This window comes from Panicum virgatum, chromosome 1N (genome assembly GCF_016808335.1).
Source record: "Panicum virgatum strain AP13 chromosome 1N, P.virgatum_v5, whole genome shotgun sequence".
Lineage (NCBI taxonomy): Eukaryota > Viridiplantae > Streptophyta > Magnoliopsida > Poales > Poaceae > Panicum > Panicum virgatum.
This window is the reverse complement of record NC_053145.1, coordinates 10,090,154-10,161,282: the sequence shown is the minus strand read 5'-3', so window position 1 is coordinate 10,161,282 and position 71,129 is coordinate 10,090,154. Positions and strand designations below refer to the sequence as shown.

At 45.5% G+C, this 71,129-nt stretch overlaps 4 protein-coding genes and 2 pseudogenes across 7 annotated transcripts in view; 1 reads left to right on the top strand and 5 right to left on the bottom strand.

The window, feature by feature from the left end:
- Positions 1-26,494: 26,494 nt before the first annotated feature.
- On the bottom strand, positions 26,495-29,131 carry LOC120653283 (ethylene receptor 4-like; the record flags this gene model as incomplete). The annotated part of the gene is made up of 2 exons (XM_039931051.1): positions 26,495-27,278; positions 27,347-29,131. Coding segments are annotated over 2 exons (2,346 nt in total), but the record flags the coding sequence as incomplete, so codon positions are not given.
- A 4,005-nt stretch (positions 29,132-33,136) lies between these two features.
- Positions 33,137-34,038, bottom strand: LOC120655089 (annotated as a pseudogene).
- A 313-nt stretch (positions 34,039-34,351) lies between these two features.
- Positions 34,352-36,361, bottom strand: LOC120653282 (annotated as a pseudogene).
- A 16,612-nt stretch (positions 36,362-52,973) lies between these two features.
- LOC120655087 (receptor kinase-like protein Xa21) lies at positions 52,974-57,245 on the bottom strand. The gene is made up of 2 exons (XM_039932815.1): positions 54,132-57,245; positions 52,974-53,806 (listed from the first exon to the last, which is right to left on the bottom strand). Exons 1-2 carry the CDS (start codon positions 57,223-57,225, stop codon positions 53,400-53,402), a joined length of 3,501 nt encoding a protein of 1,166 aa, XP_039788749.1. The 5' UTR covers positions 57,226-57,245; the 3' UTR covers positions 52,974-53,399.
- Positions 57,246-58,643: 1,398 nt separating this feature from the next.
- On the bottom strand, positions 58,644-63,252 carry LOC120655088 (probable histone deacetylase 19). Of its 3 annotated transcripts, none has more exons than XM_039932816.1 (7): positions 62,595-63,252; positions 61,691-62,131; positions 60,896-61,126; positions 59,797-59,888; positions 59,601-59,664; positions 59,447-59,527; positions 58,644-59,074 (listed from the first exon to the last, which is right to left on the bottom strand). In XM_039932816.1, the coding sequence occupies exons 1-7, from the start codon at positions 63,135-63,137 to the stop codon at positions 58,970-58,972; spliced, it is 1,557 nt and encodes a 518-aa protein (XP_039788750.1). In that variant the 5' UTR covers positions 63,138-63,252; the 3' UTR covers positions 58,644-58,969. The 3 variants fall into 3 exon arrangements, with proteins under 3 accessions (XP_039788750.1, XP_039788751.1, XP_039788752.1); XM_039932817.1 differs by having other exon boundaries at positions 59,447-59,524; XM_039932818.1 differs by having other exon boundaries at positions 59,447-59,549; positions 59,656-59,664.
- Positions 63,253-65,791: 2,539 nt separating this feature from the next.
- LOC120655084 (YLP motif-containing protein 1-like) overlaps positions 65,792-71,129 on the top strand; it is a 6,867-nt gene continuing 1,529 nt past the window's right edge. Inside the window, exons 1-12 of one of the 2 annotated variants that reach the window (XM_039932812.1) lie at positions 65,792-66,638; positions 66,753-66,832; positions 66,933-67,113; positions 67,636-67,748; positions 67,845-67,949; positions 68,428-68,497; positions 68,971-69,026; positions 69,811-69,861; positions 70,496-70,600; positions 70,694-70,738; positions 70,805-70,913; positions 71,076-71,129. The exon at positions 71,076-71,129 is cut by the window's right edge and continues 134 nt beyond it. In XM_039932812.1, coding sequence (XP_039788746.1) covers positions 65,912-66,638; positions 66,753-66,832; positions 66,933-67,113; positions 67,636-67,748; positions 67,845-67,949; positions 68,428-68,497; positions 68,971-69,026; positions 69,811-69,861; positions 70,496-70,600; positions 70,694-70,738; positions 70,805-70,913; positions 71,076-71,129 — 1,696 coding nt within the window. In that variant the 5' untranslated portion in view covers positions 65,792-65,911. Of the gene's footprint in view, positions 66,833-66,932; positions 67,114-67,635; positions 67,749-67,844; positions 67,950-68,427; positions 68,498-68,970; positions 69,027-69,810; positions 69,862-70,495; positions 70,601-70,693; positions 70,739-70,804; positions 70,914-71,075 lie in introns of both variants that reach the window. The other variant, XM_039932810.1, reaches the window with a different exon arrangement.

The window sequence follows — 71,129 nt, the reverse complement described above, 5'->3', positions numbered from 1 at the left end:
TGTTCTACAGCTCCCAGGGTGACTCGTGCCCCAAGCAGCTCGTTCCAGTGGCGAGGGCGATAGCTGACGCTCGACTTGACGTTGTCCCCCAGTTCAGCTGGGACAGGGGCCTTTGCACGGGCGTGACAAAGGTCTCAGCAGAGGATCCCATCTTTGTTGGGTGTGTATGAATATGGGGTAGCAAAAACAAAAATTTTCTACCGCATAAACCAAGATTACTGCAGTTATAGATCAAGGGATTACCACTAGACGCGCGGTTGCAGAACTTCTGCAGCGCGTCGGTGTAGTGCAGATGGAAGCCGGCAGTGCAGTTGCGTGAACCACCTCACGAACGGCTCGTCCTTGTGCAGAAAGCGCAGCACCTCCACGAAGTCCACACGTACGGGAAGAAGCTTTGCACTCCGGATTGATAGATCCGCGAGAACTAACTAGGGCTAGATGCACGAGGAAGAGGAACAGGGAGGGGGGCTACTGTAGCGCGCCGTTACTGTTCATGGTATTGTTCATCCGCGTGAATAGTAGCTAGGGTTAGGGTTTTTAGGCGCCCCCTCCTCTGTTTATATAGCCCCTTAGGTGGGCTACCTTGGGGCCCACCTTGGGTGCCCCCTTTTGGGCCTAAATGGCCCATTAGTGCATCTAAGCCCAGTCTAATTCGGATCTCATCTTTATCAGGCTTCTTTCCCTTAAGTGTGTGACCCTATGGGCTCACATGTGAATAGACATGGCCCGAGTACTCTTACTCGGTCCAATAGTAGACAGTGGCCTCTAGCAAGACATGTCAACTCCTATACGCACACAAAGATCATATCCGACGAGCCGCCACAATATCATATACATGCTGTTCCTTTTGCCTCACGATATTTGGTCTAGCTTAAAGTCGACCACTCTTTCTCATTCCTGTGATTTGGAATCCTTGGTTAACTCTTAACCCCAGCATGGCCATGCATTTCCTGATCCGAATCACTCAAGGGGCCCATGTAAGGATCACCGGGGTGTCCGACCCTAGAGGGGGAGGGGGTGAATAGGGTCGCTAATCGCTTTTTAACCTAGGGCTCAAACTACTTGCATAAGATAAACCTAACATGTCCTACACATGCTAGTTATGACTAAGGTTTATCTATGCTACTCTCTACTTACCCCAAAATACTTGCAACCTATAGCCAATCCTAAACAAACTAACTAGGAAAGTAAAGGCACGCAAGATAAAGTAAATGCAGAAACGTAATGTGGTAAGTAAAGAGGTAAGTGCAAGAGGGATGCAAACTCTCGAGTAGACATGGTCATGTAACAAGGTTCGGCACAAATGCCTACATCCACGGGACACTGAGGCTCTTCCGATCACCGTCTTGCACTACGCCACCAAGGCGATGCCGGCAAGCAAAGGCAAGTGCCCACAAGACACCGAGTCCCGTGCACCACCACCGTCTCTCTCGGTCACCCGGCCGATATCCACTACAGAGCTTCTCCACCAAGGAGGGGGTCTCCTCTTCCCCCGCACAAAGTGTCGTTGGCACTCCACACCAAGTCGGAGGGTCACACGACGGATCACAAGGATTGCTTGCCGCAGCAAGACTTCTCTCAAGGGAGCTCTCGCAAGAACTAGTCCCTACTACAAGCACTAAGCACTCTCACAAGTGTGCTTAAGCCTATATGATGTACAATGAAGCTCTAAGGTGGTTGGAGATGATCTTTGGCTCTTTTATACTTCCTTGGTCTCCAGCACTCTCAAATGAGCCGTGGGGTGGCATATATATAGCCCACACACCCCAAACTAGCCGTTGGAAAAAGGCTGACAAAAGGCGCTATCACCGGTTAAACCGATGCTCCCGTTTTTGTCATCACCAGTTTAACCGGTGAGTGCAATTTCCAACTAGCCGTTATGCTTCAACGGCTACCTCAATCGACCGACGTAATCAACTGATGCAGCGTCGGTTCAACCGGTGAGTGTAGTTGCTGAAAAACTAACTCTCTGGACAACTGCACCGACGTTCACCAATACCTAGCATCGGTTCATCCGGTGTATAGATTTTGCTTCAGCTGCTGAGTTCATTGCACCGACGTATTCAACTTTCCTGGCGTCGGTTCAACCGGTGTTACCAAAATTCCCAGACGTGCTCCAAGTCAATGCACCGACGTATGTAATTTTCTTAGCGTCGGTTCCACCAGTGTACTCTGCCGATTTGGCCTTCTCTGAGTCCGTTGCACCGGTGAGTACAATTTCTCTATCGTCGGTTTAACCGGTGATAGTAAATTGTCTCTGTCTTGATTTCTTTGACTTGGTTTTCTTCACGGTCTCTTCGATTCTTGTCCTTTGGACCGAAGAGTGGAACCACCGTAGGGGCGGCCCTTCGGGCCTTACTACGCCTATCTTCTCTTTGTCATCACTTGAAACTAAAAGCCTGAGAATGGTCATCTTAACAATCATATTAGTCCAAGTGTTGTGTTGTCTATATCAATCACCAAAACATTATATTGAAATATGGCATGAGAGGCCATTTTTGCTACAGCCCAGAGATATCTCTCTCTTGTAGAGAGGGGCAAATCTCATCTTGACCGACTATCTCTCATAGCATGCTTCTTGACAGACCCGAAAGCCATCTTTATGACTACCCTGTTATGGTGCAGCGTTTGATGGCTCCTAAGTAAGTCGGTTCACATCTTGAGTACATACGACGATCTCAGGTCTTAGGACACAGCGTACATATTGTGTAATGAGAAGTCATCATCTCGTGTTGGGTCAGTTCAATCTCATGTCTCACATGAGCCCACATTATTAGTTTGACATCACCATGTCCATGACTTGTGAAACGTAGTCAATCAACTAATACATGTGCTAGTCTAATATTCATGTGTGTCCTCACATGAACTCCGACTAGGAACACTTTAGAATATTCATACAAGTAAAGAGTTTCACAAATACTTCACATAAGCATTAATCAATGCAAGTTGTCATCCATGAATATTCAAGGAACACTTTATTAACCATGAATACAAGGAAATATGATTGCCTCTAGGCCATATTTCCAACAGTCTCCCACTTGCACTAGAGTCAATCTAGAATGTATCTAATACCCATTGCTCTTGTGTGCCTCTCATGCTTGGGCTGTGGAAGGGGTTTTGTCAACAGATCTGAAATGTTCAGATCCGTGTGTATTTTGCATATCTTGATCTCACCCCGATCGATGAACTCTCGAATGAGATGAAATCGCCGCATAACGTGTTTAATCTTATGGTGATTCCTTGGCTCCTTGGCTTGCGCAATGGCTCCACTGTTGTCACAGTAGAGATCCAGCGGGCTAGAGGCATTAGGGAACACACCAAGCTCAATAAGGAACTTCCTTATCCAAACACCTTCCTTCGCAGCTTCCGAAGCTGCGATGTACTCGGCTTTTGTTGTAGAATCGGCCACCGTCTCATGCTTGGAACTCTTCCAGCTAACAGCACCACCATTTATTGTGAACACGTAACCTAATTGGGACTTTGAATCATCTTTGTCAGTTTGGAAGTTAGCGTCGGTGTAACCCGTTACAACGAGCTCTTCCTCACCTCCATAGACCAAAAACACATTCTTAGTTCTTCTTAAGTACTTAAGAATGTTCTTCACAGCTGTCCAGTGACTCTCACCTGGATCAGACTGGTATTTGCTTGTAACGCTTAGAGCATAAGAAACATCTGGATGGGTACTTATCATTGCATACATAATAGATCCAATTGCCGAAACATATGGAACTTTGCTCATGCGATCCCACTCATCAGTTGTCGTAGGACACTGACTCTTGCTAAGATGTATGCCATGTGACATAGGCAAGAACCCTTTCTTCGCCTCTTCCATGTTGAACTGTTTCAACACTTTGTCAGTATAAATATCCTGGCTTAATCCTATAAGCCTCCTTGATCTATCTCTATAGATCTTGATGCCCAGTATGTATGCTGCTTCTCCTAAATCCTTCATCGAAAAACTATTTTTCAATGAAGTCTTTACGGACTCAAGCATAGGAATATTATTTCCAATCAGCAGTATGTCATCTACATACAAGATTAGAAATGCAACATAGCTCCCATTTTCCTTCTTATAAACACAAGCTTCTTCTTCGTTTTTAATGAAGCCAAACCCTTTGACTACTTCATCAAAACTAATATTTCAACTCTGAGATGCTTGCTTTAATCCATAAATAGATTTTTGAAGCTTGCATATCTTTCCAGCATTGGTCGGATCGACAAAACCCTCGGGCTGCATCATATACACGTCCTCGGTCAGATTTCCATTAAGGAAAGCTGTTTTGACATCCATCTGCCATATTTCATAATCGAAATATGCAGCAATAGTTAGAATAATCCGAACAGATTTAAGCATCGCCACAAGAGAGAAAGTCTCGTCATAGTCAACTCCTTGAACTTATCGAAAACCTTTTGCGACAAGTCGAGCTTTATAGATGTGAACATTTCCATCTATACCTTTCTTCATCTTACAGATCCATTTGCACTCGATGGTTCTCACACCATCAGGCGGGTCTATCAAGTTCCAAACTTGATTTTCCTTCATGGATTCTATTTCGGATTTCATGGCATCTTGCCATTTCTCAGAGTCAGGGTCTGCCATCACCTCTGCATATGTTGCAGGCTCATCATTGTCTAACAATAATAATTCCCGCACTGTGTGGAGCCTTGCTGACCTTTGTGGTTGCGGAGGTGCTTCTGTTGCCATAGGCATCTCAACTTGTTCAGCTACATTAGCGTCACTTGTAGAGTCTTGTCCTATTGGCTCATCTCGAACTTCTTCGAGTTGCACTGTTCTTCCACTTTTCTCTCCTTTGAGAAACTCTTTCTCTAGGAAAACTCTGTTCCGAGCAACAAACACTTTGCCCTCAGATCGATTGTAGAAGTAATACCCTAAGGTCTCCTTTGGGTATCCCACGAATATGCATTTATCCGATTTGGGTGCAAGCTTGTCAGACTGGAGTCGTTTGACAAATGCTTCACAACCCCAAATCTTTAGAAAAGACAAACTGGGAGTCTTGCCAGTCCATATCTCATATGGTGTCTCATCTACGGATTTTGATGGCACCCTATTTAATGTGAAAGCTGCTGTTTCTACAGCTTAATCCCAAAATGATAACAGTAGATCCGACTGGCTCATCATTGATCGAACCATGTCCAACAGAGTTCGATTACATCGCTCAGACACACTATTTCTCTGAGGTGTTCCAGGCGGCGTAAGTTGTGGAACAATTCCGCAACTCTTTAGATGATTGCTAAACTCGTGACTCGGATATTCACCTCCACGATCAGATCGTAAAGCTTTATTTTCTTGCCACACTGATTTTCAACTTCACTCTGAAATTCTTTGAATTTTTCAAAAGTTTCAGACTTATGCTTCATCAAGTAGACATAGCTATATCTACTCAAGTCATCAGTGAAAGTTATGAAGTATTGGAATCCACCTCTAGCAATCGAGCTCATTGGTCCACATACATCAGTATGTATGAGTTCCAGTAAGTCCGATGCTCTCTCTGGAAAACCTGTGAATGACGTCTTGGTCATCTTGCCTAGCAAACAAGCTTTGCATGTCTCGTATGACTCAAAATCAAAGGAAGTTAGATGACCATCTGAATGGAGCTTCTTCATGTGTTTCTTGCTTATATGACCGAGACGACAATGCCACATGTAGGTAGGATTCAAATCAGCAAGCCGAGGCCTTTTAGCATTAATATTACACATAGGTGAATCATCAAGATTTAAAACAAATAGCCCATTCACAATGGACGCAAAAGCCACAAACATATTATTCTTAGAGATAGCACAACCATTGTTTTCACTCACAAAAGAATAATCATCCTTCATCAAACATGATGGAGACAGAATGTTTCGACTCAAACTAGGAACAAAATAACAATTACTAAGCTCCAAGACAAATCCTGACGGTAGGTGAAGTTGCATCGTCCCGACGGCCACAGCAGCAACTCTTGCATTATTGCTGACGCGGAAGTCAACCTCTCCTCTTTCAACGCTTCTACTCTTTGTTATTCCCTGCATCGAATTGCATATATGAGCAACCAATCTGGTATCAAATACCCAAGAATTAACATAAGAGTCAGCGAGAAATATTTCTGTAATATGAACAACAAGCGTACCCAAGGTGGATGAACGGTTCTTCAACGAGGCGAGGTACAGCTTGCAATTCCTCTTCCAGTGTCCCTTCTCGTGACAATGAAAGCACTCATTATCTGCAGCTGGTCCAGGTTTAGCCTTGGGTGCAGGGTTTGGCTTAGGGTTCGCAACCTTAGCCTTGCCCTTCTTCTTCCAAGAAGAACCTTTCTTCTTGAAAGCAGGCTTGTTCTAGACAGTCATCACATGGCTGCCGCTTGTGCTCTTCTTGATGTCACTCTCTGCTATCTTGAGCATTCCACACAGTTCAGTCAGGCCCTTTTCAGCCCCATGCATATGGTAGTTCGAGATGAAGTTCCCATAGCTTGGCGGTAAAGAGGCGAGAATGAAATCAGTGGCCAACTCTTGGCCAAGTGGGAAGCCCAGCTTCTCCAATCTCTGTGTGAAACCAACCATCTTGATTACATACGGACCCACTGCAGCACCTTCTGCCAGCTTGCTCTCGACAAAGGCCTTGGACACATTGAACCTTTCAGTCCTGGCCTGAGTTTGAAACATGTCCTGAAGCGCCACGATCATATCGTGTGCCTCATGGTTTGTCTCGAACTGCATTTGTATGTCAGGTTCCATGCAAGCGAGCATAAGGCAGCTTATTTCAAGGTTGTTGTCACAAGCCTTTCTGTAAGCAGTCTTTTTCTCAGCAGATGCATCATCAGCAGGCTCTTCTGGTAATGGGGTATCTAGAACATCTTCCTTTTTCTCTGCCCTGAGAACAATTCTCAGGTTGCGGATCCAATCCGCAAAGTTAGTCCCATTCAGTTTGTCCTTCTCAAGGACCGAACGCAATGAAAAGGATTGGGTGTTATTGCGGACCATGATCTACAACAAAATAATAATGCAAAATACTAAGACAAACATATTCATGATGGAATAAATGATATTAAGCAATTAACAGAATTTACTCCCACTAAAATCAATATCCCTCTATTGATTCTTAGCGATTCAAGACCCACAACTATCAAGATGACTAGTGAGCTTTAGCATCACCGCTAGAAGACTTGATAGATTGGTAAGTAACTCTTTGCTAATCATATCACATATGACTCTTGTTGTTGGGTGACATCTCCATGTCTCGCTCCCAACCTTTATGCCCCTGGGTCCTTAACCGTTAAGATGACCTTGTCAAGCTAACCAACCCTTTATGCGTGCATGTATCCGATACAGCCTGTCTAATCAAGGAAAACCAGTGGCGCCCTAATTTTATAGACCCACCACCAATCGTACAAGACATGTGACAGTGCAACATTTAGTTGGTAGGGCATGATAGCTCGAAGTTTGTGAGGGATCATTCTACTTCTACTATGACGCACGTAGTAGTAAAACATCAAGAACGGCAAGCACATAATTGTGAATCAGTATGGCCCTTGTTCTTCTGGTGATCTCCATCTCCATAGAACTTGTTCGCCATGTAGATCTCCATCTTCATGGAACTTGTTCACCATGTTGATCTCCATCTCCATGTACATGTGCACCATCCTTCATGTGATGAAAACTCCAAGAACTAGAACTTGCTATTACACCTAATAGCTAGTAAATAAAATTACATTCACGACTTGGATCATCACAGGTTGGCACGCAGGCCATTACATCAAATGCAACAATTCATATGGCTCCGGCCAAATTGTCATAATCACAACACACAGGTCATGAAACAATTACACACATGCATCACATACACATAGAGGCCATACCGATCACAAAACCTGCAAAACAGAGTTATGCGATTCCGACGTCCGAACTTAAAACGCCGAAAACTCTATCTTCTGGGCCTAATTTCACAAATCTAAATTTTGTCGAAATAGAAAAACTGTTCTGAACCAAGTCTAACTTTTTCTGTAGATACAAATCGATATAAAGTTCGCCTAAATCTGAGTTCGTATGCAAAAGTTATGACTGTTTTACCGTAAAACACGCTTTTGCAACAAAACGGAATTCGCAGTAGATCAAATCTACTTCCCTATGCATCTCATGCATCTGGTTTATGCCCTAAGTTTCGATTCGACCAATCACATTGATCTCCAACCGCAGCGACTGGGTTTATGTGCATCACTTAACTCCGATGGCGGAAAACCGACCGGTAGGAGTATGTCGTTAAACAAACTTCGCAGCTAGTTTACGAAACTAGGTCATAGATCGATCTGAAACTATGCATATCTCCATATGCTCATATCCGAATCTATAACGAGACAGCACTGGCTCTTGATACCGCTGTATGAATATGGGGTAGCAAAAACAAAAATTTTCTACTGCATAAACCAGGATTACTGCAGTTATAGATCACGGGATTACCACTAGACGCGCGGTTGTAGAACTTCTGTAGCGCGTCGGTGTAGTGCAGATGGAAGCCGGCAGTGCAGTTGCATGAACCACCTCACGAACGGCTCGTCCTTGTGCAGCAAGCGCAGCACCTCCACGAAGTCCACACGTACGGGAAGAAGCTTCGCACTCCGGATTTCTAGATCCGCGAGAACGAACTAGGGCTAGATGCACGAGGAAGAGGAACAGGGAGGGGGGTGCTACTGTAGCGCGCCATTACTGTTCATGGTATTGTTCATCTACGTGAATAGTAGCCAGGGTTAGGGTTTTTAGGCGCCCCCTCCTCTGTTTATATAGCCCCTTATGTGGGCTGCCTTGGGCCCCACCTTGGGTGCCCCCTTTTGGGCCTAAATGGCCCATTAGTGCATCTAAGCCCAATCTAATTCGGATTTCATCCTTATCATGCTTCTTTCCCTTAAGTGTGTGACCCTATGGGCTCACATGCGAATAGACATGGCCCGAGTACTCTTACTCGGTCCAATAGTAGACAATGGCCTCTAGCAAGACATGTCAACTCCTATACGCACACAAAGATCGTATCATACGAACCGCCACAATATCATATACATGTTTTTCCTTTTGCCTCACGATATTTGGTCTAGCTTAAAGCCGACCACTCTTTCTCGATCCTGTGATTCGGAATCCTTGGTTAACTCTTAACCCCAGCATGGCCATGCATTTCCTGATCCGAATCAATCGAGGGGCCCAGAGATATCTCTCTCTTGTAGAGAGGGGCAAATCTCATCTTGACCGACTATCTCTCATAGCATGCTTCTTGACAGACCCGAAAGCCATCTTTATGACTACCCTATTACGGTGCAGCGTTTGATGGCTCCTAAGTAAATCGGTTCACATCTTGAGTACATATGACGATCTCAGGTCTTAGGACACAGCGTACATATTGTGTAATGAGAAGTCATCATCTCGTGTTGGGTCAGTTCAATCTCATGTCTCACATGAGCCCACATTATTAGTTTGACATCACCATGTCCATGACTTGTGAAACGTAGTCAATCAACTAATACATGTGCTAGTCTAATATTCATGTGTGTCCTCATATGAACTCCGACTAGGAACACTTTAGAATATTCATACAAGTAAAGAGTTTCACAAATACTTTACAGAAGCATTAATCAATGCAAGTTGTCATCCATGAATATTCAAGGAACACTTTATTAACCATGAATACAAGGAAATATGATTGCCTCTAGGGCATATTTCCAACAGTGTGCCCTCTACTGATATAGCTCTGGTCGTACGAGCGCTTTCCCGTGGGTCGACTAGAGATGGACTTCGAGCCGTACACCCAGCTGTCCCCAGACCACCACGACATCGACAGACCGACGATGGGTTCGCTGTGGTGTCTCAGAAGGGTACGTTAAATCATTGTTGTTACTTATTATTACTTGACTTCGAAATGCTACAAATTAATATTAAATTTTTTATATTATGCAGCCATCTTGGGTCGGCATGCAGGTGAGGAAGTTGTACCCTAACTTCATGGGATAGTTCGACAGTCTTGTGGACAAGGATGTGAGGTGGACTCCGTTCACTGCAGCCGACATTTACGCCCGCGCATCGAGCAGTCTTTCTTCCGTGTGCCTGCGAGACCAGAAATACTGGATGACGAGAAAGCTGATCCTTTATGACATCCACGTCGAGGAGTACCAGGTCAACCGGGTCATGAGGCAGTTCGGTCTCTACCAGCAGACCCCCGTCCCGATTGTGCACTCAGTGGAGCCCCACTTGCACAGGTATTGAATACATAGTTACATTACCAATTAATTTTATTTTTACATGGTACCATTAAATGTGGATGCACTCTTTTTTTGTATTGTAGGTGGACACATCAGGGGCAGCCACCAAGGTCACTGTGGGCCGACAAGGTCCGTCCTTACGTCGAGTCCTGGGCCACAGCCCTTGACGACGTCGTTTTTTAGGATCGGCCACACAGCGACGAGGCGTTCGCGGACTACCTACGGTGGTACCTTCCGAGGACGCGCACCCGTATCGTGCACGTTCCACCAGAGGCTCCGATCGAGGCGGCAGCTGTGTCCGAGACGTACCCCCTGGTGCGAGACCAGAACTTCGCTATAGCGGTACGTTTGTCAAATTGATTTTGCATTGTTTAAAACCGAGCGCATATGATGTTAATACCTTGTCGGTTTAGTACGACGTCATACGAGCGATTGAGTCCGAGGCCGTGTAGAGCATGGGCCACTACCATGACATGACACCCGCACAGCACCAGAGCACGCTGAAGAGGATCGTCAACCTGTGCGGCCAGTTTCGGCGAACCGTGACTTGTCGTACAGATGACACCTTACTTCCACCTCGAGCTACAGGGCCGGTGCCTAGGGCCAGTCCCTCGGAATGACGGTCAGCACCCGTGGCCCAGTCAGGTGCACCGCCACGGCCACCAGTCACGATGGCGACACCGTCGGCGTCTGCAGCTCCGCCCCCGTACGTGCTTCGACCAGCACTTTTGTACTCGGAAGGTAAATCATCCTCTAACCTCGTCTCACTCTGATAGTACGGCAACATGTTAAAGTTCATTAATAAAATTGTACCTATTATTCATGCAGGGCCTGGCTCATCGTCGTTTACTCTGATAGATCCGTCCGGCGCTGGATCTTCCTCCCGTCGACGTCCCATTCAAGATTCAAGTACATTTAAGAGCACTTGTTAATATGCAATAACAATGATGGATGCTGCCTTGTGAATCAGAGTACTGGCAGCTCAGAGGGACAGACAACAATGAGGAGGCTGCGGACTTGGACGACCTCGAGCAGGTGGATTGGGTGAACACATTCATCTCTACTGCACTGTTGCCAGAGGAGGTCGGCCCTTCCCAGCTGGGGGACGCCCCACCCGTGCCGCAGGACTCCACTCAGGGGGAGCAGACACCTATTCTTGAGCAGACTCGTCGGTCCACTCGCGAGGCCATTCCACCAGAGCCACTCACGTACTCGCAACACCACACTAGGGCGGCCCAGGCTGCAGAGCGACGTGGCAGGAGGAGAGGGGGCAAGCGCGGACGCATATAGTGTACAGGTTGTTGCTTGTTAATTACTTTCTTCCGTCAGACTATGTCATGCAGGTCTATGCAAACTATGATATGCGTGCTACCCTCATGTCCCGTGACCTGTTTGTATTGTGATGATGGGATGTGTCAGTTACGTGCCATTATGACGAGTAGGCCGGTGCAGTGCTTTCGGCGATGGGATGTGTCCATGCCGTGCCATTATGACGATTAGGCCGGTGCCGTGCTGCGGTCCGGGTGATGGGATGTGTCGGTGTAGTGAAATAATCACGAGTAGGACGATACAATGGCAGTACTACTATTAGGTCCGTGCGAGAGTATGATCGATGGGATACGACATTGCACTGACAGTACGACGACTAGGCTGGATGCACTACAACTATGACCAGTACCCGTTGATCCGAGGCCGCGGTGTCATGACCGCCTATATATATCCGCAGTGGCAAACGCATTGCTCCTCGCTTCGGTAGCAGCGTCTTCCTGAAGTAGTTATGTCTGGGGGGTCGTCTAGTGGTAAGAGTTCAGTGGTGGGAGAGGAAAGGGGTTACGAAAGGGACCGCTTATTGTGTGGGAGGGTCCTATTGGTCCTGAGATTTATCCAGAACTAGTGTTTGAGTTTCCGGTACAGAACAAAAGTGAGTTCACTACCACAAAACCTCTGAGAGGATACGATAACAGCAAAGAGGATTGGCCAAAATGCATGCATAGTGAGGACTGTGTAGTGCAGATGATGACCGAGGGAGAGGATGGAGGCCGTCGTTTCTTCAAATGCCCGCGAGCATGGGTAACTTTAACTAATCTTTGTTTGTAATATGTGTCGTATCTCGTTCCTAGTACTTACCCCAGGTTACACGTTTCAGTCTTCCACAGATGAGGATGGGTGTAGGTTCGTTAGGTGGGTGGATCCAGCTCCTATTCATCCACATCAAGAATACATTGAGTACCTGCAGAATCGTATCTTCGATCAAGAATACAATGTTGCCGTTTCATAGGACAGAATCTGCAGCGATCCATACTGCAACTGTCCGTGTCACAAGAAGGATGGGGATCTGCCACCTCCGCCGCCACCGCCGCCGCCACCAACAACGGACGCTTACTATGGCGTAGGAGCCACACAATATGCAAGGTGGCCGCACTATTAGGTGTAACCTTTGTTATATTCGATTATAAGCTGCCTATATAAAAACCTACGGCATGCTAGGTGTATGATAGCGTGATGTCTGTATGCCGCTTGAAGTATCCTAGTGTTTGTGTATGGTCTTCACTTGTTTAATGATGTTTGCATGCTGGGGAACCATTTCTCACTGATGTGACACATCCAGGCCAAAGGACACAGCTGTGTGGGGTGTGCAGTGCTTTTATCACGAATAGACTGGTGCAGTGCTATGCATAGGACCAGTGACATGACAACTCACTGAATTATTTTCGGAATGTCCGTGAACATAGCCCATGGACCTTCCAAGTTGCTCCATAAATAAGGCCACCAGGCAGACCATGGAACCATACAACTGCACACTGCAAGCACCAAACAACTCAAAAACATGTCTTCCTCAGGATCCACCTATATTTCTTGGAGTAAGCGTCAAGCAAATGTACCCCAAGGAATCCAGGTGCCTATGTGCTTTTGCGGTTCGTTGTGCAAACTCATGAAGTCGTCAGTCTTGGGAGGCGACTTCGGGATGAGGTTCTTCATGTGCGAAAACTATGAGTATGATCCACCCAAGCGTTACGGCAACGACCGAGCTAAGGTACTAAATTATACTACTAGAGTTTCGCAAATGTTGACCAGTTACTGATTACTAACATGATTTGGGAAAAGTCTCCACCGCCTCTATGTGATTTTGTGCAGTGGTTAGACACCGAGCAATCTCAGGAGGCTAAGGATCACATTGAACGCGAAGCAAGGTGGGCTGCAGAAAGGTGGCAATGAATGCTGCACGAGAAAAAGATGGAGGAGAAGAGCAAGAAATACCAGGAAGAGATCAGGAAGAGGATTGCAGAAGTGGAACGTCAGGAGGCAGAGGCACATGAAGCTGACAGGGAGAAGAAGCGAGAGAGGGCCCACTGTGCTAAGGAAGCAGGGCCTGAAGCTATTAGGAAGGGGAAATATCCCCGGTGCACTCAGTAAAGCACCACCATGTACTCTCCGCAATTTAAATTCCCTAAGGCATGTTACCGTGTTGCATGTGCCACTGTAGTTCATTCTTTTAGTTCCAAGTTTAGAGCAATGGTATCACGCGTCATTTACCATAGTAGTACAGACGCAATGACCCGTTGCTGTGTTATCGTTATCTTAATGAAATCCAGGACTTTGTGGCTCCTGCCTTATTTTATTGTGCATTGGATTCGAGTATAAAGTAAAGTGACATGAGTTGACGTTGAAAAGACGCTAATTGAGTGCCTTGTCTGTCCTATGCAGTGAACGGTGATCACTTTTGCTGGCAGCGGTGTGGAGCAGTGAGTGGTCCCTTCCGACGTTAAACTTGTAAGGGCAGCTATGTGGCGCAATGAGGGCATCTCGTGACTCCGTCACTGTTTCAAAGGACAATGCTGGCAGCCCTTCGTGTTGTCCTGTGCGAGGTCAGCAGGGTGCAGCAGGGACTGGTCATTTCTGTGTTTAAAGAGAGAGGGCAGCAGTGTTGAGCAGTGAGTGGTCATGTCAGTCCTTAAAGTGCGAAGGGCAGTAGTCTCATTTAATCGTGAATTGGATTCGACTATGAAGTGAACTGACACAACTTGACGTTGAAACGACGCTAATTGATTGCTTTGCCTGTCCTGGGGTGCGAGTGCAGTAGTGTGCCACAGTGAATGGAGATCGCTTTTACTGTCGTGCGATTGCAAAAGTCAGGAGCAGTGAGAGGTCGTGTCCGTGTTTAAAGTGCGAGCAGTGAGCGGTGTGGAGCGTGCGAGTGCTGAAGTCAGGAGCAGTGAGAGGTCGTGTTCATTTTAAAGTGTAAGCAATGAGCGGTGTGGAGTGTGCGAGTGCAGAAGTCACGAGCAGTGAGAGGTCATGTCCGTGTTTAAAGTGCGATCAGTGAGCGGTGTGGAGCGTGCGAGTGCAGAAGTGTAGAGCACTGTGGAGCAGTGAGAGGTAATGTCTGTGCTTAAAGTGCTTGAACTATTGACATGAAACATCACTGTGAATGCTAAATGATAGACTCCATGACTCCCTCGCTGTTGGAAAGGACGATGTAGGCAGCTCTGCGTGTATAAAAGGTGAGCATGAGGTTACCGAGAGCACAGGCTTGCAAATTTGCTTTCACATATTTTCAGTTAGCCCAAACAACTGCTATGAGCTCCTCATTCTCCATGGCAGCTTTCCACCAGGAAATGGAGGCTAATCTAGGACCCCCTCCTAACGATCCCAATAGATGTATTACAGATCGCAAGGTATGGCCGAAAGGTGTAGAGCCACCCGATTTCTATTGCCAGATGCGTTGTGTTCCGAACATATCTCGTGATGACGAGACTTTTGGCTAGAGGTATTGGTGTTGCAAGAATATCGAGGAAGTCCAAAAAAGAGGTGCAACATCACAGGTATAGATTAATTTTTAAAGATGTTTGTCTAGTGGTTTTGCTTTTTTTTAATAAATTTGTTTCTTTTCTTGTTTACAAAAGCACGCTGGTGATGGGACGCACACTCATTGGTGTCACTTCCATGAGTGGATTGACACATGGATCACTCGTCGTGATCAGCAATATATGGCGTGGTTGAAGAAGGTGGATGAAGATGTAAGCAAGTGCGAGCGCGAGAAACCAAAACGGGCGAGACGTGATAAGGGTACTGGCCGTGAATGATGGATGGTCTACTGGCCCATTTCATTTGGATCAATCCTGCTATCAGAATAAGTTATGTTCGTTCCCGACCAATATGTTGCATGTTTGTTTCGGAAGCCTCTTTTCGCTTCCTATGTATTGTTTTTTTCTACCATGCTTTTCATGTGTACTCGTGGTGTTACGGAGTTTGTTCTCCTTTCTAATAAAATCGTGCATCATCCGGCATTGGAAAAAAAATCATACTAGTACTCTGTAAAAATAGAAAAAAAATTGGGCAACTACTTGCACAATCGGTCACCACAATCAATAAAGTTTCTAAACAAATATTCGTTGCACTGGCGGACCATCTGACCATAGGATCCGACACTATGCTAGATAATACGGACCTAACATAACCTGGCAGACTGCCCTCTCCCCAAATGCGGATTGTCCGCCTATTACAATGTTTGTACATCAAAACCTTCTTTCAATATTTTCGGACGTCCGAACCGCTATTATTTTCGGACGTCCGATCCGCTAAAAAAATGTCTTTAAACCTGGCCAAGACTTGCTAGCCAGAGAGTAATGGAAGGTATAGGGAGATTACTGCAAAGACTTGCTGCTTCAGTCAAATGCACGGCGTGTTGAGAATGGGAGAGGCTGCGGCCAGCTGCGTGCGTTGCATGATTACCATGTCTTGTATACATGGGGGTGCGACAATTGCATCCTTTTTTCAAGGAATTATGGTTCGGGCACGGAGCTAAATGATTTCGAAGATATAATGGTTGGGAATAGTGCTAAGAAAAAGATGTTGTTAAACTAGGAAAAACACAAGAATAATAGATCCAGGACACACAAGAATAATATAGACTCAAAGGGCATAGACAGCCTGCTGGTAGCCAGCTAAAACCTATCGCCAATTCAATTGGCAAAAGGTTACTGGGCCCTGTACAGGACGGCTATCACCGGGCGTGGCACGGCGGTACCTCCTGCCGCTAGTTCGTTCGGTGGTAAGAAGCTACCGCCGGATCAACTGGCGATATGTGGAATGGGCCGTGGCCCAGCCGACATACTGCCGGTTCATCCGGTGGTAGCTCGTTACCGCCAAACCAATTGGCGGCAGGGTGACAAATTTGCAAAAAATTATTTCAGTATATATTTTTGATAAATAAAAAAAAATAAAAAAACTCTTGCTACACGAGCGCACCGCGTCGAGCACCGCCGCTCGCCAACGCCCACGGTGTTGACCCTATCCCTGATCGTAATTGCTTGGCTCAGATCAGCCTCTTCGCCGAACACCTACCACGCAGTGCCGGACAGCCGCCGGCCCCCGACGACCACCACACCGTGTTCGGTGTCCGACAACCACCACACCGCCGGACTCCACCACACCGCACCCAACAACCACTTCTCCACGTCGGACGGCCACCACACCGCATCTGACAACTGCCGCTACGGACGGCCGCCCTCCTCGGCAGCGCGAGGAGCTGGCCGCCGCTGTCAGCTAGAAGTTGGCCGACGCCCGGATGAAGGCGTATCTGGACGGGCTATGCAGGGGGAGCGGGATCGGCCCCACGCCGAGCTGGAGGAAGCCCTCCAGGACCGTGACGCCTTCGCCCGAGAGCACAGCGAGATGGTGGGAGACCTGGACGCTGAGAGGGACCTGCGGCTTCCCGTCATCCGGGAATGCGATGAGAGGGCGGAGGAGCTTGCTGCCGACATGAGCTTGAAGCTCAACGCCGAGGCGGTGGCGTGACGATAATTGGTAGGGAGATTGCCGGCGTCGCGCACGGCAGCAAGAACGGCGGTGCCGCCTCGAACGAGAGAGGAAGGAGAGAGAGGTTGCTTTACGGTTTTTCTAATTCGATGATCGTTCTCTGTGTTCAACCGGCACCAATAAGGGTTCGGCCTCCCCATGAACCCTTACACGGCTCATAGGCCCAATACGGCTCGCATGCCAGTACAAGAGACAACGACACGCAGACCCATAACGGTGTGTGACATTCCTCCCCCCTTAAGGTGCATCTTGCCCTCAAGATGCAGCAGAAGACAGCACGATGTAAGGAATTGCTGTCAGGTTGCCAAGATGAACTGTAGTCCTTCAGAAGTGATATGTTCTCCCAGCGTGCCCAGTGGCGTGGCCAATCCTTCCACTTGACTAGAACGTGTGGAGTTACAGAACTGCCACCTTTCATAAGGTAGAGATCAAGTACCTGAGGTTCGGCTAAAGATACATCCGTGGAGAGAATGTGTAGATGATCATCAGGGGAGACAGTAGTTCCCGGTGGTAATGCTTTCTTCAATTGGGAGACATGGACCACCGCATGGATTTGAGAAGTGGATGGAAGCTGGAGCTTGTAGGCAACCTTCCCCACACGTTGCAGTATAAGATAAGGGCCAAAGTACCTAAAGGTGAGCTTGTAATTGGATCTCCTATGAACAGACTGTTGGATGTGTGGCTGAAGCTTTAGATAAACCCAATCACCGATAGCAAATTCACACTCGACCCGATGCTTATCAGCTTGGTTCTTCATGCGTTATTGAGCACGGAGTAGGTGCTGCTGTATAGCTTGAGTCATAGCTGAGCGCTCATTTAACCATTCCTGAAGATCAGTGACAGTAGAGGCATCGGCAGGAACAAAGCCAAAGTGACGGGGTGGGTATCCATAAAGGACCTGAAATGGTGTCCGGCCCAGAGCTAAGTGGTAAGTGGTATTGTACCAATACTCAGCGAGAGATATCCACTGAGACCACTTTGTTGGACAGGAATGCACTAAACATCGCAAGTATGTTTCCAGGCATTGGTTCAACCACTCAGTTTGCCCATCGGTCTGAGGGTGATATGAAGAGCTCATGTTCAGGGTTGTATCGGTGAGGCGAAATAGTTCCTTCCAGAGAGAGCTAGTGAATATACGATCTCTATCAGATATTATCATGGTAGGTAGCCCATGCAACTTGTAGATGTTACTAAGAAAGAGCTGGGCAACTGATAGGGCAGCATAAGGGTGAGACAGTGGTATGAAGTGACCATATTTGGAAAACTTGTCAATAATCACGAGAATGGTGTCATAGGATTTGGATTTGGGCAGGCCTTCAATGAAGTCTAGGCTAGTAATGTGCCAGGCCTGGGATGGAACAGGTAATGGATGCAAAAGATCAGGGAGGCGACAATGTTCAGACTTTGCTTGGCTACATACCTGACACTTGGAAATATAGTCCTGAATGTCTTGTTTCATGTTTGGCCAATAGAAGAGAGCCTTCACCTTGTGATAAGTGGCTGTAATACCACTGCGACCACCCAGACCACTGGCATGCAATGCTAAGAGCACAGCTTGATGTGCCTCTTTATGATTCCCCAGCCATATTTTGCCCTTATACTTGATGATACCATCCACCAATTCATAGCCCTTGGCATTATTGGGAACTACACTCAACTCAGTGAAAAGCTGTTTGGCCTGTGGATCCTGCTGATAGCCTTCCACAATGATTTCCAGCCACTTGGGTGTACTGATAGAGATGGCATGAACTATTTCAGGGGTACACTATCGAGACAAGGCATCAGCAGCCTTGTTGTCTGGACCTTTCTTGTATACCAGCTTGTACTGGAGGCCCAAGAGCTTGATGAAGGCCTTTTGTTGCATACTTTGATGGATTTTCTGCTCACCCAAATGGATTATACTGTGTTGGTCAGTGATAATAGTGAATTCTTTATGCTGCGGGTATTGTTTCCACTTTTGTAACATCCATGATAAGTGCCAAACACTCTTTCTCATAAGTAGAGAGAGTCTGGGCTTTGACTCCAAGAGCTTTGCTCAAATATGCTACTGGGTGGTTATTTTGCATAAGAACTGCTCCCATACCAACAGCTGAGGCATCTGTTTCAATGGTGAAGGATTTAGTGAAATCTAGGAGGGCCAACACCGGAGCTGATGTCAGTGCTGCTTTCAGTGTGTCAAAGGATTCTTGATGTGAGGGAGTCCACAAGAAAACAGTGTTCTTCTTAAGCAGCTATGTTAAGGGCCTACTGATAATGCCATAGTTCTTGATGAACTTTCTGTAATACCCAGATAGGTTTAAGAACCCTCTCAGTTGTTTCAGATCAGTGGGGACAGGCCACTCCTTGACAGCCTGAATCTTGGTTGGGTCTGTAGCAACCCCAGCAGCACTGATGATGTGACCCAAATATTCCAAGGATTGAGTGGCAAATGAGCATTTAGAATATTTGAGTAGGAAGTGGTGCTCATGCAGAAGGTGAAAGACCTGTTGGAGGTGGTTGAGATGTTCCTCCAAGCTGGTACTATAGACCAGTATGTCATCTACAAACACTAGGACAAATTTCCTCAGCATGGGTGCAAAAATTGTGTTCATAATCTGTTGGAAGGTGGCTGGAGCATTTGTTAAGCCAAGGGGCATGACCTTAAATTCCCAATGGCCATGTTGTGTTTTAGATGCAGTCTTATGTTCATCTGCAGGGAGCATCCTGACCTGATGGTAACCAGACCTCATATCAAGTTTAGTGAACCACTTTGCTCCTTTGAGTTCATCCAAGAGTTCATCCACAATTGGCAGAGGGTATTTGTTCTTCACTGTTATGGCATTCAGGTTTCTATAGTCAATGCAAAACCTCCAAGATCCATCTTTCTTCTTGAGTAAGAGCACTGGTGAAGCATAAGGGCTGGTGCTAGGCTGAATAACTCCATTGACCAACATTTCTTTGACTTGTCTCTCTATCTCTGGGTGGGTGAGTATCTGTAGGGTTTGACATTGACTGGTTGTGCACTAGGTAAGAGTGGTATGGAATGGTCTTGGGACCGAGTGGGTGGTAGTGTGGTTGGTTCTTGAAAGAGAGAGCTATGGGTTTGTAATAGTGCTTCAACCTATGGTGGGATGGTATGGGTTGACTGCTGGCTGGACTGATGAGAAGACAGTTGCACTAGCTGAGCCACACCTCCTTTTCTTAGCAGGCCCTTGAGTTTACTGACTTTGAGTTTGGTGCATTTGGAGACACAATCTTTAACACCTGTGAGGGTAATTCTTTGGCTCTTATGAGTGAACCTCATTTTTTTCCTTTTCCAGTGAATCCACATGGGGCTGTATTGCTCCAACCAGTCCATTCCCAGGACTATGTCATAACATTTCAGATCTAGAACTCGTGCACTGGTGGAAAAGGTGTGGCCCTAAGTCCACCAAGTGATGTCTTTTACTATCTGCTTACTTGGCATTTGAGTTCCATCAGCCACAGTGACTTGTACTTCTGAAGCTTCTTCTGTCTGAAATTGCAATCTGTGAACAGTTGCTGCACTAATAAAGGTGCTAGAGCTGCCAGAGTCCACCAATAGTAAGATCTCCTTATTGTTGATCAGGCCTTGGAGTTTGATTGTTTTTCTGCCTTGGATGCCCTCATGTGCAGACCAGGATAGGGATAAAACATCTTCATCACTAGAACTGTCAAGAGGTTCTTGCTCATCAGTGCTAGTATCTTCTATGCTCATAGCATCAAGCACCTCTTCCATGATGTGCAGAGGTATCTGATCGGGATACTTGTGACCACTGGCCCATTTTCCCCCACATTTCATACACAACCCTTGAGCTCTGCACTATGACCTCAATGCAGTCAGCTTATCATCCCATTTGGCCTTGCTAGGAGTACCAGGAGTGGATACAGTGGTGATTTTAGTTGGTGCTGCTCCCAGAACACCAGCAGAGCCTGCAGTTGAAGGCCTGGAACTGAACTTGACCACCTCTCAGAATGGTTTATTGTGATACCTCTTGGTAGAGGCTTCCAAGAGATCCTCCTGCATGAGAGCCAAAGACAAGGCGGTATCAATTGTTTGAGGCCGGCGTAACGTGATTGCATTACCAATGTTATACCTCAGACCATCCAGAAACTTTTGAACAAAAAACACCTCATCTATACTAGAGTTGTGAACCAGGACTCTATGTTTGGCTTGTTAAAACCGCTCAGCATACTCAAGGATAGAGCTAGTTTGTCTAATGGACAGGAGATCACACATGTAATTTTGGTACAATTCACACCCAAACTTTTGTTCTACAGCAACACATAAATCCGGCCAACTATCGACACCATGATGGGCCTCATAAGTTTGAAGCCAGAGAGCAGCATTATCAGAGAAATTCAGAGTAGCAAAAGGAACCCAGAACTGAACAGGGCCTGAGTACATGGAAAAGTATTTCTCACAATTCTCCTTCCAAATTCTAGGATAGTCGCCCTTGAATTTTGGGAAATCAAGTTTAGGCAATTTGAAATCTCTGATGTGAGTGGAATGGGAATTAGGACACCTATCGGTGGCCTCAGGTGAATCCAACGCAGGGGAGGGTTGAGTATGGTTGGAGGACTCACCCTTGACTAGGGTATGATGGGAGAGGAAGGATTTCCCATCGGCACCCTGGTGGACATGTGCAACGCGGTGGCCGTTGGCCCGCCCCTCTTCCTCGCACGACGAGGCCTGAGGCGGGGCTGTGGCTGCCTCCAACGCCTCCATGCGTGACGTAAGATCCTGGACGGACTTGGTCAGCTCGACGGAGATCTTGTCGGTGTCGATGCTCCAAGTGTTGATGGCATCCACGGTGGTGACGAGTTTCAGTTGGCCCGCTTGGAGGGCCTTGACTTCAGAGAGCAGTAGATCCAGCTTCTCTTCAGTAGTCGCGATCCATGTTGTGAGGTAGGTGGTTTCTTCCCATGGGGTCGGGGTTTAGACGGAGGCGGTGGGGGTGGTGGAGGCGATGGCGAATTGGCTTTTGGTGTGGTGGTGGTGGTGGTGGTGGTGGTGGTGGTGGTGGAAGAGGAGGTCGCCAGCGTCAGTAACTCCGGCGGGCCAAGATCAGATCGAGTCGCCACGGTGGAGCAACGGCTCTGGTACCAAATGTGACGATAATTGGTAGGGAGATCGCCGGCGTCGCGCGCGGCAGCGAGAATGGTGCCGGCATCGCGCGCGGCAGCGAGAATGGCGCCGGCATCGCGCGCGGCAGCGAGAATGGCGCCGCCACCTCGAATGAGAGAGGGAGGAGAGAGAGGTTGCTTTACGGTTTTCTGATTCGATGATCATTCTCTGTGTTCAACCGGCACCTATAAGGGTTCAGCCTCCGGCCCACTTACACGGCTCCTAGGCCCAATACGGCTCGCAGGCCAGTACAAGAGATAACGGCACGCAGGCCCATAACAGTGTGTGATAGGCGGTTGCCAGTATGGCTGTTGGGGTCGCTCTGCACGCGCTTGACGCCGTGCCGGAGCAAGGGCCGAGCTTGCTCGCGGACCGGGCCCTTGGCATCGTGGACTACATACGGGGGATGATCAAGAGCGCGCTGCTGTTTGGAGTGCAGCATAACAGCAGCGCAGCCCTCGTTCATGATTGCTCATTTCATAGCGAGAACATCAATCTCCCGGTGCTGAGTCAGGGCTTGGCTCCCCGGTACGCCGACGAGGAGTTGGACCAGATCGAGGAATTTTTTTATTTTTAATATAATTTTTAATTGAAATTATGTATTAATACTGCAGATTTGAGAAATTACAAAACTAGAGCACAATTGTCTACCCAGTAGACGAACTTCAAATTTCGTCTAGCCAACATACGACAAAAATAGATTTTGTTTATCCAGCAGATGAAATAAATTTAAAAATGTAATTTTTAGCAATTTTCGTCAACTGTGCATGGTTTTGCATGACGAAATCAAGATATTGTCTACCCACTGGACGAAATTTAGATATTGTCTACCCACTGGACGAAATTTAGTAAATAAACATTTTTACCATGATTTGCAGTGTGCTCCATATTTTAAATATATTTTAGTATAAACTTCATTTCTTTTCTATTATAAACTGTGTAGGGATAATGTGAATTATCAATATACTGCAATTAGCGCCAAATTAGGCAAGAGCCATAAATTCCCAGCTTTCCTTAAGATAACAATTACAAAGCAAGGGGTCATTGCGTCTGTACTACTACGGTAAATGATGTGTAAGACCTTTCCCTGGAGGAATTAGTAGATTAGTCATTAGTCACAACAAAAGTCGTAGTAGTACAGACGCAATGACCCGTTTCTTTGTAATCGTTATCTTAAAGAAAGCCGGGAATTTTTGGCTCTCGCCTAATTTGACGTACTAATTGCAGTACATCGATAGTTCACATTATCCCTACACAATTTATAATAGAAAATAAATTTAATTTATATTAAAATATACTTTGTAAAATAGATTCAAAATATGGAGCACACTGCAAATAATCATGGTAAAAATGTTTATTTACTAAATTTCGTTCAGTGGGAAAACAATATCTAGATTTCGTCCAGTGGTTAGACAATATCTAGATTTCATCATGCAAAACCATGCACAGTTGATGAAAATTGCTAAAAATTGCATTTTTAAATCTATTTCGTCTGCTGGATAGACGAAATCTATTTTTGCCTTCTTCATATACGAAATATTTGTATTTCGTCGACCTGGTAGACGATTTTTCTTAATTTCGTCTATTGGCTAGATGAAATTTAGATTTCGTCTACTGGGTAGACAATTGTGCCTTAGTTTTTGTAATTTCTCAAATCTGTAGTATTAATATATAATTTCGATTAAAATTTGTATTAAAAATTAAAAAATTCCCAGATCGAGGAAGAGGTAGCACCCCTTGCCCGCAACCTTGCTGCAATGATGGAGGAGGATGTCCTCCCCAAGACTGGTTAGTTTAGGTTCAGCGATAAGTCCGGATTGTCATGCCCTTTGAACTTCACATTTTGTAACTGAACTTAAGTTTTTCGTTTCAGCCGGTGCCTGGTGGACGGATACATCTTTGGTGCCCCGACCCTGCTTGGAGGCTTGACCCTTATTGAGCATGTGTCGCCGAGAGGCTGAGCTCTCGGCCTGCTGCTGCTCTGCCACGCGCAGGAGGTATACACGAAGCTTTCTAGCTCGCCCGGTTGAAGCGTGGTAGTCCTCCGCAGTCCTCCTGGATGTGCTGGTTCACGTCGCGCACGTGAGAGCGCGCGTCCGCTGTCGCCAGGGTAGCCTAGCTCGCGCTCGAGTTTGGCGCGCTCCTACTCTAGCTGGAGCTGCACCTCGTTGAGCTCTTTTAGCCGCTCCCACAGTTGTTCACGCCGCGTGGGTGGCGGCCTGGCGGGGCATTCGCACCTCTTTCACCATCGTCGTGGAAGGCGATTGGAGGCGTGGCCCTCCCTCACTGTCGTCGGCGACATGGCCATCAGGAGTGTTCACCATAAAGCAATCACGCGAGGAATGGCGGCTCTTTTCGTTGGAGTCCGAGTTGGAAATCCTTCCGCAAGGAAATTGTGGATGGACTCAGACATGTAGTCCGTCATGCACACGAACTCGATGTCCGCGGGCGACAGGTTGGTGTGCGATGCCACGAGGTCCTACATGACTTACGCCACGTTGCGCGGCCGAATGGGGACGTTGTCGGGGCGTTCCTAGTGACGTTTTCCGGGGAGAGTGGTTCCCCTCCGGAGAGTTGTGCCTTGATGTTAGCAAAAGAAAAGAGCACACAACGCAGACCGTGCTAGGCCGGTTAGGAACATAGAAAGGTGCCGAGCTGTTGCTCCATGCTCCCACGATCGGGGCCACAGTGCTCACTACTTGCGGGGTTGGGAGCCTTCAGGGCGTCCAGCTGTAGACCCTGCAAGGCCTCGGCGATCCGCTCCAGGCCACCCTCCGTGTCTATGATGAAGTGCAGGCCGCCGAAGAGCACGAGTGCGCTCAGGACCCATCCTCCCCTACCTGGCGTGGCTTGCCATCCGCAGCCTACTAAAAAAACGAATGGGACGCGCAAAAGGCCCCTCGTTGGCGCGCAAATTGTCGGTGTTCTGAACCCCCAGCTAGTAAATTTCGTGCTTTGCGCGTCTGGCCCGGATGTTACGCCAGAGGATGCGAGGTTTATAATGGTTTGAGCAGAACGTCCTACATCTAGTTCGCGACTGCTAGCGTGTCTTGCGTGATTTTGTAGTAGGGGCCTAGGGGGTGTAAAAAGTCGAACCCCTGGCCGAGAGCCCTCCTCTCTCTTTTATACACTAAGGGAGAGGGGTCGGTGTATGAGAGAGAGAGAGATGCTTGTGTGCGTCTTGGAGGGAGAAGATCTCTCGTGGTCCCACTACGCCTTCCTTAGGTACGGGAGCCCCGCTTGGTCCGCCGGTGCTTCTCCCTCGTCAAGTTGTGGGCCCCGTTGGCCTTGTCGTCACCGTCCGCCTCTTCCACGGGCGGGTCTTTCATATCGCACGGTTTGTGTCGTGAGGTGCAGTGGCTCCGCATGCCCGGGCGGCACACGTCTCTCCTCTATATCTCGTCGCCTCCGTAAGCCTATAGAGGGTTGTGCTCCACTGTTCCCCTGTTAGAGCACGTCACCCGCCTGGTCTCTCGCATCCATAACGGTAAGAGGGCTGCGTTGGGACCGTTGGGGGCCTCGCTCTCTGAGTCGGGCGAGGATGGACCTCTCCCTGGAGGGTCGGGCGAGGTAGAGACCTCTCCATGAGGGTCGGGCGCACCTAGGCCCACGCACAGGGCCTGCGGGTGCCAACCCTATCCCTTAGGGTCGGGCGAGGCAGACTTTCCCTCCTAGGGGTCCAACGAGACTATCTTAATTGCACCAATTATTCGTGACCTCGAGACGCATGGTGGCTCCTCCCGCCTACTCTTGGGTATCCCTAATATTTATACCCGACAGGTACGATGGGTCTAGTCTTGATGAGAAAGAGGTTTTGATCATAGTTCTAAATAGCGGGTTATAGCCCAACTATAGTGGTGCTGTAGCAGGTCGCCGCAAAGGGCTATAGCAGTGATTTAGCAAGCTATAGTGGGAATTTAGTGCAATTTTGGATTGCTGCCGCTAAATCCTATAAACTGCTATTTAGAACTTTGGTTTCAATTCTTTCAACTTTTATAGTATATATTTATAGTATACTCCCTTCATCCTAAAAAAATAAGTCATTCTAGAAACTTTAGGACAAATTAATAAGAAAGTGAAATGATCATGTTTGCTCTTATTTATTATCTATATTTGACACTAATTAATTTTTGCAGGCTCATACACTTTTTAAATAGAGTAAGATGATTTGTTTTTTAGGATAAATTTTGAATCCTAGAGACTTGTCTTCTTGGGACGGGGTAAGTAGATGTAAGAGCAAGGGGACGGCAACCGTGCCCAAACAGATGGAGAGGAGAGCAAGGGAATTTCATATATCTATAAAGGAGGCATGTTGGTCATACAAATCCTGATGATGTAACATATGGTGCATGTATAATTGAATTCTTGATACTAGCTAGTCGTGCAATTGCGTGGGCCACCCTACTGCTTTATGCTAAGAACACGAGCAAATGATCATGCATGTCCATTACATGATCTTTATTTTCTTTCTATGAGAAAAGAGGAGCACCATGTATGCATGGAACCCAAGTACCCGACACATCAGCTCCGTCAGATCAGTTGCTGTGGAGGACACTCTGGAGCTGAGCTCCCAGCGCCGGGAGCGTGACGGGCTTCTGGATCAGCCCGTTCACCCCCGCCCGCCGGCACATGTCGCGCACGCCGTCGTCGACACCGCTGGCAGCCACGGCGACGAGGACCAGCAGCCAGCATGCGTTGCTGAGCTCCCGGATCCTGAGCGCCACCTCGAACGTGTCCGCCGCGGCGCCCGTGCCGGCGTCGCCGCGCGCGTCGATGTCGAGGACCACCATCTGGAACGGCGGCTCGTCGGCGGCGCTCCGCCCCAGCAAGCTCAGGCAGTCGGCCGCCGACGGCACCGGTAGCACCTCGCAGCCGAGCCGCTCGAGGAGCTTCCGCGTCACCTCCATGCTCGTGGCGTCGCCGTCGGCGAGCAGAATCCTCAGGCCGTTGAAGTGGTGGTGGTGGTGCTGGTGGTGAGGAACCGTCCTGGGCGCGTGCGGATTCCGTGGCTGCTGCAGCTGGAACCGCAGGAGGAGCGTCATGGTTTCTCCAAGGCCTTCGGACTCGGATGCCCACCACATGTTGCCATTCATCATCTGAAAAGATTTTGAGGAAATTTTAGTATCAATCGTCAACTGAATGAATCCCGAACTAAAATTAATACCTGCGCAATCCTTTTGCACATAGCTGTGCTCAACCGCACGCCGGCGGCGTCACCAGAGTCGGGACCGAGGCCAGACGGTGGCGGGCGAGTTGCAGGGGAACTCCCGGGATCGCTCTCCGGTGATCTTGTGAGCCCAACTTGGAACCTGACAAACACTTGGTTTCCACCGGAGAATTTCACTCGCTCCAGCACCGGGATCTGATCCTGGTTGGCGCCGACGATGTTACTGAAGCTGCAGACTGAAAATGACAGGACGGCGCCGGCGACATGGCCGTGGCATCGGCTCAGCAGAGCTCCCACCATGTGCAGCAGGAGGTGGAAGACTCTCTTGTCGTCGCCGACCACCCATTCCGGAAGAGAGCTGGCCTCCAGCTGCGGCGAGAAGCCGAGGCCCCGGCAGCGGGCTAAGCATCCGCCGACGCTGGCCGCGTCCGTGACCAGCGAGCGGAGGTCGAACGGCCTCCTCGCCACCAGCGTGAGACTGGACGGCGGTGGCGCGTCATGGCTGCCCGCCGCCGGCGTCGCGGACAGTGTCTCCATGACGTGGTCCGCCAGAGTCGAGGAGAGGGCGCTTGTCTGGGCGATGGCGTCGACGGCGAGCCTCTGCTCGGGGCGCAACGCGGCGGCCTCCTGCTGCATCACGGAGAGCAGGCCGACGACGGCGTGGATCGGCCTCCCCACGGCGTCGCGCGCGGCGCTGCGCGCGGCGTTCCTCGCCCTGGTCGCGGCCTCGAGCTCGTTCCTCGCGTGCACCAGCGCCCCGTGCTGCTCCGCCAGCTTGCGCCGGATCAGCTGCGACTCCTCCAGCGCCGCCGCGTGGGAGAGCGCGGCGGCCACCTGGTCGGCGACGGCCTTCACGATCTCCAGATCCTGGTTGCTCCAAGTCCAAGCTGCAGATGATGACCCATGGTCGTCGTCGTTACCGCGACGAACAAGGACTAAGATTGCGTAGCTCGCCAGCTCCGATGCGCAGCTCCCTCCGTGGAAATTTGGGATCCGTATTGCGGCCGCAGCTCCTGCCGGCGGCAGGCCCCCGCCGCTCGCCGACTCAACCACGGAGCCTGGCCTGAGCACCTCGGCGTCCTTGCTTGCCAGTACGGCGGCCACGTCAGGGTGACGGGCGGAGATGGCGCGTGTCTCCCTGTCGAGCACCTTGCCGCCTTGGTCCGGCAGCAGCTGGTGGGTCAGCTTGAGCACGCCGCCGCGGTGGGGGAGAGCGGCGGGCATCCAGACGGCGCAGTTGTGGAGGCCGAGGGCGTCGGCGAGCTGGAGCATGGTGGTGCGGAGGATGGCGCGCGCGTCGGCGGAGTCGCGGACGTGGCGCGCGACGGCGCGGGCGACGCGCCGCACGGCGTCCTCGCGGCGCCGGACGGCGGCGACGTCGCGGTCGAGCTGGCGCGCCTTGGTGCGGAGCAGGGACTCGCGGACCTTGATGCGGAGCAGGCGCGGGAAGAAGATGGGGAGGGAGACGGCGGCGGCGGAGGTGGCGACCGCGCCGAGGGCCTTGGCGGCGGTGAGGGCGAGGAGGACGCGGCGGGAGCCCGGGCGGTCGTAGGCGAGGGCGTTGAGCAGGTGGGTGACGCCGCACATGAGGATGAAGGTGCCGAGCTGGAGGAGCACCCGCCGGAGCGGCGCCAGCGCGGCGCAGGTGGCGAAGTAGAGCAGCTCCAGCGGGATGGACAGGAGCGACGCCGCGATAAGCAGGTCGCCCATCTTCTGCCACTGCAGCAGCGCATCCACCGCGGCGTCCTCGCGCCCGTCGCACCCGCCGCAGCGCCGCGCCGTCCGCGCCAGCACCGCGTCCGCCGCCGCCGCCGCCATCCCGTCCCCGGCCATCCACTCACTCATTCGGGCATGCATGTAGACATTCCTCGGCATGCAGGTTGCTGTGGCTGCGAGGAAGACAATCGTGTGTCAGCTACTCTGCATGCAGCAAAGTTGTGGCAGCCAGGTTCTATTTTGCTTGGGTTTTTGTCCGGGGCAGCAGCTATCCTTGCCGAGGCAATTCCATCCATGCAGGCCTAGCTACTCCGCTCCAAAATTTTTGGAATGCTCCATCAGAACAATGGTACTCCGTACGTGAAAAAGCAGGTCGAGAGGTAGTTTACCTCTTTTCCGAGCTAGGTCAAAAAGCAGGATGCGAGAGGGAAAAAAATGAGTGAGAAGAGAGGGGCTGCTGACAGGTGAGCCTGAAGGATAAAATTGTCTTTTTCATTCACGCTTAACAGCACATGGATGGAAATTTGGACGGAATGATACTACGAGGATAAATCAAAACTTCTATGGTATGAAAGGAAACTCAAAAAAATTTATGGTATATAAGGAATCCATCTAAATTTTTATGGTATTGAAGGAATTTTACTCTTTGATATAGATCCTATTAGCCATAGTACCAGCAGAGGTGTGCGTTGGGCCTCGGGCAAGATGGGGAGGTTGGGTTGAAGGGCCAGGAGGTTTGACTGCAGTTGCTCCGTTATCGCGTATGTGCTGCGGTTTCTTTTTGGTCAGCTTTCTCGCATTGGCGCGTGGTGAAGTTGGTGGTTGGGGCAGTCGACGTGCATTGATGTTCTTCGATTACGAGCACAGCGACGACGGTGCCCAGAGAAAGAAGACGATGAACAATCTGGTTGTAATTTCTAAGTTTTATAGGGTCCTTTTGTAAAAAGGGAAGTACTTGTATCTGTTCCTATCATCTTTTTTTTTGCGATAATGTTCCTATCATCTTTTAATACGATGCTTTCCTTTCTCGCAAAAAAAAAAAAGTTTCGGGGACAACTCCAAACTACAACAGCGGTTGGGCATGAAGCTGTACGGCTCCAGTATGATTAGTCTTTTGTGGGTTCCATGTCAACCGAGAGCTATACATTTTGAGATCAGAGGAGACCAATATGGCACCGAGAGTTCTACTTTAACCTCAACAGTTAAGTTTTACGACCTGAGGTTGAAAATCAGGCTCAGATTTAATTGAGTTAGGGTCAGTGTGTTTTCTTCACAATCTCATTATACTGTTACATACTTTTTCAAAGATAAATTAGTTTGTTTGTGAACTAATTAGCTTGTTGGATACTAAGTTAAAATAATCTAAACTTGAATAAATTTCCATAGAAGAAAAATAATATCTAACATATAAAATAAGTAAATTATGAAAATATATTTCATAATGGATCTAATTGTTTTCATTTAACACTCAAAGTATTACTACTTTTTTCTATAAATTTAGCTAAATTTTAAATATTTTACTTAGAACAAACAAAAAATGCATTACATTTCAAAACGAATGGAGTAAGAAGCATACATTGAATGTGGTTTTTTCAAGCCTGCAACTAGGGGTGGTAGTGGGCTATGTCACTAATATTCTCTTCACAATCCAATTTGGTACTCAATATTTTTAGCTCAAAATTATATAAAATTAGAGTCCGGTTCTTAAATTATCTAGACTAAAAATTAAAATCCTTTGCCATCTCTAATTACAACCAAAGATGGTTTTCACTGCTATATACTTAGTAGCCTATGAGGCTACGACCTCCATTGTATGTCCGCCGCTGCCTACTCTGGCTGCTTCCTGCCAGCAGACCCCCACCCCCAAAGCCAAAGAGTGCAGCACTGTGACGCCAGAATTCGCCACCTCATAAATAATTAAATAGGAGTGAGTGACGTTGAATCTGCATATCGGCTGGCTGCTTCCGCGCGACAAGAATCCGCCAAAGGAGAAGGGAGCTATTCGAGGTAAGGCGCGAGACCGCCAGCGCAGCCGTCGCACAAGGGTACCGTGGGCTGGCCCGGGCGCAACACAAAACTACGGGAACATGATGTGAAGTAAACTAAATTCGTAACTTTTAAATGAAATATGTTCAAATCAAATTTAGGTCGCACCATTAGTATTTAAAATAAGATCTCAGTCAACTATATTTAAATAACCACCATGGTGGAACATTTTTCAAGGAGGGGAACAATGTTTTCGTGAACTGGAACAATTGTTCCAGCTTCAAAATAAAATTATTCTACCTTTACAATATTTAAAAAATGGCTCAAATACAGTGAAGTATAATCTTGTTTAAAGATCTCATTATTAAAAACACGAGAATAAATTAAAATTTAATTTCGATGGATAATTTGAAAACTACGAATTCTTTACACTTTCCTTTGCACAAACTCCATGCACCGTGCACTAGTGCAGCACAAGGAAGAGCGGGCTCCTGCGACTGCGATGCTCCGGCTCCAGGTACCCAAGGACAAGGAGAATGCAATGCAACGGGCATTTTGTTTTAAAAGAAAAAGAGAGAGAGAAAGGAATGGGAAGAAGAATGATATCGACAAGTCGATCACAGCCCAACTAGAGCCTGGCCCAGGAAGCCTAAGCCGGCCCAAGCCTGCTTCCGCATCCGTCCCGGTGCGGATTGCTCACGCCGGCGAACTCCTCGAGCCGCCGCTCCCGGCTCCCCCTTCCCCCGGCGCGGCTTCGCCTCTGCGGATTCTTCGACGCCGGGCAACCTATCCTGCTTTCCCCGCGCAGCAGCCGCCGGCGACGGGCCCCTTCCTGGTCCGCGCCGTCGTCGCGCGCGGCGGCAGATTCTGCTATACTCCCCGCGTTTAGCGGAGCCCGCGCAGTAGGTAAACGGCTCTCTCCTTCCCTTCCCAGCGTATCCGTGTTTGTAGTAGTAATCAACTAATCATGTCCATATGACAGTCACGCGATTACTCGATATAATTAAACTGGAGGAGCAATTGCAGTATTAGGATCTTAGATTCCTTCTGTGAAACCCGGTTCTAGACAGCGCATTACAAATAGTGGCGGGGGCACCAGTTCCCAACACTTTCTGGTTGTGTTTATTGGTTGCCTGGTTTTCCCCATTAGCAAGGCCAAGCCGCTGGAGTCGCGGAATGTTTAATTTTTACTAGTGTCTAAGTCCATCAGTTTGAGTTCTCCTCTGAACCAGTATTAGTTCTAAGTCGAATTGGAGGTCTTTATGTCAGATGCCGGTCATAGAAATGTACAATCATTAACATGGAAATTATAGAAACATTGATTATCGTGACGACAATCATCGTAGAATCATGCCATCTAAATTGGATCATAAAGTCATAAAGTCAAACGGCAGAACCGAGATTTTGGAAAATGACAAACCATTGCGTTTTATTGCCTTGGCAGTACTATTACGAACACTTATCTGGAATAAAGTCCTTTGAATGCTTCAGCGGATTGACGGTGCTCCTTCGCCAGAAAAGTGCATGTGAAACTTATCTCTAACTGCTTGCAGTTCTTTTAGAGCATCACTGATCGATGGGCGGTCCATCGGTGCATCCTCTGAACAGGAAATCCCAACCTGCAAAACTGAAGTAACGCAGGCAATTCTCATATCTCTGATGCTGCCGGAGTTCAAGGTGCCTTCTTCCCCACCCCTCGTCTCTGGTAGTAGCTGTTGGTCCATAATAACCCTCACTCTATCTGGCATTGCCATCTGAACATACTTGCGGAACCCAATGGCTTCTCCAAACTCACTGTCCGTTGGTCTTTTCCCAGAGAACATCTCCAGCAATAGAATGCCATAGCTATAGACATCACCATGGGTGGAGACTTCGTTGCCCAGCCCATACTCTGAAACCAACCACAGTCAGTTGTTTCTTAAACAAAACAAGACCTTTAGATATGCAGATATATTGATTATTTATACTATTTACTAGTTCCAAACCACAGTTCTTTTTTAGATAAAGGAAAACACTCCAGCCTTTACACCCACACACAGAAAAGGCACAGTTCTTAAGTGTATAGTTTATAATTTGGACATGTTCCATATCTCTTGAGGATTGAGTTCTGTTGAGCTGTACATATCTGATTGTAAAACTAAGAAAGCCTTAAACTTTGATTGTAGCAAGCATATTGGTCATTGGAGTATACGAGAAGAGAATAAAGTAGAAAGGAAGCACACCTGGAGCTGCATAACCAATTGATCCTCTCATTGCTGCCCATCCACTAGATTTCTTGATGTAGAAACCTTGCAAGTCCGAAATCTCCAACATGAGCAACCATGTCATTGTCCAGGAGAATGTTGCTTGGCTTAAGATCACAATGGATAATTGGTGTTGGCCTATGTTGGTGCAGATAATCTAGTGAGGATGCCACATCGATTGCAATGCATAACCTTGCAAGCAGATCTAGTGTCTTTTGTTCACCATCTTCTATGATCCGTGAGTGCAGCCGTTGATCTAAATTTCCATTTGGTAGGAATTCATACACAATAGCCTTAAACTCCTGGCCCAGAGAATCAATACTTGAGCAGACCGTCAATATCTGCACAAGATTTCGATGTCGAACACATCGTAAAGTCTCCATTCTGCCACAAAACTGAGATGCGCCGCGTTGTATGAGGTTGACAACCTTAATGGCAACTACCATGTGATTGCCATTGTCTCGTATTCTTCCTTTGTAGACTGAGCCAAAGCTCCCTGCACCAATGTGGTTCTCCGAACTAAAACCATTTGTTGCATGGGACAACTCAGCATAAGAGACCCTCATATACTTGTCACTTATGACTGGTATTTGTAGGTCTGCTTTTTTTCCCTCTCTTTTGATGGAACTTGCACAGTGCAAATACTAATGCCACAAAGAGAAATGCACTGCTCGTGAAGACTGCTATGGTAAGTTTCCAAGATGGCTTCTTGTTGGTGTGGTTGGAGCATGGTCGCAATTTCAATTGAGGGATACCACCACAGAGGCCTTCATTTCCGGTGATCAAGATTGCAGCCGAATTTTTAAATACCCCTTCTGTTGGGACTCCACCTTGGAAGTTATTGAATGAGAGATTCAAGGAAGAAAGACCTCCCAAGCTGCCGAGAATTTCAGGGATGGTCCCAGATAAATTATTGTAAGAAAGATCAAGCATCAAGAGTCCCTTTAGATTTCCTAGCGACAGTGGAATTGTCCCCTGAAGAAGGTTACCAGATATATTGAGACGTTCCAAGCTTTCGCACTCACCAATGGATGTTGGAATCACACCAGAAATTATATTACAGTGCGGGAAGCCTACGGCACTGGGTACGCCCTTTTTTAGAGAAATCAAGTTCGCCAAGATTTTTGAGATTCCCCACTTCTATTGGGAAAGATCCAGATAAGGAATTATGTGCAAGATACATGAACCTTGATAATGTAGTTATGGAAAATAGTTCTTTAGGTGTTGGGCCAGAGAGATTATTATGGGAGAGATCCAACACTTCTAAAGGGCAGTTACTGAGACTAGAAGGTATAGCTCCACTAATCGCATTAGTACCAAGGAGAAAGATAGTAAGTTTTGTAAGATTGCCAAAAGTTACAGGTATGGGACCTGACAAAGCATTATTTGATAAAGACAATTTGTTCAAATTCTTGAGTTTGCTGAGAGATGCTGGAATAACACCTTTGAGAATGTTACGAGTCATGATAAGCTCTTTCAAGTTGACAAGGTTGCCTATTCCTTCTGTTATTATTCCAGCTATATTGTTGTATGACATAACAAGATACTCCAATTCTGTTGAGAGATTTGCAATTGAATCTGGTAACATGCCTTGGAGTTTGTTCGTACCAACATCTAATACCTTCAACTTGCTAGAGTTGGTTAGACTAGTAAAAAATTCCCAATCAACATTATTTGTTGCTTGGAACTGATTTGCTTCAAGCCACACTATAGACAGGTTCTTTTGGCGAGCTCCCAAGCATCGGGGAATCGTTCCTGATAGGAAATTTGATGCTGTTTGAATCCACTGTAGCATTGTGGCGTTGCATAGGGATGATGGCAGTGTACCACGTAATTGATTATCTGTTACAAGAAACTGTTTTAGGTTTGGAAACTTGCTACCTACATCAGATGGAAAACTCCCAGTCATGTTATTGAATTGTATGTTCAAATTTTCAAGAGAAGAGAGATTGAGCATCGAAAGCGGAAAAAAGCCTTCCAGTTTGTTAGTGTCTATAAAGTCCAGTGAGTGCTTGGAGGTTTCCAAGCACATCGGGTATCAAACCTGAAAGGTAGGTAGTTGAGAGAGAGAGGGTTGTAAGCTTCCCAAGGCTTCCTAATGATTCAGGGATCTGACCCACTAGAGCATTTCCTTGGAAATCTAAATATTTTAGTGATGATAGGTTTCCTAAGAAAGTAGGTATGGTTCCTTCGAGCTTGTTTTGTGCCAATTCAAGTACATTAAGAGACAAGAGTGATTGCAGTGGTGGTATGCTTCCTTCTAGTTCATTGGTGGGAATACTGAGAAAGGTCAGCGCTGAGAGGTTTCCAAGTGAAGTAGGGAGTGTCCCAGAGAATTGATTGAAACCTAGAGATAGCTCGTTAAGATTCTCAAGCCTTCCTATCTCTGTTGGGATTTCTCCTGTCATGTTGTTGAATTCTAGGATGAGATGTTTCAGATTTACAAGGCTTCCAATGTTGAGAGGTATTATTCCTGTAAGCCTGTTTTCACCAAGATCGAGTAACTGAAGATTATGCAACGAGCTGAACTCGCTTGGTATCTCACCTTGCAGTTTGTTACCATGGAGAGAAATATTGGCAAGACTTCGACAGCGACGGTGGAATCTGCCCTTGGATTGAGTTGTAGCTAAGCTGCAGAGTTTCAAGGTCATGAAGATTACCGAGCTCTTGAGGCAGAGCGACATGGAAGTGATTCTGAGCAAGGTTGAGCCGCCTCATGTATGTGAGGTTGCCGAGCGCAGTGGTGATGGTGCCAAGGAGGTTGAGCTCACCGAGGTCTAGCACAACCACACGGCCAAGGCGGCTTCTGCTCAAGCCACACACCACGCCCTGCCACTGGCACATTGGAAGGGATCGGTTACCCCATGTTGCAAGGGATCGCGATGGGTCACTCATTATGCGCGACTTGAAAGACATGAGCGCGAGGTAGTCATTGGCGCCGGGGGTGGAGGTTGCGGGAGCTTCCAGTAAAGCTTGGGGCGCCACATGTATGGCATGGCACGCGAGGAAGATGAAGGCTAGCAAGAGAGACTCAAGGAGCAGCACCATTGCTGTCACTGAAGCTTTGCTTCGGGAGGCTATCTGGTCGTGTGTGCTTAGGTTTGTTCAAGGCAACCGGCCAGAGTTCCTGTTGCTTATATGGTTGGAGGTGGCACTTGCTAGCGAGTATATTTTAAGTCGCTAATATTGCACTCCCCGTCCCACAACGGGTTTTTCTAATCAGCGGACGCCCCAGGAAGGCTAGCGCCGATTTCCGACAGCACACTAAGTTTCATTTTCAGGAAACTTTTTTCATGCACAATTTTCTAGTTTTGAAACCTTATAATTTATGCACAAAAATTTTACATATAATTTTTTTTCCAAACAACTGGTCAGGGAATATTTTGCAGCAAACTTTCGTGGTACACAAAACTTTTACTTATAACTTCTTTCAATCAACTTTTCAGAAGATATTTCACGATATACAACTTACATGCATAACTTTTTTAGAAAACTTGTCGGATGATATTTTTTAGCATAACTCCCACGATAATATTATAAGAAAAACTTCTCGCACAACTTTTATGCATAAGTTCACTATCCAACTTCCCATGAAAATACTGAAAAAAGGAACTTAGTTTAACAGCAGAACTCAATAAACACCTTTGAAAAAGAAAATAAAACAAATGTTACTAATACATGTGCATGAGAATAAATATATCGGAAAGTAAAAGGAAAAATGAAAAAAAATAACACTTGCTATTATGTAATATAAAGGGAAAAACAGAAAATAAAAGGAGAAAACAAATTAATATCTGGTTGTCTGTCACGTGGGTGGGGCCGATAGCTCCGTCGTTGCGTAGTGGCTCCGGAATCGCGCGCCAGGAAGCGCCCCAATGCGCGACTGTGGAATTGGATTCCGCTCCCACAACTAGCGTTCTTTTAGCAACTTTCAAACACATTAGTAGTCATGAGAATTACCCTAATTACTCATAGTTGTTGTAATTTAAAACCTGTTGTCTGTTTGATTTTCTAGATCCTGATAAATGCGAATGCATTAGAATAAGGAAAGTAAAATCAATTACTTATTTGATTGGCTCCATACACTTCTCCATACTTTTCAAAACTGAACTATTATGTCTTTCAAGACAAATTAAGGATGAACTCGTCTTGTGGTTTAACTTTGGTCCCTCATCTCTTCAAACGGGCCAACAAGGTTTTTTTTACCTAAGTCAGTAGGAAAGGCCTCTATCTGTTTTCTTTATATAAGTTTTATTTAATCCATATATATTTTTAATTCACTCCCCATGGCCATGATGTGTCGAATCTAAACCTATACTCCCTCCGTCCTAAAATGCATGACATTCTGAGTTTTTTAAGACAAATTATAGATGTAGAGAAAAGATGTATGTACCCCTTATTAGTGCATTGTTCAATTAATCAATTGCTTAATTTTTAGTGCCCGCGCCAAAATCAAGAAGATCAGCATGCCTTTTTTTACTGCTCCAGCCTACCACAAATGATTTTTTTTACAAATTAGCACCAAAATCAAGAAGATTAACATGTTTTTTCCGTGCAAAGGATCGTAGAATGACTTGTATTTAAGTACAAATGTTAAACCCTCCCTTGTAATTTGCATTACAGGACTGAGGGAGTAAATCATAATTAGATATAATAGATGCTCTAGCCGCTAGGCTAGAGCTCCTATTGCACTGCCAATAAATTTGCGAGGGCAAGGTGATGTTGACCCGGACTTTTATGGAAACAGGAGGATCGCGCCTCTCTCAAGGAAAGGAAAGGAAAGTAACAAAACCATTCATCCACATCATAATGTGGAACCAGTATCCAACATCATAATGTGTGAGATCAATATTAAAAACCATTGAATAATTGAGGGTTCAAAGTTGGACTGCTTCATGACATGAATGGACCTGCGAATTAAGTTGGCAAAGATCCTTTTCAATTCATCGTAACTGTCCATCCAGATTTTGTTTTTTTTTTCCAATGCAAGTCCGACCAGTTCAACAAGAAAGGAAAGGTAACAAAATCATTCATCCACATCATAATGTGGAACTAGTGTCCAACATCATAATGTGGGAGATCAATATTAAACCATTGAATAATTGAGGGTTCAAAAGTTGGACTTCTTCATGACAGGAATGAACCTGCAAATAAAGTTGCCAAAGATCCTTTTCAGTTCATCGTAACCATTCATCCACATTTTTTTTCAATGCAAGTCCGTCATCTGGCCAACAAGATAGCTTTTAATGTTCTCGAGGAAAAGGAGAAATTTAGGATAAACTATCACCAAAAAACAAAGCATGCTTACTATGATGTCCATTTTTGGGGACAAAATTCGAATATGCAAAATCAAAATGATGTACTCCGTCTATTTCTTTTATTGAGGTGTGTGAACGAGTTTTTAGATTTAAACCTCATAATTTTGAACTAACAATAATTGGCCTCACAGGGTATCACTTTTCTAATATGAAAATTGTATCACTGGATTCGCATTTTGAAATGGAGGGAGTATGTAGCGCTTGGTTGGGAGCCAAAGTTTGCCATAGCTTAGGCAAATACTTTGCTGGCAGCCACATATTAGGCGTCCCCCGGTGCATGAGAAAGAAAACGTACTGATTCGATGCAGAAATGGCCGCTTGCATTGCAGTAGAAGTCAAGACATGATGCTTCTTGCCAACTTATGTTATGTATACTTAGGTGGTGATTGGTAGGCTGCATAAGAAGCTTGCATATAGTGTAGGTTTGGATGTTTGGTAGTCTGATTAGATCCATCAGCTAGACTCCACACTACTAAAACAGGTCAAAGGTCCTGGCCAAAGGTACCAGCTGCTGTTGCAACCGGTACTAATGCCACGCATCAGTACCGTGGCATTAGTACCGGTTGCAACAGCAGCTGGTACCTTTGGCCAGCGGCGATCAAAGGTAAGGTGTTTGGTACCGGGTTAAAGCATCACCCAGTACCAAAACTTCAATATAAGAACCGGTTAGTGCCACCAACCGGTACCAAAAGCACAAGGAGGAATAAGGTACCGGTTGGTGGAACCAACCGGTGCCTAAAGGGTGGACAATGGCACCGGATTTTGCCATGGTCCGGTGCCGCCACGTGCCCACAACAAAGGCACCGGTTAGTAACATCAACCGGTGCCTATGCCTTTTGTTTGGCACCGGTTGTTGAGCACCAACCGGTGCCTTTGAGCCATGCCTATAAATACCCCAACCCCTCCCCCCTCCAAGCTGTCGTGAACTCACTGTTCATGGCAGCTGAGTGAGGGGAGAGGAGGTGAATTTTTGTTTTTTTTCAAAAAAGGTTAGTTATTTTTCTCCATAACTTAGCAATTGGTTTTTAGAAGCAGTTATCATTTAATTTATTTGATAAGTGAATAGTATATATTTATTATAGTTATAAGCATTATCAATTATATATTTGAATTCAAATTTATTATAGTATGAATGTACTATTTGTACACTACAATGATGTATATAAATGTATTGTGGACCTAGATGAGTCGGCAATGAATGTACATGGCCGATCGGTGTTCAAAGGAGTTCATTGATGGCATGCATGAATTCATAGAAGCGGCCGAGAAACACAAGTATGACGGTTTCGTTCGTTGTCCATGCAAATTCTGTAAGAATGAGAAGGATTACTCATCATCAAGAACCATCCATAGTCACTTGTTCAATAGTGGTTTCATGCCGAACTACTATGTTTGGACCAAGCATGGCGAAAGAGGAATTGAGCTGGATAATAATGTAGAAGAAGAGGACAGGATTCCTGACTTTGCAGCCAATTATACCTTTTTCAACGACACTGCAATGGGTGAGCCTGAAGAAGATACTGAAGGATACGTTGTAGAAGATGATCTTGGTCAGATGCTGCGCGAAGCTGAGGAAGGTTGCAAAACAGAAAAGGAATCGAGAGATCTGAAGCGTATGTTGGAGGACTACAAAATATTGTTGTACCCTGATTGCAAACAAGACCAAAAGAAGTTGGGTACCACATTGGAATTATTGCAATGGAAGGCATCAAATGGTTTGTCTGACAAGGGATTCGAGGAGTTGCTGAAACTTATAAAAAACTTACTCCCTGAGGGTAACACCTTGCCGGAGACAACATACGAGGCAAAAAAAATTGTTTGTCCTTTAGGATTAGAGGCACAGAAGATACAAGATTGTCCTAATGACTGCATCCTATATCGAGGTGAGTATGAAAATTTGGATTCATGCCCTGTATGCAACGCATGCCGGTATAAGATCCCTCGAGATGATCCAGGCGACGTTGAGGGGATGCGTGTCAAGAAGAGGGTGCCTGCCAAGGTGATGTGGTATTTTCCTCTAATACCATGTCTGAAATGTTTGTTCATGAATAAAACGAATGCTAAATTGATGCGATGGCACAAAGAAGAACGTAAGCAAGACAATATGTTGAGACACCCCGATGATGGGTCGCAGTGGAGAAAAGTGGACAAAACATTCCCAACATTTGCAAATGAAGCGAGGAATATAAGGTTCAGCTTAAGTACGGATGGCATGAATCCTTTCGGTGAGCAGAGCAGTGGTCATAGTACCTGGCCTGTAACACTCTGTATATACAACCTTCCTCCCTGGTTGTGTATGAAGCGGAAATTCATTATGATGCCGGTGCTTATCCCCGGCCCGAAGCAACCCGGTAACGATATAGATGTGTATCTGAAACCACTGATTGAGGATCTTCTATTGTTGTGCAAAGATGAGGGTGTTCGTATGTGGGATGCGCACGCAGAGGATCATTTTAACCTGCGTGCATTGCTTTTCGTAACCACCAACGATTAGCCAGCACTAAGTAACCTCTCCGGACAATCCAATAAGGGTTATAGGGCATGCACCCATTGTTTAGAAGAAACCGACAGCATGTACCTCAAGCACTGTAGGAAGATCGTGTATATGGGTCATCGTCGATTTCTTCCGATCAAGCACCCATTAAGGAGGAGGCATGCTCACTACGATGGAAAGGCAGATCATCGTATCAAGCCTAGGCACCGTTGTGGGAAAATGGTGTTTGAAATGGTCAAAGATATAAAAGTAGTATTCAGAAAAAGACCCAACAGCAAACCAGTGCAGAGTGATGACGGACGTGCACCTATGTGGAAGAAGAAGAGTATTTTTTGGGAGTTACCTTATTGGGAAGTCTTAGACGTCCGCCACGCAATTGATGTGATGCACCTAACAAAAAATCTTTGTGTGAACCTTCTAGGTTTCCTTGGTGTCTACGGTAAGGCAAAAGATACATTGGAAGTGCGGCAAGATCTTCAACGTATGAAACAACGGGCCACCCTACATCCAGAAAAAAAGTGATAAAGGACGTCATTATCTAGGTCCTGCGTGCTACACTCTTAGTAAGGAAGAGAAGCAAAGTATGTTCGACTGTTTGAACAGTATCAAGGTCCCATCAGGCTACTCTTCGAATATAAAGAGGCTACTGAACTTGAAAGAGAAGAAATTCGCACACGTAAAGTCCCATGACTGTCACGTGTTGATGACGCAATTGATTCCAATTGCACTTAGAGGTATTCTACCAGCTAATATTCGAGCAACAATCATAAAGCTATGCGCATTTCTCAACACAATTTCTCAGAAGGCAATCGATCCATCGAGTTTAAGCAAGCTACAAGAGGATGTTGTCCAAAGTTTAGTCAGTCTTGAAATGATATTTCCTCCATCATTCTTCAATATTATGACGCATCTTCTAGTTCACCTGGTCAAAGAAATTGGTATTCTCGGTCCTGTTTTCCTTCATAATATGTTCCCTTTTGAACGATACTTTGCAGTACTAAAGAAATATGTTCGTAATCGGGCTCGTCCAGAAGGAAGCATTGCGAAGGGTTACGTCATAGAGGAGGTCATTGAATTTTGTGTTGACTATGTGGAAGAACTCTACCCAATTGGGATTCCAGTATCACGTCATGAGGGGCAGCTGATTGGAAAGGACACACTTGGAAGAAAATCAGAAAATGCCACAGATCATGCCACGTTGAGCAAAGCACATCTCACAGTTCTGCAACAATCAGCCTTGGTGGCTCCATACATGGAGGAGCACATGCAAACTGTGCGAAGTATATACCCTTTAAAGTCTAAGACATGGATTACAAAACATCATAACGATACATTCGCCACCTGGTTGCAGAAGGAAGTCATGGCCAACGATCAAATTCATGAGCAGCTAGCTTGGCTGGCCAGGGGTCCGGCAAATTCAATCCTGATGTACCAAGGATATGAAATTAATGGTTACACATTTTATACAAGAGCCCAAGATAACAAGAGCACCAATCAAAATAGTGGTGTCCGTATAGATGCCACCGAGTCTAGTGGCCAAACGAACTCATATTTTGGTTACATTGAAGAGATCTGGGAACTCGACTATGGGCCGTTGAAGATACCTCTATTTCGTTGTCAATGGGTTAAACTCACAGGAAAAGGTGTCGATATCGACGAGTACGGAATGACAACGGTAGACCTCAAAGAGCTTGGCTATCGAGACGAACCATTCGTCCTAGCTAAAGATGTCACTCAAGTTTTCTATGTGCAGGACATGACTAGCAAAACGAGAAAGGACAAGTCTAGGAATAAATCAAGTTTTGTAGGTGCCGGAGATGAGGCAATGCGCCATATTGTTCTGGCAGGAAAAAGAAAAATTGTGGGAGTCGACGATGTCACAGATGAAGAAGAATACAATAAGATTGAAGATATGACTCCGTTCGCAGTGGAGGTTGACACAAGTATTCTTTTAGCCGAAGAGGAGGCTCTGTACGCACGTCATGATCATAATGAAGGGACGATTGTAAAGCGAACCATCGTTAATATTCCCTTAGTTGAATGATTATGTCTTGTAATATTTTCTGTGAACATTATTAGATTTCTTATGCAATTATTTGATTTATTATGCAATTAAAATAATTAGTTATGCACCTAAATGATTTATTATGTAGTAATTAAAATTATTGTATATTTAAATGATTTATTATTGTGCAAATAATTAGTTGAATGATTTACTAGGCAGTTAATAAATTTATTGAGCAAATAGCAAATTTATTCCGCGAGTTACCATTGAGATTTATTGGCCAAGTAATTGATTTATTAGGCAAATAAATGATTTACTAGACAATTATAATATTTATTGGGCAATTAATTGATTTACTAGGCAAATACCGAATTCACAGAATATTAAAAGAATTAATAGAAAACTAAATGGGGAAAAGAGAAAAAGAAAACTCCTTTGGTACCAGTTGGTAGTTTCAACCGGTACCAAAGGCTTTTTTCGTCAAAAAAAAAGGTGCTCTGGGCGGGAGTCGAACCCCGGCTTCGGCGCCCAAAGACACTTTGAGAAACCATTGCACCATTTAGAGATTTCTATTTTTAGCGTTCCATCAGTCCAAATAAAAGGAAAGGAAGCCTTAGGCACCGGTTTGTTGTCCTCACCCGGTGCCAAAGGGTATTTCATTTCCCGCCCGTTGGGGACCTAAGGCACCGGGTGAAACAGAAACCAGTGCCTAAAGCTTTATTAAGGCACCGGGTTAGATTCCAACCGGTGCCTAAGGCTGCCATAGGTTCCGGGTGATGTTTTCACCCGGTACCAAAGGCCCTCCCTATATATTCCATCCCCTTCTTCCTCGCCTAAGTCCTCATCTGAGAATTGCCTCCGCCGCCCTACTGCGTCGACGTCTACCTCCCCGCCGCATCGTCGTGCCGCCGTCCTTCGCCGCGCATCGTCGGGCCGTCCCCTCCACCGCGCCGGCAAGCACCACGACGCCGCCCCCCTCCACCCCGGACCGCCAACTCGCATGCGCCCCAACACCGGGAGGAGTCCCGCATCAGTTTCCCCTCCTCTTCTCGCTCGCTCTCTGCCCCAAGCTCCAGAATACCACCGCCTCCCTCACATGTTCGGCAAGCTTGACTCCACCGCCGATCCACCACCACAACACCGCATTGACCCCATCACCCCCCTAGGAAGCTTCATGGTGCCTCAGTAAAGCTCATTGACCCTTCAATTGCGTCTTTTCTCCACCCGAACCCCATCCCCGACGAGCGCAGCTCCCCGCCGGCTGCTGTCCGCCGTGGACCAGCCATTCCAAGCCGAGCCCGACCACTACAACCCCTCGGAGAGCTTCACAAGTTCTAGTGAAGCTAATCCCCCTCCTCTCGTCGCCAATCCCCTACTGGAACCACCCCGTCGACGAGCACCCTCCGCCGCCGTGCCCTACTCAACGTCGACGAGCACCATACAACCCCCAATCTTTCACTTCGACCCCATCAGCAGGTTCGCCCTAGCCCACTTCACCTCCCTGGCCTCCTTCCCCTCGCCGCCGGCGACCCGCGCCGCCGGGAATCGGCCGGCCTCCCTTTCCCCTGTTCTCCCCTACGGCCAAGGACTTCGGGTTTGAAATTCCAGAAACCCCAGGGGGTTATTTGAGTAGACCGTGACTCAGTTGAATAGTGCTCTAAGGACTTCTTTGTAATTTCTAGCAGTGAACTTTGAAATTCAGTAGAAATTCGTAGGAAATTAGTAAAATAGAAAATCTTGATGTTCTGGAATCCTTGTGTAAAGCTCTTTGCAGTAGAACCATAATAGGTTTTGTGTCACTAGGTAAATAAATACTAGATGTTTTATCTTTTTCCTAACTGATGATTGAAGCCATGTCTTGCAGTGAAACATTTATGGTAGTTTGTTCTTGTAACACTAGTGTTGCTATAAAAATTTCATGATCAGTTCTCTTGTGTAGCTATTTATTTGATTTAATCCTTGTTTAGTAGACTTTAATCATGATAAATAGTTTATGCTGATGTTAAATCATGAAAATATATCTGAGTGACCTTTTTGGATAGTTTAGCTTGTACATGAAGTTTGAGCCCCAGTTCTTGACTAGAACAGGAGCTAAAAATGAGTCTTTCTAATCTGTTGTTCGACATGTGTAATTTAGATGTACTTGTATTGCATGTGTAATTTAGATTGAGTTAAATTAATTCTCGAGTTCGAATCCGTTCGTATTTGCTCTCTAACTCACTAACGCATTCGCCGTCCCTCGACCCTCGACCCCGTTCCTCGACCCCGTTCGTACCGCAATTGTATAAACTATCGACCGTCGACCCTCGAACACACACACACTCTCTCTCTCACACACACACACACTCACACTGACTCACACACACACTAACTCTCTCTCTTTCTCTGTCCCACAAACACACAAACACACACACACACACTGACTCACACACACTCTCACTAACTCTCTCTCTCTCTTTCTCTGTCCCTCTAATATACACACACACTCTCTCTCTCAAACACGCATATTCGTTCAAAGAATTTTATTCTCCTGATTCATTTAAGGATGGACAAATACTCTAACACATTTTTACGGTTTCAGTTAAGGATGGACCCCTTCGGTGATGAGCAGGCCGCCGGTCAATACATGTTGGACGCAATAAACGAAGATACGAGGGCCAACACCACCCAGCCAATCGCTGAAGAAGATGCTCGGACAGCTGATTCGTTCCTGAATATGTCTGGAGATGCCGATGAAGAAGATGATGACTTTGCGCCGCCGCCCAATCAACAGCAGCATGTTCCAGTACGAATCTTAAAACTATATGCATGGTGACTTCGGTAGATTAGTTTTGCGATTAACATATCTTTTCTGTAATTTAGTCGACCTCCGCATCGACTTCGTTGAGCCAGTCAAAAGGGAGACGCCGGCCAACCAAGAAAATGGAGGAAAGACAGGTCGTCAGAGAAGTGGACGCAGAGGGTTGTCCAAGTGCTCCAGAGGATGCTAGCACAAAATTTGTCAACCAATGTGGGGTTATTGTTCGGGCAAGAATTCCGATCACCACAAGACTATGGAAAACGACCAAACCTGAAGAACAGCAACACGCCGTGCCTGCACATCAGAAGGAAATGCTATGGGCAGAACTCAAGGATATGTTCACTCTTTCTGAAGGAGTTGACCAAGAACTTGTGAAGAAATGTGCCTTGAGAAAGATGGCCCTTGCCTTTGCAACTTTCAAGAAGAAGTTGTACACCAATTACATCAAGAAGGATAAGGAGCCGAACTGGGACGATCTTCCTCAGGTTAAACCATACTGGGAGGAGTTCAAACAATACAAACTATCAGAGGAAGCCCAAAAAAATCCGAACAAGCCAAGGTGAATGCTGCAAATAAGAAGTACAGCCACCACCTTGGGGCTGGCGGGTACAAGAAGTCAGTTAAAAAATGGCAGAAGATGGAGCAGGACCTTATAGATACAGGCATCAGGCCGACGACTTGGGATTGTCCGGATAGATCCAAGTGGTGGTTATTTGCTAATGGCGTGACACTAAACCAGTTGGATGGAAGTTTGGTCGTGCCCGAGCATATGCAAGAAGTGTCCCGCGATCTAGTCGCTGCAATAGATGAGACTCAACAAGGAACATTCCATCCTCAAAGGGAGAATGATGAGCTGATAAGGGCATTAAAGAATCCGGAACACCCTGGATGAGTCCGCGGCATCGGCGTGGTCCCATGGAAAGTTGCTTGGGCCAGAGATCCCTCTTACAAGACTCACCGAAAGAGCAAAGCCGAACAGGAAGAGAAACTTCGTGCCATAGAAGAAAAGATGAACAAAAAGGTTGCGTCCTTGGAATCTCAGATGGACGCTAGGGTCAATGAGGCGGTGCAGCTAGCTCTGAACCAAAGGGGCACTGCTGGGTCGCACCCGGATGTTGTGATAAGCCCGGCCTCTCAGCGACGCAGCAGCTGTGCATCCACGGCGGCGCCCGACGTACAAGCGGAACAGCAACCCCAGATTGAGCCAACGGCGGTAGATGACCAGAGGTATCCAGTGGATGATGTCACCATGACGACACCGTGCGAGCTTCATGTGCGAGCAAGAAATATATCCATTCATGTCGCATACGGGTCAGCCCTGCCCCTGAATCCTTCTACTTCAATTCATGGAATGCCGATACCTCCTGGCTACACCTCCATCACAGTCGAGCAGATAGTTGGAAACAATGAGGATCTTGAGCTCGACTTCATTGGAGGGGATGGAGAGAAGACATTGGGAGACGCACTGCACGGGGTCGTTCTATGGCGCAAGGCCGACATCAAACTTACTGCAAGCACAACGGCAAGTATTGTTCATTCATAAAGATTTGTCTAGTTAAGTATATAATCCCAAATTGTTCTAAATTGAGTAATTTATTTGTTTCTCCTTAAGTGTGCGAGACAACAACAAGGAACTGATTGGTGCGGGTACTACGTATGCGACTACTTGCACATCATGACTCCATGCGGGAAGGCTACTGATGAAGAAACGAGAGTACGTCCAAACCGTTCACTAGTATATTTTCATAATTGTACTAACGCACAGAATGTTAATGCTTTTTTCCTAAATGATAGATGTCTCAAATGGGGGATGAATGTTACTCTACTGATCGGATCAACGCCGTGTGCGAGCAGCTCGCCGGATTCATTTTGAACGAGATCTTGGATCCTAGAGGCGAGTTCTACCACGACGGTCACATCGATAGAGTACTTTCATCGACATCCTGAGGGGACTAGTAGTTGGACGGCTAACATGACTTGTACATTTGTAAATATTTTTAAACATTATGCCTTGATGTTTGTAAATTTGTAAATATATTAGTTCATGTAATTAGCTTAATTATATGCTCGCATTTCACTTTTAGTTAGTTTCAAATATTCTCTGAAAACGAACACGAACAACCAATGAACGTAGAGTACTGTAGAGCTTGAGTGTGTTTAGCAATTATAAAAGAATAAACAGTAATAAATAGAACAAACAAAACTGGATTTGGGAAAAAAAAGGAAAAGGTCATTGGTACCGGTTGGAAATACCAACCGGTAATAACGGGGCTGTCACCTTACGTCAGCGTGGCAGCCTCTTTGGTACCGGCTGTTATTTCCAACCGGTACCAATGGAGGCCTAAGACACCGGTTGAAAAATCTGGTGTCTTAAGTAGAGGCCAATGATCGCGGTTGCGGGGCACCGGTTGGGAAACCGGTGCCTTTGATCTTGCTCAGCCGGTACCCAAGGCCCGTTTTCTAGTAGTGCCAGTTGTGAAAATAGTCCTATACGGGGTGCATAGTGGGAAACACAAATAAGGTTCGTCTCCGGTTGTGAAGGCTGCACAGCGCCCGGGTAGCCAAATTTTGGCCCCGGCCTAGCTACCACAGTGCAGCCCAAGGAGCAATATAGTCATCCAAACAAAATCTTATACAGGCCAAGACAAGATATGCAGCCAACCAAACAAACCCATAAAATACTACATAAGTCTGGCTTAGACAGGTCTGCATAACTCCTAGCCATATCAGAAATAGACCAAATAACCAATCACACCTATATATTTCAAGTTGGTCAGGCATAGGTAAGTTAAGATGTGGACTCACAATGTTTCCCGGTCAATGAAAATTGACAATAGGGCATTGTTAGGTTTATGTCTGATTCTCTGACGATAGCACTGCAGTCAGCACACTTAGTCCCTTGGCTGGCAATGTAAGTTCCGTTTTTTTAGATTAAACCATACTTCTCAGACACTCACAGCGCACGCACACGGTCAAATGAAAATTGCCAATAGGACATTGTTAGGTTTATGTCCGATTCTTGGGCGATAGCACTACAGTCAGCACACTCACTCTCTATGAACACACATACACAAATCCTATCCTATGGGGATCTTCGAAAACTAAGCTAGCAAATCCTCAAAATTGATGAAGTCACCACAGGCGTCGCGCTATCGACGGGAACATCGACTACCAATGAATACAAAAGGCCGTCACTCACCCTCTATGAACAAACGTACACAAACCCTACTTTATGAGGGTCTTCGAAGACTAAGCTAGCAAATTCTCAAAATTGATGAAGTCACCACGAAGTCGTCACTATCGATGGGAACATCGCCTACCAATGAATAGAAAATGCCATTAAATCCTAAAAAATTCGCTTCCGCAGGGAGTCGAACTCAGAATCTGAGGTGATACTGAGGCTCCAGTAACCACTAGTCTACATGTCCTTTCGCAAGTTCCATTTGTCATAAATTAAGGATGTAAGTGGGTACCCAATGGTGTTTTTTAGGTCAGCTAATTAATTACGATGGCATATCATTCTAATTCATTTCTCCTCCCAAATTATTTACACATAATATTATTCTAATTTTTTATCAACTTTTTAGATCAACCCAATAATTCAAAAATTATCTAACTTGCATCCTAGTTATTATGCAGCTTAGCCGATCGGATGGCCGGCCCGTTTCCTGTGATATTTTCCGATGCCGTATTCAAGGATCCTTGACCAATTTGGCAATCCCTTTATAAGCTGGTTCTCGAGTCTATAGAAAGCTAGATCATCGGGTTTAGGTAAGAACACGCACTCGTCGAGAGCCTATAGTCTTCTCGGAAGGAACAGCACGGCCGGCAAGATTGTCCTATATACGTAAAGAAAAACTTGAAAATATTTGGTGAGCTATCATGATGTTTATCAGGTCTTTCAGAGCAGGCACCGTCACCACTCCGGCGTTGAAGTTTGGTGGAAGAAGAAAAGATCTGTAATATACATTTGGAGAAACAAGTTTATCTCGGTTTCAGTTAATCACCAAAAGAAGAAGAAGAAGAAGCTGCGGCAAGACAAGTGCAGCCTGCAGCCGGTCAAGAGTCATGCGCAACAGGCGTGAAAAAAGAAAAATAAATTCGCTCATCTTCAGCAATTCTGCATAAGTCTTTGTACAGCCCAATAACAGCCTGTTCGGCTGGTGGTTTTGCCCCGGCTGTTTACTGTAGCAGCTGGTTTTTGTGGGAGGATGTAAACTGTAGCGGCGGGTTACTGCAGCGGCTGATTACTGTAGCAACTACACGTGATATAAACTCAATTACGCGTGTGAGCACATACTGTACTAGTACTGTAGCCGAACAGGGCCTAAGTCGTCCTCCCGGCCCTCTCAGTCAGTGCCTTTTTTTCTTTTTTATATTTAAAAAAATACAAAATTTCAAAAATATACGGTGGTTTCAAGAAATTTCAAAAATAGACCCCTGTCGCCCAGGCAACGGGCGACAGGGACCTTTCTGTAATTTTTTTTTCTTCGAACAGGTCCCTGATGGGGGACGTGGTGTAGGGGGCTGGGCGCCCCCCCCCCCCCCCCCCCCGGGCGACAAGGCAGGGTTTCCCTATTTAAAGCTCTCACACATGCACCTAGAGACAATACTGAAAAGCTCTCACACATGCACCTAGGCAAAAGAAGGCTCGAAGCAGAAAGCTTTGTCCCCTCCTCATGGTTGACACGAGGTAAGTGTCATAGAAACTTTCAGGGTTTCTAGCAACAATATAGGATAACATTTGAGGTAGGTTATCGTATGATGCCTCGTATGTGCCGAACCGCATCTCGAATATCTTTTGTTTAGCCCGTCATGCCTTCAAATAACTAATGATGTACTAGTAAGTTTGCTCAATATGTCGAACAGTCATTTTTTGCTCATAATTTATGTTGTCCATAATCAACCCATATATTTACTTTGCAACAAAGTCGCATGATATATTACGATGTGATAGCTGAACTTCTGACAGCAAACAAGTGTGCTCTATCACAATGGAACATTTCCAGTTCGACTTCCATCTACCCTTGAATGCATGTACTCGCCATGTACATCCAGCATTCACACACTTCACCTCATATTCTTTACTGCCAGACTTCACGACTCTAAATTCTCGCTTCAATGATATTGCCCACATTCTCACAGCATCTTTTACGGCTTCAATGTTTGGATGTGTTGCACCTTGCACCACCTCATTCCCTCTGTACTCTCACTCCTGATGTCGTACGTCTTCTACAACATGATTGCCAAAACCATGCTCCTTCCACTCTTTTGGCAATGAGTACTGCTCGTCATCAAATGAGCCCTCATGTTCTTCGATCTCCATTGCGGCATGGTCTTCTGCCTCCATCTCATCCACGATGCTATGTATCCTCTCTCCCTTATCAGCAAGGCCCTCTGGTCCGATGTTTGGGTTCTCTATCTCTTCTGACTCATCTTGCTCAATATAGTTTGTCTCTTTTTGAATACTCGGAGTTGCTTGATCTGCACCACCTCTTTGAATATTCGGAGTTGCTTGATCTGCACCATCTCTTTGAATACTCGGAGCTGCTTGATCTGCCCCATGTTGGATTTCATTTCGTATCTTCTCCCGAGTTTGAACAAGAATTGCCAGAGGCCACCCACGCTCTAGAGCTGCTTGCATATACTTCTGCCAGTCATCAGTGCTGTGTATCATCATCAATTCCCATAAATCACCTTCTATCTCCCAATTCACAAGAGCATGGACGGTCATCACATGTGTCTCCGAATTAACACGGAACCCACGCTGCAGCCACTTATATATAGAACCAAAACTCCTCTCTAGAGGTTTATCTATGGCGCTAGATGTGCACTTAAAGGCAGAAAGGTCTACTCCATTTGGTCCATACAAAATATTACAATTACCAAAAAACACTTGAAACTACATCTTGCTCGACTATCTGTACATCACCAAATACTTATCGAGTCATACTCTTTACTTCACTACATTATTCAATCATCTGTACAAACTAAATACGAATTTTAACTACAACATATAAGTATTCATAACTATGTGATAACACTCAAATTCTATACTGCATATCCGAAATTCTAGTCTAAATCATAACTAATTTATAAACGCGTCTCTAATAGTACTGCAGTTGTAATAATAAACACGTAATCTTAATTTCCTAAACTAATTTACTACTACGTAACTAAGATATCCTTAAACTCCTACTTAAATGGTTCTACTATAGCACTAATTAAATTTAATTACTCTACAATAGCAATGGAAAAATATATAAGTTAAATATAATTACCTACAGATCAAAAGTGCGCAATCCGGCAGGGCTTCGCCGCTTCCCTTCTCCTCACCCCTCTTTTTTTATTTTTGGTGAAATTTTTGGGCTCAAATGACGAGGAGGAGGCGTTATACAGGGCAGTGCTGCCTTGTCGCCCGGCGGGGGGGGGCTGTCGCCCCCCTATCGCCTGTGGGGGGGGTGACCGCCCCCCCCCCCCCTGCACCACGTCCCCCGCCAGGGACCTGTTCGAAAAAAAAATTATAGAAAGATTCATGTCGCCCGTTGCTTGGGCGACAGGGGGCCACGGGGGGCTGTCGCCCCCCCCCCCCCCCCCCATGGGCAATAGAGGTCTATTTTTGAAATTTCTTGAAACCGTCATATTTTTTTGAAATTTTGTATTTTTTAAATATAAAAAAGAAGAAAAAAACCTCAGTCAGTTGTACAGAGATTTTCACAGCCCAAATGATGCCCAGCCCATTTCGTACAGCCCAACAGGCCTGCCTCCACTGCCGCTTCTCTCCGCGCGGCGTCCTCGCCGGAGATCCACCTCACGCCGGCGCGCGCCCCATACCCGACGCATCCCGTCTTCCCACACCACCGGCTCAAGTGCGTACCCTAGGTTCCCAGTGTAGAAGCAGATCACTGTGTTCGTGAAGACAAACTCCGCCGCTGCTGCGTCGCCCTCGTAGGCTCGTCCTCAACTCCGTGCCGGAGGTAAACTCTCTCCACTAACCTCATTGGACATCTCCTTGATGCTACTTGCAATTTGCAATACAGTAGTAGGACGAGGAACTAGAAAGGGAAAACGGTTTCAGATGAAGATAAGAAACCACAAAAGAAGAACTCGGTTGGACATGAAAGCCTGCTAGATGCAACTGCAAGTGAGCAGGCCAGTTTTGTGGTTAATAACAAGTCGGAACCGAGCGTTCCCTTCTTTGAAATCGACAGAACTACAGTTATGTGGAACAAAGATGGAGCCTTCACGAGCACCAATTTAGCAAGGAACTTCGAACTTCAGCCTCCACTCCTTGGATGGCCTTGAAGGCTTTATTGCCTTGGCTCACCTGCTCTGGCTAAGTTCTTGTGAAGCCTCTCTTATTTGGAACAAGACCAAGCCTTTCTGGAAATACTACCCTTGGTTGCAAGGGTTCGCCCAAATTGCAAAGCATACCTGTGCAGCTTGCAACCATCAAGATGTCATGCACCAGAAAGCTATTGGAATGTCTCAGCGGTTTGGTGATGCCCCTTGGACAGACATGTGGCTCTGAAGCTTATCTCTAATTGCTTGCAACTCTCTCAGAGCATCTCCAATTGGTGGGCGATCCGTCGGCATCTCCGCCGAACACCAAATCCCAACTTGCAGAACTGAAGTGATGCAGGCAGTTCTCGCTTCTCTAATACTGTTTGAGTTCGAGTTTCTGACTTGGTCACCTTCCATCATCTCTGTTTGTAGTTGATGGTCTATGATACTAGCCATGCTATCTGGCAGTGACATTTGAACATACTTGTGAAGCCCAATGGATTCCCCAAATTCATTATCTGTTGGTCTTTTTCCAGTGAACATCTCCAATAACAATATGCCATAGCTATAGACATCACCATGGGTGGAGACCTCGTTGCCCAATCCATACTCTGAAACCAACAAAAAGGAGTTTTGTTGTGAGAATGTGGCCTTTTCAAGAATTTGGGCATGTAAATAAAATGTTTCTTGTAGTATATTCATTTCCAAGACTATGAAATTCACTGTTGCGTAAATAAATAGTGTAAACCACTTTCTTTCTTTTCTTAGGAATTTGCATGTTTCAGCTATTTTCTAGCGCACTTTAGAAAACTGAGTTTCATTGAACCTGTACGTGTTTGAGTGAGTGAATATACTAACAAAGCTTTAACTTATATAAACCTAGCACTACCAAATTTATTAAAGGAGAATAAACAGCTATTGCAAGTAGAATCACACCTGGAGCTGCATAACCAATCGATCCTCTCATTGATGCCCAACCACTTGATTTCTCCAAGTCTTGATACAAAAACCTTGCAAGCCCAAAATCACCAACATGGGCAACCATGTCACTATCTAGGAGAACATTGCTTGGCTTAAGATCACAATGAATAATTGGAGTCGGCTTATGTTGGTGAAGATAATCAAGTGAGGATGCCACGTCAATTGCAATGTGTAGCCTTTCAATCAGATATAGTGCCTTTTGTTCACCATCTTCCATAATATGTTGGTGCAGTCGTTGGTCTAAATTTCCGTTAGGTATAAACTCATACACGAGGGCCTTGAAGTCATGGCCCTGAAAATCAATACTTGAGCAGATTGTCAATATCTTCACAAGGTTTCGGTGTCGAGCACATTTTAAAGTCTTGCATTCTGCAATAAAACTTTGAGAGGCGCCACGTTGCATGAGGTTTATAACCTTGACAGCGACAGTTACATGCTGCTCATTAACTCTCACTCTACCTTTGTAGACTGAACCAAAACTCCCAGCCCCAATGAGGTTCTCAGGTGAAAAACCATTAGTTGCGTTGGCCAATTCAGCATAAGATATCCTCATGTGTTGCTCACAGATGACTGAACTCTGTAGGTTTGCTTTTACTTTTTCATTCTTTCTGTAGAATGCAGACAGTGCAAATACTAATGTAATAAAAACACAAGCACTGCATATGGAAACTATCATGACAAGTTTCCGCGATGGCTTCTTGGTGGTGTGGTTCAAACAGGGTGGCAATTTCAGTTGAGGGATACCACCACACAGGCCATTGTTTCCAGTGATCAAGATCGCAGTTGCATTGAGAAATACCCCTTCTTGTGGAACTCCACCTTGGAATTTGTTGAACGATAGATTCAGTGAGGAAAGCCCTGGAAGGCTGCCAAGAATTTCAGGGATCATTCCAGATAAACTATTGTTGGAAAGATCAAGCACCAGGAGGCCTCTTAGATTTCCAAGTGATAGTGGAATTGTTCCTTGTAGGAGGTTTCCAGATGTATTGAGATATTCCAAGCTTCGACACTCACCGATGGAGGCTGGAATCTCACCAGAAATCCTATTATTAGAAAAATCAAGTTGATTGAGATTTTTGAGATCTCCTACTTCTGATGGTAGAGTCCCAGATAGGGAATTTTGTGCTAGATTAATGAAACTTGACAATGTTGATATGGAAAATAGTTCTTTAGGTATAGGACCAGAAAGATTGTTGTAAGAAAGATCCAGCGCTTCTAAAGGACATTTGTTTAGAACAGAAGGTATAGCTCCATTGATTGCATTTGAACTGAGGGTAAGGATAGTAAGTTGTGTAAGATTGTCAAGCGTTACTGGGATGGATCCTGAAAAGGCATTATTTGATAAATATAACTGAGACAACTTCTTGAGGTTGCCAAGAGATGTAGGAATCATGCCTATGAGAGTATTACGGTCCATGTAAAATTTTTCCAAGTTGATGAGGTTTCCTATTCCTTCCGTTAGTGTCCCAGTAATATTGTTGTGTGATATATCAAGATACTCCAATCGTGTCGAGATATTACCAATTGAATTTGGCAGCGCACCTTGGAGTTTGTTGCTATTAAGAGCTAACTCTCGCATATTGCTACAGTTGGTTAGGCTAGTCAGGAAGCCCCAGTCAGCCTCATTGGTTGCTTCAAACTGATTTCCTAGAAGGTGCACAGAATATAGGTCCTTCTGGTGAGCTCCCAAGCACTGGGGAATTGTTCCTGACAGGAAGTTGTATACTGTTTGGATAACTTGGAGCTGGGAGGCATTGCACAGGGATGATGGGAGCACGTCATGAAATTCATTGTATGATACAAGAAAATAGTTCAGTTTTGAAAGCTTGCTGCCTATATTATGCGGAAAAACCCCAGTCAGGTTGTTGTACTCTACATATAGCATTTCAAGGGAAGAGAGATTGAGCAGTGAAGACGGTAATGGTCCTTCGAGTTTGTTAATTGCTACATAAAGTCCAGTGAGGGCATGGAGATTTCCAAGTGCACCGGGTATGGAGCCTGAAAGACTGTTCTCTGCGAGAGAAAGGACTTCGAGCTGCTGAAGGTTTCCTAAAGTTTCAGGGATCTGGCCCACTAGACCATTTTTCTGAAGATCTAAGCTTATTAGTGTAGAAAGGTTTCCTATCCATGGAGGTATGGTTCCTTCAAGTTTGTTTTGTCCCAGGTGAAGATGCTTGACAGACGACAGGCCTTGCAGTGGTGGGATGCTTCCTCCCAGTTTATTGTCCTCAAGATTAAGAGTGGTCACTGCCGAGAGGTTTCCAAGCGAAGCAGGGATCGTTCCAGAAAGCTGATTCGAAACCAGAGCCAGCGCGACGAGATTCACAAGGCTGCCTATCTCGGATGGGATTCCTCCTGTCAGGTTGTTCCGATGTAGGGCGAGCCTTCTCAGATTCACAAGGCCTCCGATGCTAGTCGGTATTGCTCCTGACAGTAGATTCTCGCCGAGGCTGAGAATCTGGAGACTGTGCAGCGAGCTGAGCTCGCTTGGTATCTCACCCTGCAACTTGTTACCATAGAGGCTGATGCTGACGAGGCGGCTGCAGTTCGACAGCGACGGTGGGATCCTCCCTTGGATGGAGTTGTAGCTCAGATTCAGAGTCTGGAGGTCGTGGAGGTTACCGAGCTCCGGTGGCAGGACGCCGTGGAAGCGGTTCGACGGGAGGCGGAGGTGCCTCAAGTAGGTGAGGTTGCCCAGCGCGGGGGAGATGGTGCCGGCGAGGTTGAGCTCGCCGAGCGCCAGCTCCACGACGCGGCCGCGGCCGCGGCCCCTCAGGCCGCACGCCACGCCGCGCCACCGGCACACCGGAACGGACAGGTTGCCCCACGGCGCGAGGGCCCGCGACGGGTCGCTCCGTACGAGCGATCTGAAGGAGATGAGCGCGAGCCGGTCGGTGTCGCTGCTGCCCGTGGAGGGGACCGGCGACGACGCCGGCACCACGGAACCTGCAGAGGATGCGAGGAGGACGAAGGCGAGCAGGAACGGCGGCCGGCGGAGAAGCAGCATTGCTGAGATGGGTGCTTGGCTGCTGGGGAGGTGGAGCGGCATTTGCCTCTGGGCTCGGTCTAAAACCACCTATGATCAGGTCGTTGATGATTCTATCTCACTATCTCACATCGCTCTAGCACTAACCTCCATCCACCAGTCAGATAACAGTATTTTTCTCTCACACTACTCTAACTCCAGTCGCAATGGAAGACTGGAGTCATGAATGTCACTGTCGGTAGGACAGGAAGTCAGGACCCGCGTCCGTGACCCTGAGCCCACGATAGCTTCCATGTAGCCTGGTCAACCGTGTCAGCAGCACGTATACCTAATAACTCGACCGAACCAGTTGCTTTTTTTGGTAATAAGGAGGTAAGGAGTACATGGCAAGAAGGAGATGATCGATGGTTGATGGCATTGGCAGCCATAGCCAGCGCACAACACGCTGCCATGGGGAGCCATAAATATTTTTTTTATTTTTATTCACTCATGTTAACTGATGTTGTTAACTGAACCGATCGAGTAAGTCTATGATCAGGACTCAGGAGACCTTGTTTAGCATATGGTGTGAAAATGGTTCATTATGCAACTCCGAGTGTATCATACAATATGGGCAGTGGAACTTTGGATGCTTCCATGACATCTTCCTGCATGTGGAAGTGCCATGGAAATTCCATGATAGTTGCCAAATTGCAGAATGTTGTGGGTGGGAGCCTGGGAATCCAATGGCGCAGGGACCATGCTTTGGACTAGGAACACCGTACCGAGTCATCGGCCTTTATCCCTGTCTGCTTATTCTATTTTTAGGTCTTTCCTAGAAGCAAGAAAGATTCGAATTTATGTTCCCAGATTCGGTATTTGGATCAAGTCAAAGAAGTAAAACTGTACCAAGGAGACCTTAACCCGACATTTTATCTTTCTGTATAAAAAGAGCATGCGGAACTGTCATGTTTTCAGAAATAACCACCGGATGGAATTTCCTTCTTCTCATTGGTAAAGCCATCGCCGTAAGAATTTTTCATTTCAAAGTTTTGAGGAATCTGTGCACCAGCTACCTGCCACACCAGAGCCAGGCAAACAGAGCGTTGTCTTTAGATTGAGTCCATACTAGGTACGTAGTGATCGATTTGTTTAAAGATTCAGTCAACGACAGGTAAAAAGTAAGAACTATGGCAGGCCACTGCTCTGGCATTAACCAAACAGCTGCCACAAAAAATGTGGCAAACTTCGACAAGCTATGGCCGCCTCAGGTTTGCTATGATGCCGCCGCCTTCTGAAACATCCTCATCAGTTTGCCTTTTGGCTTTCTGTTTTCTGTCCAGGCTGAGTTCCACGACAACAGTTCACTAGTTCTTACCAAACTGTTGTTCTCATAGAAGCAAATTGAAGGCCACTACCATTTCGTTCAAAGTGATCGCTGACGAATGCTACAGATAAAGTTACAAACTTTAACTGAAGGCTCCCACCATAACATACGATGGTGAATGGTTTGATTTGTTCTTTTCAATCATTTTTTTGTCAACCATAAAGAAAACTCCGAAGAAATTTAACGTCAAGTTCATTGCATATTTGCATTGACTAACGACTGTACAGCTTAACTCACATCATGTATACATGGGTCAGACTATCGTCTATCTCAACCTCAAGCATTGCCCGGTGGTGGACTCAGCAGAACTTCACTACTGCCATGAAATACTCCCATGGGATTAACTGATTACAGATGACTATAACTCAAATCGAATTTGAAATGGCAGGCTGCATCGCCAAATCACTTCGTTTTTTGGACTGGCAAGTTCAGATGTCGCAGTCATGGCTTATGGTACATGCCTGGTTGGTCTGGTAATTTAGTTGAGCCCTCTGGTTCATTCTTGACGTTGCCTGGCTCGTCGATGGCCATCGCATTAGCATCCGCCTATTGCAATTGACAGCACCATCAAGAGAGAAAAAAGGACACCTTTGGTTAGTTTATGTGCATAAATCATACTTCCTCCGTTCTCTATTGATAGTCCTATTTCACCTTGACACAATGACCAAGGAAAAGCAACCTTGCTTATCATCTAATAAATGTAACACAAGACTTTTTGCTAGTCCTCCAATGTCTTTGCTAGAAACTCATCGTTACTGGTGCTATTTATTGCCATGGTCCTTATCAATAGCAAATAGGACTATCATTTGTGAATATTTGAATTTTGGAAATAGGACTATCAAAAGAGAATGGAGGGAGTAGTGAACATTGGAAGTCACAAGATGTTATCATTTAACGGATATTGTAGAAGATACTTACAGGAGCTTGCTTGGAGGGACCAATGTCTTCTACCATGGGTTCCAGTCCTCTATGTTCAGAGGTAACTCGGCTAGCATCCTGCTGCATGCAATAAATAAGAATGATAATCACATTTAGCCTACAAGAGTGAAATGCAAAAGAAAATGCAAAATACCTGAACTTTGGTCTCATTTTCACCAAATTCTATCTTAACTCTAACACCTAGAATGTTGCTCCTCCTATGACAAAAAAATGAAATGAGGAAGGGCAAAAAAGGATCAGAATCAGGATGAAAAAAAAAACAAACCAAAATGAAAAAAAAAAACATCATAGGTAGGGAGGGAGGGAGGGAGGGAGTGGGGAAGAGGGACCTTGTTGACTCTTCCACAGCCTTGTGATCATCCATTTCCATGTCAGAATCAGGATCATGCCTTTCATCTGGATCCTCTTGATCTTCATCTGGCTATATATCAAACATAAATGTATCCAAAATTTAATCAGCTTTTAACTTGTCACTTACGAAACAAGACCAAGGCACAGCCAACCACTACTAGACCACTCGTAAATTTCATCTATGATATCACAACTACAAAGTAAGCTGTTAACAAGACTTCTCGCCTATGTTTGTAAGGGCATGTGTGTGTTTGGTGTTTTGGTGGTGCATTGGTTCTCTCTTTTTTGTTTGTTTTGTTTTTCACCCGATGTGCGCTGCTGGTTTTTATCCTCTTTTTAATATAATGATAAACAGTTCTCCTGCTTAATCAAGAAAAAAATTATCAACTATCCAGTCTTTGTTTGATGGTGCCATCAATCTGTGTTCAATTTGGTATGTTAAAGTTTTATCAAGCACAAGTCCCTAACATTTAGACTGGTTGAGGTCATGGACCATAGTACTAAGCCAGCGATGATAGCATCATAATGTGCTTCAGATAAAAGAACATTTTGTGGCAAAACCCACACTCAACCATAATACAGTCCCTGGAATACAAATAAAATAAAATGCACTGAATGGAACAACATGCAGATAAAAAAATCCAATAAAAAGGGTGGAAATATCTTTAGCATGCAACCTCAACCGAGAAAACAACAATGTTATAAAAATAGATCTATTATTCCTTATACAAGGAACAAGTGCCCACCGCGTTAACATAGACTTGTACAGCTCTCTAATCAGTGCTGGCTGGGTGGGGTATTTAGTTCCAGTTAGTGATATTTAAAGCATAAGAATGACACAGTTGGCCGGATATAGGTAGCATTACTAGTTTGCTTTTAGGAATCTGCATTTACAAAAAGAAACCGTGCATCTAGTTCTCATCAGAATAACCATGCAAGAAAGCATCCCATACTGTCTGTCCTTTCGTCAAATTCTTTTTTAGATCAAATATCTGTCCTTTTCTCATATTCTTTTCAGATAAAATAGCATCAAACAACTAACTTGCTGCTTACAACAAAGGATGTTCAGTTCCTCACCTCAGGTAACTCCGTGTCAGGAAGCCGCTCTTGAAACTGGATGCTAGGAGCATGTCGAAGTTTTGAAAGATTATCCAGAAGTTTACTTCTAATATCATCCAGTTGGTGTCGTGTATTTTTGTTCTCCATGTTACTTGGTGCAACATGAAGAGTGTAATCTGGACCGAAGTATTCATAGTACTCGTTGACAGGCATCTTGTCTTCCAGCTCTTGACCAAGAGCAACTCCTGTCTGCACAGTTTTTTTAGTAAAAAAAATGTAAATTGGATGAACAAACAGCAGGTAGCATAGAAACCTCAAAGGGCAAATAAATATAGCATTCTAACATATGCAATCTAAAGATTTTGAAGTGCAACAACAGAAGCCCTTACAATAGGAAAGCGACCTATGGATTAATTTATTTCTGTATCTGCTAATCTACTCAAAGCTTGGTAATAAGAGTAAGCTTGGCTAAGAAGGCACCATTGCTAGTCCTAAATATAATTTGAGCAACACAATGTGTTCTGCTATTCCATGTGCTCAGACAAAACCAAACATATGCACTTCACTATTTCAGTAAGATAGCATATAGAAGCATTTCAATCATGCATGACACGTATTGCTAAGTCAAAACCAAGGCCATGGTGGTTCTGTGAACTAAATTGGTTAGCAGCAAGCATAAAACTAAATCTGATTCTAGCTACCTTTCCCTATCATCTATGATCTATAGATGATGTTAGCTTAACTAACTAGTAATGGCGATAGCAGTACACAGGGATAAGAATTCAAGAAAGTGAGCTTTTATTCTGATCATACCTCATAACACCAGCACCGGGCAACATTTCTTATGGTATATCCACCACCACCGAGAAGCAACAATGGAACGTTGAAAGACCTCATGTATTTTACACATTCTGCATGACCTCTGATAGAGAGATTGAAGCCGCCAAGCCTATCCCCAGACAAGGAATCAGCACCGCACTGAAGCACAACTGCCCCAGGGCGGAAAACCTCCATAACCTTTCCCATGATTGGCTTGAACAGGGACTGATAGCTCTCATCATCAATCCCATCATCCAGCGGGACATTCAGAGAGTAGTACTTCCCCTTCGAGTGCCCAATGTCACGGATATCCCCTGTTCCTGGGAAATAATCCCCAAACTTGTGGAACGAGACAGTCATAACCCTGTCTGTTGTATAGAAAGCCTCCTCAACTCCGTCTCCATGGTGGATATCGATATCAACATACAGAACTCTCTGTAAATATTGAACCACCACATATTAAGCACACCAGAATGATTAACATTGATCTGACAGAACATTTATTTACGTACAGGAAGGAAGGCCATCAACCAAAACAAGTGATCATGGAAATGGGGAAAAGGTTGTTGCAGCTACATCTGAGCCTAATCTACCCCAAACAGCACAAAACCATCAGCAAGTAACTTTATCTAACATTTTTTGACCGAAGGTAACTTTAACTGATGATGGAAATGGGAAAAAAATGTACTAGCTACCTCTGGCCCTAATCTACCCACAAACGGCAAAAACCATAACCAAATAACTTTATATAACATTTTTTTTTGACAGAAGGCGACTTTAACTGTATACAATCACCCATCAGCATGCAACTTCGCAGAATTAATCCACCAATCACCATGTAACAACATGGAAACGTAACAGATCGAAACACCTAATAATCAAGGCCACCGAAGCAAACCTCGTGGTGCTTGAGGAGCTCGAGTATGGCGAGCACGATGTCGTTGACGTAGCAGAAGCCGGACGCCTCGCACTTTTTGGCGTGATGCAGGCCCCCCGACCAGTTGATGGCGATGTCGTGGCCGTGGTTGAGCTTGACGGCGCCCCCGACGGAGGCGCCGGCGTAGGTCTGGCAGAAGCTGTAGAGGCCGTCAAAGACGGGGCAGTCCTCGCCGACGTTGAAGCGCTTGAGGAGGCGGATCTGGTCCTGCTGCGTCTCGGGCGTGACGGAGCGGAGGAAGTTGATGTAGTCGTCGGCGTGGAAGCGGCAGAGGTCGCGGTCGCGGGCGGGGTTGGGGCGGTAGACCTGCATCTGGTTGAGGAGGCCGTAGCGGGCGAGCAGCGAGTGCGTCATCCGGATGCGTTGCGGCTTCATCGGGTGGCCCTGCCCGTAGTAGTAGTTGCCCACCTCCGGGTCGTAGAAGTAGCACACGCGCCGCTTCTGCCCGTCGGGGCCGACCGACGGCAGCGAGTTGCCGCCGGAGCCCGCCGAGGAGAGGTCCATCGCCGCCGCCGGGGATTTTTGGGGTTTCTGGGGGCGGGATGTTTTTTTTTTTTGGCGGATGCGGGAGGGGTGGCGTCTGTTTGTTTTGAGAAAGAAGAAGAAGAAACGGGAGGAGGATTTAGGGTTGTTTGGTTCTAGAGACTTTTTTAAGTCTCTGAAACTTTTTAGTATTTAAAGTATTAAATAAATATTAATTATAAAATTAATTGCAGAACCCTGGGGCTAAATTGCGAGACGAATTTAATGAGGTATCTTAATCTATGATTAGCGAATGGTTACTGTAGCATCACTGTAGCAGATTATGAATTAATTAGGCTCATTAGATTCGTCTCGCGAAAAAGCACTCAGCTGTCAAAAAACATTTATAAACATATTTTATTTAATACTATAAAATAGTAAGATTCTTTTTGATGTGATAGGGACTTTTGAAAAAAGTCCTGGAGCCAAACAACACCTTATAGATGAGCACGGGAGAAAATCGGAGAAGACGCTGGAAAGCGAGGTAGGCGACGGCTCTTGTCAGGCCGTGTTGAGATGTTTCGCAAAAAAAATTTGCGATGGAATCTTGCTAATTTGAAGTACTAAATGAAGTTTATTTACAAAACCTATTGCATAGATGGGTTGTAAATCGCGAGACGAATCTAATGATGCCAATTAATCCATGATTAATCAATAATTAGCTGATGGTTACTGTAGCATCACTGTTGCAGATCATGGATCAAGGAAGCTCATTAGATTCGTCTCGTGATTTACAGCTTATCCATGCAAAAAGTTTTGTAAATAGACTTCATTTAGTACTCCATATATATGTCGAAACATTCAATGTGATATTTTTTTTGCGTTTACACTAACCAGCGCGGGCTGGCCGATTGATTCGCTGGTTTCGAAATTTCTGCACTGTTTATATTCATATTTATTTATTTGTTATCAGAAACGAATAGTGATTATTTCATTAGGAGAAGGATTGGCCGGTGTTCCGAACATTTCGCTTATTTTATAAAATAATTTTTGATGGTCGTGTTTGTGTATGATTATAATCACGACAAAATAAGTAATAATTTCACCAAACGTTTCCCTTATTTTTCAGCGAATATCTCGTGTTTTCTGGGAACCGACTTTGTTTAACGCGTGCTTGGCGTTCGCGAGCTTTTTTGTGTAGTCCCCTTAAAATTTAACGCCTGCATCGTACTAAATATATCTATTAAATAATCAACAATCATACATAGCATACCCCATTATAGATGTGTAATTTTATTTTTATCGTGACATATAATTATCAAGATTCAGACATTTAATTTATTAACAATTGTGACATAAAGCTTATATAAAGTTTTTTTTTGACTCGAAGCTTATATAAAGTTGGGACTCGAGACAACGGAAAAAGACCCTAAGGGGCTCACTATCGGCACTACAAATAACCAATTGTGATTATTTCATCAGGAGAAATAAGATTGGCCATGTTCGTAACACTTCTCTTATTTTCGAAATCAATTTTCAACGGTCATTTTGTTTCCAATTATAATCACAGTAAAATAAATAATAATTTCACCAAACATTTCACTTATTTTTCAGCGAAAATCTCATGTTTCCAGGGAAGCGCGTCTAACGCATGCCCGGTGTCCAGCGAGCTTTTCTCATGTATTCCCCTTAAATATATCTATTAATTAATCACCAATCATACATAGTATACCCTGTAATGTGATGAGATTATTATGGATGAAAATATGTAGTTTTGTTTTTATTGTGATATATCATTATCAAGATTAAGACATTTAATTTATTAGCAATTGCGACATAAAGATTATATGAAGTTGGGACATGGGACAACGAAAAAACCCTAAGGGGGCTCAAATAAGCAAAACAGACGATTGATTCTAATTAGTACAATTATGTTCTCTTTACGTGGAGAACAAAACTTGGATTGGTTTAATCTTCCAAAGAAATTTTAGTTAGCCCAGTCTAATCCTAATGAGCATACGTTGGCTTTTAGGTTCAATGGTGAGGTGATAGAGAATTCAATATTTTATGCAAGAAAAATATTTTAATAATTAGTGGTCATCATTTATTTTATTCGAGGGCCGTTGCAATGCAGTTGTTCTCCCCGCTCAACGCCATCACAGGCACGGAGCACGCTGGCCATGGTGACGGAGCTCGGCAGCCTCAACAGTCAACACCCTTCAAGGCTTGCCGCCCAGCCAAGAGTGCCTCAAAAGGATGGGACCGTCCGTTCCGTCATTTCGTCGAACACATGCGTGCGTCCTTGAAGCGCCCGAGCGGCGGCGCGTAGAGGCAGGAGAAGAGGGGTCCGACTTGGCCGCTGAGGGGAGAGCTCGTAGGACGCTGGCCATTGGTTCGGCGGCATTGGTTCGGCGGCGAGCTGGAGACCCAGACCCGGAGTCTTGAGGGCAGAGTTGTAGTTATAGGGCTGGGTAAGATTAAAATTATAATCAGCTCCTTCTCTCCCAAACATACGAAACACAGCTTTTATAGGGACCTGAACAGAAAACTAGCTTGCGGCCTGCCCGTCTTCGAGACTGTTCGGCTGACCAAATTTCGGCTTGTCTCGACTTATTTTCTCTCACATAATACTATTTATTCTACCAGCCCAACACTATTGTTTTAGTCAGCCGAACAGCCTCGAGCCTCCGCGCGCGGCGTGCTCCTTTGGCCCCACACAAAGCTTCTCGATCCTTCGCGAAACCCAAACCCCCTCCCCTCGCTTCGTCCCCTCCTTCCTCCAAAACCCAGATCCCGAAGCCCCGCCACCACGCCGCATGGACCATCCATGGCGCTTCCCCGCCGGGGCCAGCGCCGACCTCTGCCCAGTCTGTTCCGCGCGCCACTTCCCCTTCTGCCCGCCGCCGCCTCTCCCGCCGCACCCCTTCCCGTATGACCTCCACCCGCCGCCGCCCCCGCCTCATCCCTTCCCTTATGACCCGCCGCCGCCGCCGCCGATGTGGGGCCCTCCGGCTCCTGGGCCGAATGACCCCCACCCCTACGAGTTACCCGGCAGGGAGGGGCCCCACAAGCGGATGCGCGTGGGCGAGGCGCCCCCGTTCGATCCGTACGGCTTCGCGCCCCCACCGCCCTTGGGAAGGGCTCCTATGGAGGGCGATCGGCTGCTTGGCCTGATCCGGGACCATGGCCGCAATCCACTTCCTGGATCGGCGTGGTGTGGCGAGCCGTGCCCACCTGACGGCGGCTTTGGCTACGGTGGAGGTAGAGGCTATCCTTCTCCGTACCCGCAAGGGGGCGATTTTGCTAATTTCGACCATGCTGGAAGGTTGCCACCTCCAATGCCAATGCATGATAGGAACAATGGCTTCGGTCATGGTTTTGCACCGGGAGAAGGGTCTCATGAGAAGTATCTTGATAGCACCGATCACCATTACCATCAGTTCCACCCAGAGGCATTGCCTGGTGTGCCACCGCACCCTCCACTGCCTCCTTATGCGGATGCAGCAAATCACAATGGTTCCTGTGCTTGGCTTCCTGGGGCAGGTGCTGTACCGCCACCACCAGAACCTCCATTTCCCTCTCACCGGGATTACCATACTGCGCTGCCACGGCCGACTGCAAACTCATCGTTGTTTCCTGTCCTTTCTGGTTCTCCAGCTACGGCAGTTAATCCACCTAGAACTCACACCTTGCCTCAAGTTCACCCAATGCTAAATGCAAGCCGTCATAACAATGAGGTTGCTTCTGTGATCTCAATATTTTAATGTATCGTAAATGTTTGGTACAGCATAATCTTCCATCAGAAGCACTTACCATTTTATGCTTGTGCACTCACAGGGATCAGGTTTGACTTTTCGGCCATTGTCAGAGCAAGACTTGATAGATGGAAGGTCAACCAACACAGAACATTCTGTGGAAAATTCCAAGGTCACAATCATCAATGCATGCGATCTGTTCAAGCAGCCCCGTCGTGCTTCACGCCCTGACCATATTGTTATCATCCTCAGAGGGCTTCCAGGTTTACTGAAAATATTGTTTATATTCTTAATTATTCTTTTTTACCACTTTTTTTTATGCTGCCTTCAATATTTACTAGTTCCTACTGATAGGATAAGTCTTGTTATGGTTGTTGGTGCATGTGAGCACCTAATTACCTATTTACCTAATTAACCTTTTGTATCCCCTCTATATATGTACCCAAACTGCCATCTTATTGGGTTTAAGAAATATAAAAACTAGTTATTGGGCCAACACCTACTTCCTATATTGATAATAAGTTACTAATTCAGAGCATGGAAGTGATAGGCTGAACAATGTGATAAATGAGATCTTGTACATTACAGTTAAATCATAAAACTTTGTTTTGCTGTTTTAACTGGTAACTGTCTACTTAGTAAAATTTCTTAATGACATTGTCTGTACAGTATTCCCAATTATGTTTTTTTTGTATTTTCTTTAAGTTATTTCATAAATCTGCTGTTAGGTTGCCCTTCACTATTGTTGTGAACTATAATTCGTACAGTCTTTTTAACATATGTAGGTAGTGGAAAGAGCTACCTGGCAAAGGCATTACGTGATCTTGAGGTTGAAAATGGTGCAAATGCACCTAGAATTCATTCCATGGATGATTATTTCATGATTGAAGTTGAGAAGGTCAGTAGAGATCGGTAACTACTTTTCTCTGTAGTGAGTTTGTTTAATGGTTGTTTCTAACTGAAATATGCGTAAATTTGGCCAATATTCTCTTAGAAATCGGAAGATAATGAAGGTTCTAAATCTTCTGGTGCATCAAAAGGGAGGAGGCAGTTGACCAAGAAAGTGATTGAGTACTGTTATGAACCGGAAATGGAGGAGGTGATATTACATTCGCTAGTTCTGTAATTCCTTTTCTCTTGTTATACACACTTGCAAAAAATTTGACCTCACTCCATTAGCAAGCTACAACGCGCAAATGCTGTCATTTATGAACACAAGCAAAGCTAATTATCATACAAATGAAATAGTAATTCAATGTTGGTGACAGTGTTTACTAAATCTCACTAGAGAAAAGGATTTTGAGGTATCTTTTTTTGAAAAGAGATTTTGAGGTATCTTGCCTTGAATGTATGATGCACAACTGCAACATTTTCAAAGATTAGCCACAGGAAACATATTTTCTTGTGAATTATGTCACTGTTTAGGCCTTCTCTGGCCAGGGACTTTGGATAAAAAACGACAAGTCACCTTTTCTTTTGTTTCAGCACATTTCTTTTTTTTTGTCTATTTTTTTAGCTGTTTGTCAATTATCCTCTAAGGCGTGACATTCATTGCTAACTTTCCCTGTACATGTTAGACTTACAGGTCAAGCATGTTGAAGGCATTTAAGAAGACCCTTGATGAAGGAAATTTCACATTTGTGATTGGTATGAAGTTATTTAGAGTGTTATAACAATCATATAGCAACTTTATCTGAACCACTACTTCGTAGGTCGTATTTACTTTTATCGTTGTCTTTCCAGTATTCTGGAAGCCACATATAATGGCCTTGAAATTTCATAGATTAGCGGAAAGTTTATCACATTTTCTTTTATTTTCTTTTCACACTATAAGCGTTACATGTCAACAGCCGACAACCTGAAATATTTGATTATCCTTTGGTTGGTTTATCAGTAATGTTTTGCGATGGAATGGATTCCTTGAACATTTGGACAGTGCCCAATTTCATGGCACTTCATGATATTCTGTACTGTTTAAAACACTCATTTTAATAACACCTTAGCTGCCCTAGCAAAAGACAGTGGTTATGCGCCATGAGAATCCCTTCAATTTCACCAACGGCTGATTCTATGTTTCTGGTAACTGACTTGTTTACTGCTGGTATTCCTGGCGGTTTTAGTGGATGACCGCAATCTGCGGGTAGCTGATTTTGCTCAATTTTGGGCAACTGCGAAGGTAAATCCTCAGTCTCTGATGTGTTGACTCCAAGATTTCTTTCCATATGGATTTCTTCTTCTTTGGGGGTTTTGAACCCTTAAAGAGGCGCCCACTGCTTGAAAAAAAATGCAATTCTGAGGATATGCTAGGTTTTCCTCACCCCCCCCTCCAATGGAGTATTCATGGCATGGAATAGTTTTTAACCAGTTATGAGGAAATCAACCCCCCCCCCCTCCTAGAAAGGTGCTCTCATCCTATTAAACCTATTTGGAGTCGCAACATAACCTCCATACCCGCTTAGGTTTATCATTCTCTCCTTAGCTCCCTCCCTACCTCTTGCAAGTTCGCTCTCCTGAATGATGTAACACTTGTTTTACCATTTTTTATGCTAGCTGTTTTTTTTCCCATTGACATTTAACTAACATGAAGAAGAATATTTGTTTTTGCTATTGATCATTCTTGGCGTCTGTACGTGCTTTCTTTGATTTTTTCCCCATATGTTATGGCCAGAATCAACTGTTGAGTTGCAGAACGAATTTGTTTGATTTTGGTCTCTTACTGCTTTAGTTGCGCTGAAGTAACATATTGTGTATTTTTTGACGATATAACTTGTTGGGCACTACTTTGGTATAAACTCTCCAATTTGCAATGTCAGTAGACTAATCTGTCCTTTCATTGGACAATATATTTGACTTCCAAGGGCTACCTTAATGTCATTTTGACTTATTTTATTTACTATATCATCTCATTTCATGGTGAATCCATCATGATGGTGTTCTAATTCTTCTTTTCCTTTTTGCAGCACTCAGGCTATGAGGTGTACTTACTGGAGGCACCATACAAAGATCCAATGGTAATTTCCTGCTGTATTTTCAATCATAAGTGAATTTCCTGTTAAACATGTATTTAGGTGTTTGGCAACCACCTCAAATGAACCTTGGGATGTCTCAATATTCCTGTCTTGACATAGTTCCACAGTATTATCAGCCAATCTGCTAGTGCCTAATGGTTCTAATGGAGCGTGCACATGGAAGTCAGAAATTGTATTGATGTGAGGCAGTAGAAGTTTACCAGCATGCGCAATCTTCATAATCAGTTACTCACCGTTAATGAGTGAAACCAACGAACTTTTGACTCATGTTCCAACTTCAGTCAAATGTATAAACTTTTGAGGCAACCCATAGAGTATTTTACTGGTTCCCTGTAGCAACCATCTAGAAATTTGTACAGTGCAACTACTGAAAGTCATTCTGCTTTTGGGTTTGGAAACCTTTTACTGACTGGATAAAGGATTGAAGGATGTATCCTATTCATCATTCTTCCTAAGTTCCTATGAAAGTCATATCACTTTCAGGATGGCATTTATTTCTGTTCTGTATATTTATTTTTCTTATTTACTGGATTAACTGAGAGCTTAAGGCTAGTCTTTGTTATTGCAATTACCTTGCTATATCAAAGCAGATCTTTGATATCCACATGAATAATAGGGTTGTGCTGCAAGGAATGTGCATGGATTTATGTTGGATGAGATAAAAAAGATGGCAGCAGACTGGGAAGAGGCTCCACCACTGTATCTGCAGCTAGATATACATGTATATTTTTTTGCTGTTATTCATATTTGCTGTTATGACCTTAGGTGCATGATTAATGACGTCTCATGATATATTATCCTGTTTATTTCTCAGTCATTATTCCATGATGATAATCTTCGTGGCCACTCTATACAAGAGGTAATGCTATTATTTAGCTACTTTTAAATAAATCAATACGCTAATGATTTTTGATCCGTCAAATAGGTTGATATGGACACAGAGGACAATGATGACGTTGCTAATGAAACTAGTACCACTGCTGAAAACTCAAAGAAGGCTATAAAAGAAGCACCGTGTGATGAATCAAATGAAGGTGCACCTCTTTAACATTTCTTACATTGTTGACCGAGGATCTAGTGTATTTTTGTGTCCAGTTAGTATATATATATTCTACTCCATATGCTCGGTTAAGCAAACATCACATTGAGGTTTATGAGTGCTAAAATAATTGTTTGTGCTGGTTTCTCAAAACCAGGGGGAAATTGGAACACAGAAGCAGAGGATGATCTGGATGCCTTCAAAGAGCTAG

Excerpts from the sequence above, each read along its gene's own strand:
- LOC120655087 (XM_039932815.1), bottom strand. The coding sequence starts at position 57,225 with ATGCCGCTCCACCTCCCCAGCAGCCAAGCACCCATCTCAGCAATGCTG. Across the intron at positions 53,807-54,131 it reads GATTGGTTATGCAGCTCCAG|AGTATGGATTGGGCAACGAG; the intron begins GTGTGATTCTAC and ends TGTTGGTTTCAG.
- LOC120655088 (XM_039932816.1), bottom strand. The coding sequence starts at position 63,137 with ATGGACCTCTCCTCGGCGGGCTCCGGCGGCAACTCGCTGCCGTCGGTC. Across the intron at positions 59,889-60,895 it reads CTGACACGGAGTTACCTGAG|CCAGATGAAGATCAAGAGGA; the intron begins GTGAGGAACTGA and ends TTTGATATATAG. Across the intron at positions 59,528-59,600 it reads AAAATGAGACCAAAGTTCAG|CAGGATGCTAGCCGAGTTAC; the intron begins GTATTTTGCATT and ends TATTGCATGCAG.